This window comes from Mytilus californianus, unplaced genomic scaffold (genome assembly GCF_021869535.1).
Source record: "Mytilus californianus isolate M0D057914Y unplaced genomic scaffold, xbMytCali1.0.p SCAF_8, whole genome shotgun sequence".
NCBI lineage: Eukaryota > Metazoa > Mollusca > Bivalvia > Mytilida > Mytilidae > Mytilus > Mytilus californianus.
Genome location: NW_026262734.1, coordinates 93,841,481 through 93,905,497, shown reverse-complemented (window position 1 = coordinate 93,905,497; position 64,017 = coordinate 93,841,481). Strand labels below are relative to the sequence as shown.

The 64,017-nt window shown below is 32.8% G+C and overlaps 1 protein-coding gene across 1 annotated transcript; it reads right to left on the bottom strand.

Moving 5' to 3' along the window:
- Window positions 1–39,059: 39,059 nt before the first annotated feature.
- LOC127713106 (polymerase delta-interacting protein 2-like) lies at window positions 39,060–60,234 on the bottom strand. The gene is made up of 11 exons (XM_052219742.1): window positions 60,102–60,234; window positions 55,859–55,922; window positions 54,819–54,916; window positions 53,935–53,989; window positions 49,305–49,377; window positions 48,038–48,145; window positions 46,564–46,685; window positions 44,248–44,262; window positions 42,959–43,084; window positions 41,676–41,755; window positions 39,060–40,034 (listed from the first exon to the last, which is right to left on the bottom strand). The coding sequence occupies exons 1-11, from the start codon at window positions 60,197–60,199 to the stop codon at window positions 39,923–39,925; spliced, it is 951 nt and encodes a 316-aa protein (XP_052075702.1). The 5' UTR covers window positions 60,200–60,234; the 3' UTR covers window positions 39,060–39,922.
- Between the last annotated feature and the right edge of the window lie 3,783 nt (window positions 60,235–64,017).

Sequence of the window (64,017 nt, the reverse complement as noted above, 5' to 3'; positions counted from 1 at the left end):
TGTCCTTCTCCTGTACTCATAATCCCTGAAGGATCAGAATGTGACTGACAATCCCGGATGGATCTACCTGTGCTTCTCATTTACTCAGGGATCCGCCGTGCTTATCCTGAACCAAATATCAGCGAAGGATACGCCTGTGCATCTCCTGCACGGATAATCCTGAATTATCCACCATACTTCTCCTGGACTAATATTCCCTGAAGGATCTTCCCGTTCTTCTACTTGTCTGAAAATACCTTGAAAAACCGCCCATGCTTCTGATGATTACAAACATCCCTGAAAGATCTACCTGTGCTTCTAGTACTGCAACCAGAGTTCATTTTTTAAAACTTTAATGTTCCGGAAGAACACATACCTAAATAATATATCGATGGAAAGAGACAAACGTGTACAATAAGAAAAGTTTGGTCGTAAAAATACAGATTGGTCACATTTTTCTGAAATTGAGGTCAAAGGTCAGACCTAAAAATATCAATATTTCAACCACAAGGACAAAAAGGAGATATTTTCTGATATTTATTCAATAGAATGATACAAAAACGGTTCAATCATAAGCATATGCTATAAACTATGTTAAAACGACATATTGGACTACTTATATGAAGAGCTGCCATTACAAAATGGCGTTGATCTGGAACTTTCTGTTTTTTTTTTCATTTATGATACAGCAAAAGAAGTAGTGGCCTTGACCTTTTCACATCCATAAACTTTCATATTGCTTATACTTTTTCACTACAGTATATTACAGAACTATTTTCTAAACTATAAAACACCAGTTCATTAAATTATTTCAATCTTTTTTCTATCTTTGAAAAAAAACTAAATTCAAGCACTGAAACAGTGTTTTTAATTTTGCATCTAAAAGGTTGTGTATTTTGGGAAAATTGGTATCTAGTTATAGATAAATACATATTGTGTATTTGCAAAGTCTGGATAGATCAGTTATAACACAAAAGATACCACAGTCAACCGAGGCGAATGCGATGTTAAATCATAAGACTTTGTGTGACTTGCATTGATTTAGCGTTTGGTTGAGTGTAACTCAGAGTCAGTTTAGTGCATGCACACTGTCTTAGTGAGATTATCCTGGTACAAAAGTGAAGACTCAACAATTTTATAGGGAAGTGATGGAAAATAATACAATGTAATGCCAATTTGCTTATGTTGTAATTGAAAATCAGTCATGACCCTTATGTAACTTGTCTTTTAAAAGCGACATGCAATAGCTCTAGTCTTCATTAAAAAGGGATATGAATCAATCTCTTCGTCATCATATGCGGATTCAGTACGCGTATTAGCATTACAACACACTTCCCTTTTTAGGCACGAACAAGTTCGGCGCAGGACAGAGTTTGTTCAAAGCAGACACAGCTTTTGAGCACAAAGATTTACCTTTGCAGGTACAAAGTTAATCCTGTAAGTAATCTGATGGTATTTTTCCAATGAAAAATGTTGGGGTTTTTCCATTTTTGTCTTCCCGGTCTAATTTTTTGAAAGAATTCGGAACACAAACAGGACCTCTCTTACCTTTGGTATAATGACACAGCCGCCAAAGATGGTGCACTGTCAGTCAATTGAAAAGTGTTATCTTGACCTCTCTTCACTTTCATCTGACGCTTTTCGGAATCAATTGTGGATTAATAATAAAACTGAGAATGGCAATTGGGAATGTGTCAAAGAGACAACAACCCGACCATAGAGCAGACAAAAACCGTAGGTCACCAATAGGTCTTCAATGCAGCGAGAAACCGGAAAGTCTGCTCGTGCCATGGAATGAAACGTTCGGTACTATCAATTGTCTCCGTGTTGGTGACTATATTGTCGGCACCTTTTTGTATCAAACATCCCCCTTGGTGTTTTGAAACAATGCCATCTGGAGCGTAAATACCGTCTTGATTCGGTCAAACTCGTGCATGGAAATGTCTGTCAGGTATAGTCTTACCTCTGCATTGGAAACACTAAAACCATGTGAGTACAAAGTTTCTATCAATGTTCGTGACCCATATTCCCATAATCATGATCTAACTGCACCGCCAATCCCAAATGTAATAGGGCGAATGTTGCTACAGAAACGATTTATTTTGTAATAGGCATACATTTACGAATTTTTGTTATCTTTAGGGACAATATACGGTTCAGAAGCACCTTTGTGTGATTTTTCATCAATTAACTAACAAATGAACTTCAGAAGCGATGCGGGAATCTTTTCCATAGAAACACCCAACGAGGACATAGCTCATAAGAGCGCTGCCGGCAAAGTGAAGTTATTGTTCTTCTTCTAATGTATCCTTGATATCTTCAGACACACCTTGGTGTAATTCTGAAAGTCTTAACACAGACTTTTATTTTCCTGCAGCAGATATGGCATCCCCTATATTGAGTTAAGAGCTAAACTCTATATTTGATATCCCTTGGCCCCACTGTGTCTGAATTGTAAGGTGTCACAATATCTAGTTAGTTTGTTCTGGAGTTTGGCAGTTTGGTAAGCACCAGAGACGTTCGACAACCTTGTGTAAAAGTGATCGGTATATGTCGATGATGTGCTACATGAGAAATGCCTTTTTATGAAAGAACAGATTATTACATACAATCGTTATCAATGAATTGACAGCAAGTTCAAATTGTATTTTTTTAGTACCTGTTTTACCTGATTGCACAGGTGTTGATTTCAATAAGTAGGATAAATGATTACTCACATTAGCACACCTCAAAAGACTGCCAACACGTTCAGACGACTCAGTTTTGTGTAGCTTTCTGTCATTTTTAAAGGTTGTGCTTTTACACAAAACACCTGTTTTCATATCCAAACTACAAGGAGGAAACTGAGCGCGCGATCGAATAAAAGTGTCAGGTTGTGAGCATACATGTGGATCGGTTTGATCACATATATGACTTTCTGTTGCTTCTAATTTAAAGACGCAACAATTTTTCCTTCTGGTGTTAGTCTGATTCACAACTCTTTCGCCCAAGGAAAGCAGAATATTAAGAGAAGTAAGTTGTAGCATCACCTTGTCACACACCAATTATCTGCGAAACATCAAAATTACTCTTTTCCCGACTGCTTGCATGCATAAAAAAATGCTCTGAGGTTGAACATTGACATACAATGTATTTTTCCACACAATATCAACAAGTCATTATCCGGAAAAACATCTGATCCAAAGGATTTGGTTAACTTTTATAAAAAGTAAAAATTTTATTAACTGAAATATAACTTTTCTACAGAAAATACACGAAAGAACAACTTCATATATTCAAATCTCTCAAAAATAACTTAAATTATCCTAGAAAATGTACATAATCACATCGAAACTATCAAATTCATTGTTAAGGAAAACATAAATGGTGGAGCTGATTGACGGATATAAAATTTTCCGTAATTAAAAAAGGTACAAATGATGTTTTTATATTTGAGTTTTTGACAAAATTGTTTGGAATTTGCCCAATAAAACTTGCATGCAGTATCGCAATAATATATTTTTTCCTCTCAAATGTAAAATACTGTTTTTGAATCATATGTTTTCTCGTTTTTAAAGAAAAACGCGTTAAATTTCCATCTGAAAAACAGCCAACTTTAAGTTTGAAAGTTTTACTCGGGGATGGTATTATATTTATGTCTTCATCATTCCGATGTTCCTTTATGATATGTTCATCGAAAATATTTACGAAAATAGCGAGAAATTTAACAAAAACATTTAGTTTTTGGATTTTAATGTGACTACCAAAAACCGTAAATTGAGGGGTACCCCATTAAAGGGCTAAAATACAAAAATGTGACCATAGAAACTTTTTACGACCAGACGGAAATTAAAACATAGATATTATTCTATCATTTAAAACAATTTCCAGTCGTGTGTTATTCCGGAACATTAAACTCGTTAACTAAGCGTCTTTTCGAGGTCAGTTGCAGTACTATTCTCCTTGTCAGAAAATCATTGAAGGATTAACATGTGTTTCTCAAGGTTTGAAAATTCATGAAGAATCTAGCTGTGCTTCGTCTGGTCTAAAAATTCATGAAGGACCCAGCTGTGCTTCTCATGGTCCGAAAATTCATAAAAGACCTTTCTGTGCTTCTCCTGGTCCGAAAATTCATAAAGGACCCAGCTGTGCTTCTTCTGGTCTGTCCATCCCTGTAAGATCCGTCTGTGTCTCTTCTGGACTTACAATCATTTTAGGACCCGCTTGTACTTCTCCGGGCACTCTGGCTTCCTCCATAAAAAAACTGACCGCCGAGAAATAGCACAAAAGTTCTGAAAGTGGCTTTAAACACCAATCAATCATTCACATAACCCTGGAATATCAGTCACTGAGGACACATACAATTAAATATCAATTAACATTAACCAACCAAAAAATGGGAGATAACTCTGGTGTTATTGATATCATTTCTTTCCAGAATAATAAAATATGGGGATCTGGATGATGTTTACAGAATAGAGTAAATTGGAGCGAAAATAATGAAAAGAGAAACATAGGCCCACAATTAAGAAAAAAAGAATAAAGGGGTGCTACAATGAAGGGAAGGAAATTGACATAAAAGTTAAAGATAAAGAGTCGACGGCCCCCCTCTCCCCCCACCCCCCATAAAATAAAAAAAATGCATAGCCTAAAACATACATTGGTACACATGTGTACGTATATATAAACACTGTGTCTGCAACAGATGAGTGCTAATTAGAAAGCTTTTGTGACAAGCAAAGTTAACACTACTCCAGTGAAACTTCCTAAATTGAGGATTGGATCTGGTGTTCAGAACCTCTACATCTTTTACCTGCTTGGCGCATCGTCGTCGAAGGATGTAAAAATGGTTGCAAGTTCGTCCCTCGAGAGATTACTTATAAATCAAATCTGTGTGTACAGACGAAACTACGTGGCATTGTTTGGTTAAACTAATAGGCCTTCATATGTATATGCAATATAGAATAAGCTTAAACATGATAATAACAATGATTTTGCTGTGCAAAAATAGTTATGATGTATCAACCGCACGCAACGTCGCGCGAGTTAAACACGATGTTCAGATAAGAAGGGATATGATTTTTAGTAGGGGTAAGTTTTTTTCCATGTCAAGGGGGTAGTCTAACCCATTCAAGTTTTGATTAAGCCATGAATTTTACATAGAGTGGAATAGAAAGAATCGGTTGTATCAAAGAAATATTAATTTTTCATCTTCTACCACAATCTATGAAGATGTCCTTTGATAATTTTGTTTTGCTTCTGATAGAAAATCTGCTCCAACAGTTTGTCCAATGAGGAAGAAAGACTGCATTCGACATAGGCGAATGTGTTACTGCTCTAATGAGGAAGAACGACTGCAATCGACAGAATTCGGAACAACTCGGCAGATCGAAGGGTAGACGAATCTGTTGAGGTTTGCCGACTGCAATCGACATTTCTTATGTGTTTATGTTAGGATAATAATCACGACGTCTGGGTTGACAAATAAGCTGTGTCTGTCACCTAACTCAAAAACTAAGTGTGGACGCGTTCTTAGAGTTTTAAATGCTAAAAAAGTCATCAGATCTGTAAATTTACCAATTGTGTCCTCTTAAATTTTCGACAGTTTGACTAAGAATGAACTCGTAAGGCGGGTGTTACATGCATAGCAGACGACGCTTATTCAATTGACGCACCCGTTCCCGCTTCACGCGGTTCTTTATGTTTTTGTTTAAAACCTTTATTTGTATCTTTTTAAAGATTAATGAGATTTGGTCATCAGTTAACTATTGTTATCTCTTATATGTAAGGAAAACACAATCCCAACTTTTTACCTAAGAAAAAAATCACCGGCTTACTAAGGGAGATAACAAAAGGATCAACTGGTTGAAATGTACAAGATGTTAACATTATATACGGAATTGAGATGTAAAACATATAGAGTATGTAATTGATATAAACATCTTCGTAAAATTGTCTTTTTTACACAATGTATTGACTTTATATTTCTCATATGGTTTTTTTTTTTTTGGTTTTGTTTTGTTGGTAAAAATGCTATATAAAGTATATCTGATAGATTGTATTTCGTTTATCCTCATTCATAATTTATCGCAAGTCGTTTGAGTGGAGTCATATATAATAACAATATCGGTAACAATTCAAATGAATCCATTGCGCATGACAGCAAATAATGCTTCTTTAGTGATACTTGAGTTTTGAAATTTTCGATACCTTAATTTTAAAGTTTGGTACAATTGTATTTTTTTAAAATTTAATGTATGGATCAACACATATGTAACAAAAGGGATCTTAAATGTTAGAAAGCATTACCGACTGTGGATACACTTTTCCAAATATCAAAGACATTCAGCATATTCACATACATTTGATAACACTGCCATTCACAGGGACTTGTCTTTTCAGTCGTTCATCAGATGTAAAAAGTGCATCTTGGCTTTTTGTTCATATTTTTTTTTATTATAATTTAATAAACAGTCATGAATGTCTTCAAATAAACAATGTCGAACTTCCTTATGTCAGTTTTTAAAAGAAATGATTTACCCGATAAAGTCATGCGTTCTCGCTCCATTTTTAATTTCCTCAGTTTTTGCTTCTTTTTTTACCTTAATTTGTATTTTCGTTATTGATTGATAAAATTTGAAACTCGATAAACTACCGCTCATCTAATTTTGTTCACGAAAAGAAATACACTGGAAATGTCTGGTTGTATGTGGATCTAAAATTCGACATACTTTAATACATAACCGGTTAGTTCTTAATCTCTGTGAAACATATGGCCTTTTGGGAGTAGGGAGGATGCTGTTACACCGACGTATTAATCCCATCACCTTTTGGGGTTTTATATATCATAACATTTATTCAGTATACAATATACCCTCTGTCATTACAATACCATTAAACAACAACTTGTATTTTCAATTTTGCTTTTAAAACGAAAAGAATTAAGATGTCTATGGGCAATTTAGAAAATAACATTTGGTATTTAAATCAATAAAAAAAAAAGCCAAGAGCAAACGACGCCAACTTTATAAAGTCTCACATTTATTTTAGGGGTCAGAAATCATATAGAGCTAGACTTCTATAACCTAAACCCAAAATAACGCGCACCAATGCCCAATTAAAACACAATCCGAAATCTTGAGACCTAACCCAAATGTGAAAAAATATTAACAATAAGAACGAACCTCGTCGTCATTTCAAAAAGGGGGAAGTCCATAAGCCTTGACAAAATCCAAGTCAGACTATATCTGTCAACGGAACGAATGCAAAAAATGTCATATTCCTGATTTTGTAAGTCATTTCTCGAAAAAATGATGGGCAATACCAGGTTTTATAACTAGCCAAACATCCCACTTGTATGACAGTTTTTTTTTCAGTGAAAATTCACAAAATAGGATGATCAACCCAAACAGACATAATTGGTTAATGTGACACAAACCCTGTCCTAAATAAAAGAAGGCCTTTTTTTTACGATATTCTGGAAGATCGATTATGAAACTTACCTCCAGATACAAACAATGTCCTCAGACAGAAAACAATAAACATATTTAAATACATATTTCCAAATGAAGAATAATATTCTCTCTTTAAGTATTGATCTGCTGTTGTGTTTCACAAATATCAGGAAACTGAATTTTTAATGAGGAATATATACATGATATTCACATTTCAGATGCAACAAACTATACAGCATAATTTTTCAATTGCAAACTAAATGCAGTCAGTAACATCATTGAAATGTAAGCTTTTCTGCATTTATAATTGTATGCCGCCACGTCAATTTGTCCGTCCAGTATCAAGTAATTCTCCAAATAACAAATACAAATTAAGATCCGCTGGTAATTGCAGTTCTGATCCACAGCATCTTTAAACAAAGAGCTGACATTCCTGTAAAATCAGCCTTTCGTATCCAATGTGTATCAGACAAGATATCTTGTTTACAGATATTTTACGGTTAAAAGTTTCCGTCTAACAAGCATCCGTTTTTTCACGGCTGCTTTTCATGGTTTCGTGACTGCCGAAAAAGCTCATAAAAGATACAATGTTTATCATTTGGTACGCCAGACGCCAATTCGACATAAGACCCATCAGTGTTGCTCTAATAAAAGCAGTTGAAAGGCCAAATCAAATACGAAGTTGAAGAGCTGTTAAAACAAAAAATTCAGAAAATTTGTACCAAATAGAATGAGCAATACTGGTAAGGTTCCTTCGGCAGAACTATACCGTTTGAAAGATACCATGATCATAAATCTTAAGGTGATGATTATGGATGGCTGTTTAACGTCCAGCGGCAAATTTATATGCATATTCAGGACGTAAACATGTTAATGTAATATCATTATTTAACCTGCTTTGTACTAGACCGACACGCTGAGCCGGATTTTTTAACGTGCTAGTTCACAAGGTAACAGTCCGCAGGAAGACATGTCACCTTACCTGGACACATTATTCTGACTCCGAGCCGACCAGTCTTTGCTCTTACTTCTTAATGCCGCGTGCTTAGCGGAGAAGTAGCAAATACCAATTTTAAAGTCTTTGGTTTGACCCAGCCGGGGCTCAAACCCACGACCCCCCACACTCGAGGCGAACACGCTACAACGAAACCACCGAGGCGGTTAAATCTTAAGGAATCCATGGACAAACAACAGAGTGAAGTTCTACAGTGACGCAGACGGCTTAAAAGAACTATTGCAAAACAATACACGCCTTCAACTGAAATGCACGTTGGTACAAATGGGTTTTGCCCATTATTGAAGGCCATACGGTGACATATAGTTGTTAATTTCTTTGTCATTTGGTCTCGTGTGGAGGGTTGTCTCATACCACACCTTTTTTTTTATATTTATATAAACACTGTGTATGTAACAGACAAGCACTAATTAGAAAGTTTTTGTGACAAGCAAAGGTAACACTACCCCAGTGAAACTTTCTCTTTTGAGGATTGGATCTGGTGCTGTTGTTAGAACCTCTACTTCTTTTACCTGCTAGACGCATGGTCGTCAAAGGATGTAAAAAATTGAAGTAAGTTCGTCTCTCGAGAGATGACTTAAACTTAATAATAACAATGATTTAGTGGTGCAAAAAGTGTTTATGTTGTATCAACACTAGGCAACATCGCGCGAGTTAAACACGATGTTCAGTAAAGACAATATTTAGAGGGGAATATGATTTTTAGTAGGAGTATGATTTTTTTTTCAATGTCAAGGGGGTAGTCTAAACCAATCAACTTTTGGTTAAGATTTGAATTTTGAATAGAGTGGAATAGAATGAATTAGTCATGTTTCATCTTCTACCAAAAAAAGATGTAATTAACAAAGACATTCTATGTTTAATAATGTTGTTGTGCTCCTGATACAAAATCTGCTCCAATGAAGAAGAATTACTGCATTTGACGTTACGAATATGTTACTGGTCCAATGATGAAGAACGACTGCTGTCGACATCATTCGGAACAACTCGGCAGATCGAAGGGTAGCGGAATCTGTTGAGATTCGCCGACTTCAATCGACATTATATATGTACGTGTTATGATAACAATAACGACTCGGTTGACAAATAAGCTGTGTCTGTCACTCATTATTAAAGTTTAAGATACTAAAATAGTCAATCGATCTGTAAATTTACGAATTATGTCCTTGTTACGTTTTCGACATTTTGACAAAGTAAGAATTTGCAAGGCGGGTGATACATGCATAACAGGTGACGCTTATCCATTTGATTGACAGGGTCCCGCCTACCATGGAGTTCACGTGGTATCATTTGATTCACAGGGTCCCGCCTACCATGGAGTTCACGTGGTTCCCTATGTTTTTGTTTAAAACCTTGACTTGTATCATTTTAAAAGATTAATGAGATTTGAACATCGGTAAAATATTGTTGCCTCTTATATGTAAGGAAAACACAATTCCAACTGTTACCTCTGGAACTTGGGTGTGGAGGGATAGCAAATATATTGGGAACATAGTAGTATTACATATTCCCGGCTTTAGGTTGGCCTTTGGTTTATACTAGGCAGGTGACGGAAGTAAACTTAGGAGCGCTGATGTAAGGGTATAATACATATTTTTTATTTATTTATGAATAAATACAGTGTGTATATTTACAATATAAATTTTGAAACACATTGAAATATTTTATTGAGAATTATTCAAAAAGGCTTCAAATTTTCATAAATTTGATGTAAAATGACGGTGGGCATGAATACCATAAACAAGCTCTGTTCGAAGATGGTCATGATACCATTTGATTCCAATTTCTAAAACAGAATAATAAAGTACTTATAGCACATAACTGTTTTGTCCAGGTTTTTATTTTAAAAAGTGGTAAATTTAGAAAATGTTAGTATTGTCGCCTATGGAAGAATAAATACTACCGTTTTCTCTATAAATCACTAGCTTAATATAAATAACAATCAACTGGTGGAAATGTACAAGATATTAACATTATTCCCACGGAATTGAGATGATAAAACATTAGAGTATGTAATTGAAATAAACATCTTGCGCGTAAAATTGTCAATTTTACACCAAGGTAAATTCAAAACGGAAAATCCCTTATCAAATTGCAAAAACAAAAGCTCAAAAACATCAAACGTATACGTATTGACTTTATGTTTTTAATATCGTTTTATTCGTAAAAATGCTATACAAAGTATGTCGATTGAGATGTATTTCATTGAACTTCATTCATAATTCATCGCAAATCATCAGAGTGGAGTTATATATAATAACATTAATGATAACGTTTCCAGATATCTAAGACATTCAGCATATTCACATTGATTCGATAACAATGTCATTACATGTAACAGGGAATTTTCTTTTCAGTCGTGAATCAGGTGTGAAAAGTGCATCTTGGCTTTTTGTTTATATGTGTTTTTTTTTAAATAATTTAATAAGCAATCATAAATTTCTTTGTATAACAATGACGAACTTACTAGGTTTTATGTCAATTATCAAAAGAAATGATTAGCCCGATCAACGCACGCGGCCTCACTCCTTTTTTAATTTCCTCAGTTTTCTTTTTCACCTTAATTTGCATTTTCTGAATTGATTGATAAGATTTGAACGTCGGTAAACTACAGTTCATCTAATTACGAAAAAAAAAAATATATACTGGAAACGTCTGGTGGCGTGTGAATCTAAAATATGACATCTTTAAATGCATATTCGGTTAGTTCTAAATCTCTGCGAAACGTATTGTCTTTTAGGAGTAGTGAGGATGCTGTTACATCGACGTATTCATCCAATCATTCATTCGGTATATTCTACTATCTTTATATTGATTCCATTTTGACCTTTGCAGGTTATTTGACCTTTTGGGGTTTTATGTATCATAACATTTATTCGGTATAGACTCTTTTATTTCAATACTACTAAACAACAAGCATCTTAACCAATTAAAAAATGTCAAGAGCAAACGACGTCAACTTGATAAGTCTTTCATTTATTTTAGGGGTCCAAAATCTTATAGAGCTAGACTTGAATAACCAAAAATAACGCTAACCCATGCCCAAATAAAACACTATCCGGAACCCTGAGACCTTACCCAAATGTAAAAAAGTATAAATTTTTAAAAATATTCTGGATGATCGATCATGAAACTTACCCCTAGATGCAAAAAATGTCCTCAGACAGAAAACAAGAAACACGTTAACAGACATGTTTTCAAATCAAGAATAATATTCCCTCTTTAATTATTGTTCTGCACATTATTTTCACAAATATCATGAAAATGAATTTTTAATGAGGAATATATGCATGAAATGCCCACTTCAGAAACAATCAACTATACAGCATTACTTTTAATTTCCAACAATTATACCTAGTATTTTATAACTATAAAGCTTCATTTTCAATTTCAAACTAAATGGATTTAGCTACTTCAATGACATGTAAGCTTTTTATGCATTCATAATTTTATACCCCCACGTCAATTTGTCCGTCCAGCACCAAGTTAAAGTTTTGAAATTATGTAGATCACAATGAATTTGTGATCACATCAATTTTGAAACTTAGTAAAAAAAGTTCATTATGATGTGAACTTTAATAGAATATGCAAGATTAATATTTTGACCCAGATTTTAAAGTTCAAGCAACAAGAAATGATAGTATGAGCTTGGCAATTAATTCCTCTTGACACATATTCCCGTTTGAAAATACATTGTCTCTGCCTCATTGATTAAAACACATTTCATTTGTGTTCATGTGATGTGTTTTCCCTCTTGACACTCTTATCAGTCATTCAGTATGTTTAATTTTACAGAACAATTGTGTAGATGGTGTTTTAGGTATGTCTTGAAATACTTATTTAATATGTAATTGCCGTTGTTCTTGTGTACATCTATCGTTTTCTTTAATTTGTTTAGTGATTTATGGACTACAGTTTGTCTTTATCTCTTTTTGTTATGTTGATTTTGTTGTACACCTTTTTACCAATGATATTATTCGCCGATATCAGCCATTGAGTTTTTCGGATAACTACTAGATCGCTTTTTAAAATGTTTTATTTCTTCATTTTTTTTTATGCACTGAAATTTCCTACAAATCTATTGTGGTCAAGATTTTGTCTTTCGGTACAGTTTATGACGTTGGTGTATATAATCCTTAAGTATAGTTTGAATGAAGAATACCATGATATTATATCAGCGGTTTAATTTCTTGTACTTTGAGCTTTATTTCAGTAAATATGTGCATGCTTTGATACAGCATTTTAGTTTTCTTGACAGCAAACACGTTTTACGTTCTCCCTTGTACATTATGTATCTTTTGTTTTTCATTTGAAGGGAAAAGGTCCACGGGTAATGCGATTATTATAGCGATCACACAGTTTGCTTCAGAATAAATGTGAAACTACATACTCAAGAGGTAGTGTGATTCAGATATTGAGAGTTAAAAAACCAATGAACTGTTAGATAACTTAAAACCGAAGTCCCTCTCCTCGTGAAATAGTATAAAATATTTTTACACAATTACTTTTCAGAACCACCTTTGCCCCCCTGCTTACTGACTTAATCTTTTATACTGATGAGGCAGACTTCATACAGGAGCTTTTCGATACGAAAGAAAAAAAGCTGGCATTCCTCTTTCATTTCAAGTTCCTCTATGTAGAGGACATCCCTTCACTGAATAATTTAAAGTTTGGACACTATGATATAGATATAGCTAAATATTCTTCTCGTCTTGACTTACATCTAGAAGTTGACTATAAGGGTCGGTTGAGAAATAAACTTCACGACAAAAGAGACGATATCAAATTTTCTTTTGTATAAATCCCATTTATATGTAGCACCATTCCAGCAGGGCGTCCATATGTAGTATATATGTCCGTGTTGATACGGTATTCCAAGGCTTATGCTTCCGTTTAGAGGGGTGTTGCTGACAAGTCTGTTTAAACAACGATTCATAATGATTATTTGAAGAACTAACACTTACATTTTACGTTGGGTATCATTAGCCCAGTAGCAAATAATTCGGTATTGGCATGAAAATACGGATATTGTTTTATTTGCTGTTGTGAATTTTGAAATCTTTAAATTAAGTAATATATCTCCCTCACACATATGTCTGATTCCTTATCTTGGTTTGGCTTTACTTTTGTTTTAGTTTTGGAATTTCAAATATTTTGGCTTTGAACATGACTGAATAGACACGCAATGTCGATTTGCTCATCTGGTGCCGTAAAATTGGTACCGTTGCTATTATAACTTAAAACAAAGAATTGTCCAAATGCTAATACAACTATCACGTAACGTGTATACAGTACAGGGGAAATATCATAATTTACAATGCAATATCTGAGGGTCCGGATGGAGTCCTTTATTTCCTTTATTCTTTAATTTTCAAACCATTTTATTTTTATTAATTCATTGCGATTTAACACCCTATGATTCTCTATTCTTTATTTTTTTGCCTTGTTTTTTCTTTTAATTTTTTTGTCCTTTATTCTGTTCTTTTAAGACCATTATTCTCTATTCTGTAAACCACATCCATACCGTCATGTCTGGTGTTCTAAAAGTTTACTGATAACAAATTATAAACGATACGAAAATCAACAAAGTTATCAAGTGACATTCATAATATGAAAGGGAATTAAGGTACAAATGTAATATTTGATGTCCCATATACTAACGTTTTACTGATAATGCCCCAAAAGATAAAGCAAAGGCACGAGTATTTGTATCCCGTTTCTTGTACTTTATCCGATACAGTTAAACCTATTCAATTTAAAAATTGAAAGATGTGAGGTTTTAAGATCTGTTTTATTTATTAGTTGGGTTTTGATTTCTCTGTCGAATGGATTTTTGCTGACAAACTCTTCCACTGGTAGCCATGGCAATTCTATGACGGACCAACATTATAAACAGTTAGTGCTCCAGCTAAGTTCCGAAATGATCTCAGTGAAGCAAGAATTGACTAGACTGAGCATTACGGGTAATGTTCCTTCGGCAGAACTATCCCATTTGAAAGATATCATCATAAATCTTAAGGAATCCATGAACAAACAACAGAGTGAGGTGTTACATTTGCAAATAGCTAACACAGAATGCTGCAAAACAATACACGCCTTCAACTGGAAGTTTCTCAGATTCAACTGGTGACCACAAAACTTCAAACTTCGACTGTCCTACTTCAAAAAGAAAATTTCCAACTAAAAAAGAACATCATTCAACTAAACCAGGATAATCCAGTTCTGCAGAGTGAAATTAACCAAAATAAAAATGACACTTTTCAGCTGAAACGTGACATTAATACAATCAACAGGGAGATATCAAAACTACAAAATAATGGATCGGCAAAGCAAAACTTTTCTTCTATGCAAATGGAAATTCAAGTCTGTCATAATGAAACAAATCAATTAAAGCATAAGATGGATGTCTTTGTGAAATCTGTCTCAGTAAATATTAGCTCTGTAGGTCAAAAGACTGACGATATAAAGGCAATCCTTCATTCTTTGAGCACCACGTCAAACACATGCTGTCAAAACGTCCATGGATTACTAAAGCGAATGCAGGATAACGAAATGTCAATTAAAGGTCTTTCAAATGAGACTAAACAAACTGCAAATAAAAACAAACAGATTTCCGCCGAACTCAAACAACTCTCTTTAGCTCAAAATGGTGCAACACAAAAATTAAACGATATTCAACAGAAAATCACCACAGATGAGCAACAAGGTTAGTACACGCTTATTTTGTTTTCTTTAAGCATAATTTTATACAACTCAATATAACTGGTTTCATGATAACCATTATTTTGAATTATTTGCCGGTATGATCAGATTTTGAAACCATAACCAATAGGATACAAGTTTCGTCCCACCATTTCATTTTTTCAAATTTGTTGGATGTTCTGACAAAATTTTTCTAAAACAGATCAGTTCGCAGGTCATCATACAATCAAGGAATTGTATATTTAAATACCGATTCTGGCATTTTGACTTTCATTTTGAAAGATTGTCATGTGATCACGAGAAAAAAGTAAGGCACAATGGACTATGGGAAATGATGTATGCATATGACCCTAGGTCAATATGAATATATAATCTAACACCTCGCTCATTTACGATGCAAGCAATGTAAATATCCGAGAGCTTCCGAATGTTATCGTGGTTGGCACTAAATGCTTAATATTGATCTCCTGTAAAGGAGGTGAAAAATCGTGGTTGGCTACTAAATGTTAAATATCGATCTCCTATAAAGGAGGTGAAAAAAGTATAAATATTTGCATATTTGAGTCTCGAGGTCGCGAAATCTCTCGTAACTTGATGTCCATTTGAAAATAAAAGTAAAAAATGTCTGAATCGATGGGTCACTGTGAAAACTGTCTAAATTTGAGAAAATAAAGGGTGGCAGGTAGGTGAAACTTACATAAATGAAGAGAAAAATGAAAAATGAACAAATTGATACCCGATTTATATAATTCCAAGGCCTTACGTTTGCACCAGAAGCGACGAAGCAGCGCATCTATTTTGGACGGGCAAATATCCACTTTTTGATATGGGACGAGCTCTGACGTCCCACGGCCCCAGCTTGTCTGGCAAAACAGCCGTTGGACGTCAGAGTAATCTCGGATTTAGAAACCCAAAGCACTTTCGTTATCTAACTTTGTACAATGCAGCAAGCCATTTAAAACCATGACACAACATCAACGCGTTAGATTTAACAGTATTGCGGAACCTTCTATGTCCTCCCAACACTGACAAAGAAGAATTAAACAACATGCATCGCTACACTATTGGACGTCGTCAATTAATATAAACAAATAAAGTATGTCAGTAATATTTAACATTACCGAAGGTTTCGTCTTTTGATTGATGAAAGTCTTTGTGAATATGAAGTATACGAATACGAACCGCAATATGTGGCTCCCTTGTTCTGGTGCAGAATACGCATAAACATTGAAATACAGGATTTGTCTATCGATCTAAAAGTTATCTCTTGGTAGAAGGTTGTCTTTTGAAAAATGATAGTCAGCTAATGCAGACGGAAACCAAGTGTCACTTGTAAACAATGGTGTCATGTACCTATTCAAAAGCATTGGATAAAGACTATCTGGACAACAAAAAGAGTACTTGAATGATCCAAGTGTTGCAACCACCATGATGAGACTAATGACCTACCTAGATGTTTTTAGAAATTTATAAGGTCTTAACCAATTGTGATTCAAGGATTCTACAACACCCGCCGAAGCTTAACAACACCAGTTTTACAGCTAGACACGATAATATCATTACAAGGCTAACAAGCAAGGAAGATTTTCATTTGCCATACCCTTTAAACACATCTTTGGTTTTGTCGATTACAAACAACAACATTTTATATGGATTCCAACACGAATTTACACGTGTGTGTTTGTCAGACGGCAATACAAAACTCAATCTCCGTACAGCGCTCGTTTCTGTTCCCTATACTCGGTACACTACACTACAATGTGTGGCAGAGGTCATATTCAGTGTAGTGATACGATGTAAGGACGGAGCGGATGTCAGCTCTGCGCCGGAGATCAAAATCAAGAGCAGCCGCAGTCAATGATATTGCAAAAATCAACTTAAGAAAAATATCTAAGTGTGTCCCATGTCACCCCTTCTGATGAAAACATATTGAAACTTTTAAAAATAATTCAATGTAAGACCGCACTAAAATGTGGTTTACATACGCGACAGTGTAATTCCATATGCGACAATGTGATTCCATGGCCGTTTCCCAATATACATACTTAACCTGGAGATTATCTGCCCAAAGTGGTAATATAAAACACCTAGGTGGATCATTGCAGGCTTCCAAACTAATAAATAATAATTTAATTTTGGATGTATCACGTCTTCTGATTGGCTGAAAGTTTTTTGTCTTTCAGATCATAGACATAATTTTATCATGTGACCGTGACGTCATCAACGTTTTTTTTCATGATTTACTCCTTAAAAATGAATTTAGAATTAAATTATAAGGAATGACTGTAATATTTTTTCTGTCAATTCGAAACAACCTACGCGAGTTATTCAGTGTGAACCTCATTTTTGATGTTATTTCTTCATAGACAGAAAAAAAATTACAGTCATTCCTTAAATGATCAGACTCATAATGCAGCCGTATTTTGTCACTTTAGATTGAGAAACATCCATGTCAATCTCAATGCGCATCTCTATCCCGCTGTAGATTTTAAATGCTGTCTTTACTCTAAGTAATGTATTTAGGTTATAAAAGGTTGCATCCGACATTCGCCAAACGTTTTACATTATTGATTATCCAATATATAGCGGAAACTTAAACTATGATTATTTCGTGTTTTGCTCTTGCTAATTTAAACGATCGCATTATATTTTTCAAAACATGTTCATCAAGAAATTCTGATATAACAAATGAGTATGGGGTTATTCATCAACTAAAAATCAAACAATCGACAAAATAACCAAAAGGCATAATTCTACAGAGCAACATACAGACTTTTTAAATCGTCATGGATCTATGAATGAAAAAAGCGCTTCATTAATTTGGGGCGTCTGAAGGTTTGTTCCTAATTGACCTTCATTAAAAACACTCAAACCCAAAACAGTTACAGTCAATGATGTATGAATAGGCAAAAATAAAAAAAGATTAGCGAAGCAAAGTACATCAAAGGTCAATATTGCCTGAGGAAATTAGGATAAAAGATGATGGAATTAGAGTTGTGGATCCATTTAACAGAAGCAATCAACGACCTACCATTAACATCTAATTCACAAAATTACGGATAAAAATAAAGATACGCTGGTAATTGCAGCTCTGATCTACAGCATCTCTAAATAAGAAGCTGACATTCCTGTGAAATCAGTCTTTTGTATCCAATGTGTATCAGACAACATATCTTGTTTACAGATATTTTATGGTCTGAAATTTCCGTCTACCAAGCGTCCGTTGTTCTAAGCTGCATTTCGTGGTTTAGTGACTGCTGCAAAAAAAGCTCATCAAAGATACGAATGTTTATCATTTGGTATGCTAGACGCCAATTTCGTCTACATAAGACCCATCAGTGGCGCTCAAATAAAAGCAGTTGAAAGGCCAAATCAATTACGAAGTTGAAGAGCAATTAAAACCAAAAATTCCAAAAGGTTGTGCCAAATACGGCTCAGGCAAACTATGTATGGGGGAAAAAGATCTTGATGTTTCGAATACTATTAGTTTAATAACATTTTATAAAAAGTAAATTTACAGAATATGAACATATATGACATTTTATGCCAAAAGTGCTGACTTCGGACTGGTGATACCCTTAAATCATATTTAGTTTTTTAAGCACGTGACTGGTTTAGTCCTAGACGATCGGACAGGGTTCACCTGACCTTAATCACATGGTTGGTTCATCAAAAATGTGATTGGTTTAAGATATAAGTAATAGATCAACAATTTTTATGTATACAATGATTGAACGTAGTACATGTCCGTCTGACAGGTATCATCTTACCTTAATCTCATTTCATGATGCATTGGTCAAGTTAAGGTTTTCGGGATAATAATAAATAGGAAATGTAGTGAGATTGCCAATGAAACACCTATAGACTATATGACACATATATGAACACCCACCGTACTGTTTTCGCTAAGCCAAACATATACGTAATAGTAAGCTATAACAGGCATGACAAAATGTGAAACAAAGTTTGTTTCTCAGATACTACATGTAAACAAATCAACTACAATTGTTATATTGATTGACTCATGTGTACATGAACATCTGAAAGGTTGACCTGAATCTCATTTTTTCATAATTCATTATGCCACGTAAAATTAGATTTAATGATAAATATTTAAGCAAGACAGTAAGTTTTGAATAAACTCTTGCTTCATTTAATAATAATGTATTTTGAAACGAACGCCACTGATGAGACTGATATTGACAAAACGCACGTCTGGGTAGAAAATTATAAAGCTAGTATCTTTGATAAGTATTTACAACAGAAAGGACCGTGATTTATTGTTTATACGTTCTATGAATTGAGTGAGGGCTTTGTTTACATAGTCTCATACACATGCATTTATCTGATGTTTCGCTGATCAAACTTTGTAAGTGATTTATTGATGGTTAATCTATGAAGTTTTTGACAGAAATGAATATGTTTTATGCTTCTAAGCTAATCCATGTAAGGATTTTTGTTTATTTGGCTTAAATTATTTCCAGAAAGCTATCAGAATTTTGTGAAATTCAAATGCTGACATACATAATAATACAAATAATTGTTTAGTTTGTTCTTGGTCAGTATATTCTAGAGTCTGTCAATCAAAGGTCTAACATTAAGAAGCATACCATAAGTAATGACCTTTTCGTCAGGTTAAAAAAATCCCAAATAACTCAATATGAGAATACATTTAACGTTGATTATGTTATGTAGCTGCCAATATTTATTTTACTGTGATCATCACAAACCTACGATGCAAACAAGAAATCAGTTCATCGAAATGAAGTAACCTAAGTTATAAAAGAAACCTAAGTGAAATGATATCAAGAGCTTGATATGATTTTCATAGATGTTTCAGAAAAAAGACATAAAGTTTATATCACAAATATTACATATCATAGTGGTTTTCACTGTTAATATCATATAAAGACAAAGATGCAATGAAGATGCTTTCATTTTTTTTGCAGTGGCCATGAGCGCTCATCCTGCATCGGATACAACTTCATCCGGCATAGTAAAGTTTAACGACGTCCAGTTCAGCATTGGCATCAATAACCTGTCAACGTATAAAAGTACCGGGAAATTCGTGATTGAGAGAGAGGGATTGTATTTGATTTCTACATCAATCTTCTCTGGTACCAATGGTGCGTTCTACTATATTTACCTGAATGGGGTTCAGATATCGTACACAAGTATTGGTAATGACAGTAATAATCCTTCGTCAATGCAACATACCGGTACTCTTGTTGTAGCACGACAGCTACGTTCTAATGATAAAGTGTGGGTAAATATTAAATCTGGCATTACTATTCCATCTGGACATTCGTCGACTTTTACGATTGTAAAAATAAAATAGAATATTAAAAAAATATGGAACATTGCATTTTTCGTGCTTACTGACTCAAAAGTCTTTTTTTATCTCCATAATTAAATTTGTACTAAATCAATTTTACTGATTTTGTAATTTATGCTATATCGATTAGGATGATGTGCTAAAATTAAATTTTAATAGTAACACTTATAACATATCTGTCTACATTGAATTTGAAATAGATATGTCATTTTGATAAAAAAAAAGAAATCTTTTTTGCATTTGTTTGTGAATCGGAAACTTGAGTCATGGGACCTACAACCACGAAGATTATGAAACATGTGGTTTATTCTAAATAAAGTAGTTTCGAGAAAGTACAAATGTAAGATGACAAATGTTCGATATATTGATTGATTTTTTCTGCGACTTTTCTGGACTCGGGGACGATTTGAAGTTTGGCAACTTTATAGACTATGTTTGTTGCGAATACCATACATAGGTGTACCTGTTATAATATGTAAAGCATTTTGATAATTCTAGTATTTGTTTGACATGGAATGAGTGTCACTTTATTTGACCTTAAGACATAAGAGCTATGAAAGCTTGAAATTTGGGGATTTAATATAGAAAGCAATTGGGCCATTTAGTAGTAATTTTAAGGCCGATTCCTATTTCCCAGTAATGTTAATTGGCATGTGAGGGTTACCAATTAAACATTAAAACCTGAATATGGTTTTGGCGAAGTTTCCTTTATGAATGAAATTAGGTGTGGAGTATACATCAATGATACAGGATCCGAACATCATAAATACCACAGCTCACCTTGAGGATGATGTGCAGTCTTATACATCGAAAAAAATTCGCAAGGTCAGTGTGGTTGTTCAGCGCTACATCTGTCATGCTTAAAATAATACTAAATGGTCATCGATAGTGTTCTGATAGAATTAAGGGTCAGTGTGGGTTTTTCCAAGCTAAAGCTTTATTCTAATTCTTTGATCAGAATGAAACGTTGGAATAGACATTAGAAATATTTAACCAAAATTATAAAATACCAAGCTGAAAAAAGGTTTTTAGCCTCTTAAGGCCAAATACACCCCTGGGATATGACAGCATGATTTACCGGGTATGACATAGCAATTCACTGGATATGACAACAATTAATGGATTCGATTCGATAATGTCACACTGATATGAACTGTTACATTATCATTTTCTTTTCTCAAAAAAAAAAGTAACGAATGAACACTTTTATCCTGCTAATATTTGCAATTTTATCATGTATCCAGGTGATGGTTTAGATTTCTGGATATCTAAAATGTGATATATAGAAAACAGTATCATGGTAGGTTGGCCATAGGGTTGTATTGGTCATGTGATTGATCATGATCTGCACAGTTTTGAACTATAGCTATTACATGTATTATGATTAGTAAATTGGCTAATCATCTGAGATGTTATAAACATTCTTCTAAATTTCTAGCTTTTTATAAATAATGTTAACGTCTAAAAGCTTAAACATGTTAAAGTTTTGTATACTGTTTTCTGCATTGAAACCCGTTTTTATATACTTTAACAATTTCTTTTTAAAGTAAAGTTTTACAAAAAAATCAAATATAAATAAAGATTAGAAAAAATAATAAAATAAGTGTAAAGTACCAGAAATTGCAAAAAGGACTAACAATAAAAACAAATGACCTGCAATAAAAAAAATCCTAAATTTTCATAGGAAGTGCAATATAAAATTTGTTTTATTTCAAAAATGTTGTTATTAAAACAGTGGTTTCAAAAAAGATGTGATATAAACATGATAAAAAGCTCAGTAGTTTCAAAGAAGATGTAAATGGCATTTAAGGGTTTTCTTGCTGCATAAAATTCTCCCTGCTTTATTCTATGCCATATTTTTATTGGATTATTTCATCCGTCCAAATCCAGTGAAAGAGCCTTCAAGAAATTCTGATATTAAATGGAAGTTAATTTTTGTTCACTTCCTTCTATAAAGAGTATGGTAAATGTGCATAATAAAATTTGGTCAAAATTTAGAAGTATTTAATACATGTATGACACGTTTCATCTAAAATTGGCAAAGAAATAATAAATCCTTTCAATTTGATTTACAATTAAAATTTAAAGATATGCTCCCTGCAGAATATACCCACAAATTAAATAGTAACAGTATATTTTGGGAAAATTTAGTTATAAATATATCTTCATATCATTTTGCTATATTGTAAAAAGCGAATCAGTTTACAAATGAAAATATAACATATAACATAGATAATGTTCCAACTAAAAAAGTTGTCTGCAAAAACCTGGAAATAATGTTATTTTAGTAATAATTAAACATTTGAAACCCAACTAATTAAAAGTAATCATTACACAGCAACATTTGATTCTAAAGTGAACAGAATAGTAATTAATTTCTCCTATTGAACTGAAATCTTGCAATGCGGTGGAGGGTGGGTAATGTTGACATAATAAGAAATAGCTAAGAAATTAAAGTTCTAACTCCTCCAGGCAAACTTGGTGTTAGGTGAAATTGGCTATTCTCTTTAGGTCTCAATGAGTTCTATAGCTACTCAAGTTTGCACGAAAGTATACATCCTTTGCTTTGATTTTTCGTTTGATTCACAATTCTGTAAAAACAGACATCACCCTTGCAAAACAAAAGAGAAAAAAGGAAAACAACAGTCCACATACCACTACATAAAAGATTTAGTGACACACATCCTTAAATGGTGGTGGGGGAGGGGAGGGGTGCGGGGCGTAAGCCCAGGTTATGCGGTAGGATCACAAGTTTCTGGCACCCGTTATGTTACTGATTTTAGTTAACAATAGGTGACAAGTCTCATTCGGCGTTGCAGAATACGGCGTTTTGGCTACGACAACGTGTACACATCCCTGTTCCTCTGTGATACTTATATTTTATTGCGGAGCAATATTAATGTCGTCCGGTTTAACTTTTATAGGGATGACTTGACCTTAACCATTTGAAACCCTTGGTTGAATGACTGTTTTGTAAGCAACAATTTTCTATAAAAGAGCGTGAAAGGAAAAGCCCTGGAATATCGTATCGACCGGGTGATAATAAATCCGTATACAGCCGCTGCTGTAATGTTGCTGCACAAAAATTGAAATTATGTTATAAGTAATGAAATTTAGTTTTCAATTGACCATTATTGTCAATTTTCAGATGCAAGTAATGATGACCTATATCTAAAGTTTATTTGAATACATGCAATGAATATATTCATCACACTTTTTATTTTTAAGTGAAAGAACATATATAGAGGAACGCGAAGTTAAAAGCAAACGCCGGCTTCTTTCCTTTTTCTACAAAAACCCCAGTATGAAGTTAACCTATAGGAATAAATAATGAAATCGGCATGTAGAAAAAAAAAGCCGGTTCATAAACAAATATTTGAAAGCAGTCATGGTTTTTCAATATGAAAATATACATTCTGTTAGTTCGTTGTAATTCTTAATCTTTGTTAAAGTCTTACTCATATGGAGTTATAGCTATAAATGTAAATAATTTATCACCTTTCATGGCATTGGTTTAACCCACTATAATCGTGTTTTAATGTTGCTTAACGAAACATCCTATTTATTCAAACGTATTTGTTTATATGATAAAATTGAGTAAAAAATCAACTATAACTTAATAATTTATCATGATATGTAAACATGGAAAAAAACTATCAAAAACATGTTTAATTTTATTTACAATCGGTTTTATACCAATTTCTTTGAACAACAATATGTATTCATAGGGTAATAGGACATCATGATACGTTTGCACTATCCCATGTCCATGTACATACAGTGAACCGTTAAATTGGGATCAAAATGATAATTTGTCATATGATTTTAAAGAGATGCGGAAGAGAGAGATATTTAAACTCATAAGTCGAAGACAAACATAGTACGCAATGGCAAAACAACCTGTAGAACAAAGAAAAACAAACAACAGTAACACTCGTTGTATTCACCACACAAACAACATGTGTACTAAGTGTCTTGTTGATGTATATGTTGAACATTCCGGATAATTGACGATTTTCTTAAAGCGAGATTTGAAAGCAAAGAATGATTTGTTAAGGTTTTTTTTCTTCGTGAAGCATTTCTAAGAATCCATAACCATACTTTACTTAGGGACAAAACAGAACTTAAAACATGCCCAACAAAACTGGTAGACTTTTTTTCAATTATTTAGGCGTTGATTACATGCAGTCAATTCCTTCGACGATGACACATTCATTGATAAGGAAAAAAACGAAGGTTTCATTGCATACCACATGCTTTGAACATAAAACCCGACGTAGTCAATTCAACTTTCGAACTGTAAACTTAATATAGACAATGAAGTAATGAATGAAATTTATGTTTTATTTTACGAGTATTGCATTTTTGAAAATGAAAATTAACAAGAATAATCTTCTGCTGTGCATTTAAAGTCCGTCAGTATATTTTTACATAAACCGAAAAATTTAAACTGATAATGTACGTCTCTCCGGTCATCACATTTTTATGCTCAGTGAACCGTGTTATCATGGTCAAATTCGTAATTTGATATGTAATTCTCAAATTTCATATCATAATGAACAAGTATCAAGTTGACGTGGCTACACCTGTAAGGTAAATTAGCCTTACCAAATTTTTTAACCTGATACGGAAAGGAATAACTGAGATTAAACTAACGGATGGACGCACAGACTAGAAAATATAATGCCACTCTACTATCGTAGGCTGGTCACAACAAACTGTCATTATAATTCTTTGTACGAAAAGCCAGGGATTTTTAGAACCATTATTTAAACTTAGTGAACCTATTTTAAATTTTTATTGTCTTTAAAAAAGCATTCATTACATACTTTTATAAATAGTACATGTATATATAATTGATTTGAGAAATTTTACTATTTGATCCAAAAGGTTCATACTTGATTATGTATATAGTTTATCAAAATGTAAATTTACCTTTGATATTTGATAATATAATAAAGTGGATGGGCATTGTGCTTACCGACAATTTATACAAAATGTTGGTATTTTTCTTTCATTTTCTACCATTTGTTCATGGGTTTCTATTAGACAATCCACAAGGAATTACTGTGCAATCGCTTCCATCAAATCAGTACTTGACCATATCAAAGTTTGTTGAGGAAAAGAAGCTTCTGCAACAGAAAGTTTAAACCGATACCACTTCTCTTCGCCATGATATGGATACTTCCCTGCACAGCTACAGCAGAAAGGAGTAGGTCCGGTAAGGGCCGATTTTGGCCTCAAATTTCAGGTTCATCTGATGAGAGATTTTTGTCACTTTTTAAACACCTAAGTGTCTACTTCAGTTGATTCAATTAGTTTTTGTGACAGATTTGAACTGATTTTATCATTAAGGACGCTCAGATTCAACCTTAAATATGAAAAATCTATCAAAAATGCCATAATATGTCACTTTTCAGATGGTTTTTGTCAAAAACGAAAGTGGCCGCATCCGTGTTCACTCTCAACCTTTATATATGTTATGTATTATCATCAAATACAACTTACATTTAAATATTAAGAATGAACACAAATGCGGCCACTTCCATTTAAGACGGAAAACGTCTAAAATTTAACTTAAATGCTAAAATTGTGAAGATTTCAGTAATTTAGCATGACTTAATGATGCTAGTACCCGATATATATGCATTGTTTTGTAAAAAACTGCCCATATTTATGTAGCAGAAGTATTCTACTTTCCAATAAATAGCTAAACGTTTACATTTTAACAATTTTGTAAAACTGCTATATTTTGGGGCCAAAAAGGGGTCTTACTGGACCTACTCCTTTGATTTGATGGACGCTAAAATAACGGACAAAGTAGCACAGAATGAAACAAACCAGGAGATGATTACACTGCAGCAAAAATATCAAGCTTTGGAGCAAACTTATCATAATCTGAAGAACGGAAATGTGATATTGCAGGGAAAATGAAGTGTTGTCGAAAATGAACTTGTACTTATCAGAAATAAAACAAACATAAACGATAAACTTTTGGAGGTCCAAAATGAGATTTGTAATGACACACAAACAATATTAACAAAACAGGGACAAGAGTTGGCCTTGTTGAAAAATAAGTCGACGGCTATTGATCAGAACATTTCAAGCCTAAAACAATTGAGTAGTATTAAACCACTGCAACAAATAAAAAATTTAGAAGAGAAAGTATAAACTCTACCTTCGCAGGTCACTTCGTTGAGTTTAAAAGAGCATGTTCGTAGTCAGGAATTTCTTGCATTGTATAATATGACCACTCATTCATTTTCGGATCTCGAAATGCGCACTGACAGTAAAATCCAACAATTATCAAACAGTCATAATATTTCATTTAGTAATATAAAACATCGTATGTACAGTCTTAACAATGACACACTACAGTCTCATAATACATCGATGATATATTTGGAACGTAATTTAGACATCCAGCTGAAAAATTTTGAGAAGAATCAAAGTAAGGCGTTGAATAAGATTACAAGTGATATACAGGAAACTGAAAAGCGAACTATTTTAACTTTATCTCGTCTTCAAAAACAGATAGACGACAGCACAGACCTAGGTAAATATGATATGTAACAATATTTGATATAGATCCGTTAGTTGAAACTCTAGATTTTTAATAATTCATCCAGTACCCTGGAAACAACGATGTTTTAAAGACGACAGTAGTTTCCCGATGTTCAAATCTCGTAACTCAATCAGGAAGACACCAATTAAGGTAACAAACAAACATTGAGTAATTTACATGTACTCCAAAAGTAGCGAGACCGAGTGCGTCGAGAGGTAAGTGTATTTTGCTATGCATGCATCACCCGCTGTGCGAATTCACACTTAGTCAATATGTCACAATCAAAGTTATGACAGGATCGGTAAAATTACAGTTCAGACAACTATATTGGTATCTAAATATCTTATACCGCGAAAACACGTCACTAGTGAGTTGAGGCAACGATACATGGTATCGGACAACTAATTCGTGATGGTGACGTAAAACTTATGTAGTTTCGATTTCAGTCGTTCTTCCTCATCTCTGTCGAAGCAGTTTATTTGCAAAAAGCACACACATCTAAAAAAGGTATGTTTAGTGTGAATTAGCATGAGCAAGACGTTATAAATGAGACATGTATACACAGTACGATGTAGCAGAGGGCATGTTACTCCTGAGAAATGGGAAGTTGATAATTGGAAAGCTGCAATCATCACGTCTGTCCTAGATTATAGTTTAAAGTCGTTCATCTGTGTCAATATAGAGGAAAGATCAAGATATGAAGCAGACCTTATGCTCTCTGTAGTATCCTTAATTTCAAGTTCACTTGGTTATATTAGATGCAAGTACTCATTCAATAATTATTTATTACAAAGAACAACAAATGTCACAACCTTTTTCAGCACCGCAAACTTCATATCGTATATCGTCTTTTGACTGTTATATGTCGCTTGTTTCCTTTTCAACTGACAGTTAACCTATCCTGTCTTGAATTCATAGCAAACACCATTATATATGATTAAATCAGGACTATACGTCATAACAACACAATGCACTTGATATTGTTTAACAAGCAGACACATGATTTGGTTGAAATAAAATATTTGTAAAACATTCAAATGTTGTACATTTTACTTGTCTAAGCCATATACCCGTCCTTTTGTTCATGATTTTATTCACCGAATGCGACATGAGACATAATTTGTTCTTTCAAAAAGAAATACGACGAGTGTCATTAGTGAAAAATGGAGTTTTTCTGAAGAGTTCAACACACAGTATGGGTGTTTATTTGAGTTTTTGCTGCTCAATTGTTCGGTTTTCTGTTTAGTTCTTTGAGCATTGTCGATTTTTTTCGTAATTTTTCATTTTGGTTATTGATTTCCCTTTTGAGATACTGTCACCTTGATAATAATTATGTAAATAACCTTGCTTGAAAATCTTTTCATAAAAAATATGTATAAATGAAGAGAAAAACGAAGTCAGTTATCACTGGTGGGTCATTATTGTTTTCTGTAATACAAGACATATCATCAATGTCACGCGTATTACACATATTATTTTCTTCTAATATTTTACGGCGACAAAACACATCATTATATCAAAATGTTTTATTTCAGTGGCAATGACTCACATCTTGTATCTTCCTCGACCAAGTCTGGTATTATAAAATTTGACGCCGTTAAGTTCAGTATTGGCATCAATGATCTGTCAGCGTATAAAAGTACCGGGAAGTTCACTTGTGAGACTGGTGGAATATATCTGATATCTGCGGCAATGTCGAACACCAATGGTGCTCGCTACTACACTTATCTCAATGGTAATCCAATATCGGACACACACATTGGTTATTAAAGTTCTTCTCCTTCGGCAATGTACCATACCGGTACTGTTGTTCTAGCACATTAATTACGTCTTTAATGATGTTGTTTGTGTATACCAGACTAATGACTATTGTATGTGTAATGGATTGCTGTCAACATTAACAATTGTGAAAGTGGCAAAATTTCCAAGGATTATTCACACAAAGTGTTCGGAAATAAATATTAACTCATAAAATTTCAAATGTGAGAAAAAGATTCCCTGAATCATAAGAAACATCAATAGATTTAATAAACTCATTTCAACATGTTCAAATTTGTGAAGCAGTCCGTTTCTATTTATGTTGGCGTTTGTTTTTGTTGCAGTTCAGTTTTTCTGTTGTTCCGTTGTTTTCCACTTATAGTTGATGTGTTTCCCTCGGTTTTAGTTGTTACCCGGATTTGTTTTCGCTTAATCGATTTACGACTATTGAACAGCGGTATACTACTGTTGCCTTTATTTACTGATATCATAATAATCGCTTTATTAATTCGATCTGATTGCAGAATTAAATGGCATAATATATTTATATATACACCTTCTCTTTTATATGTTAAGCCCTAAATTGACACTGGTAAAACAGGAAGAAAATTCATCTGAAGGAGACAACTATCAAGTTCCTTTAAAAGGGGTAAAAGCACTTCGATCTTAACAGGCAAACACATTCTTTACCTATTGTTTTGTGTCTGGTGTACACAATTTTGAACCTGGTATCTATGATGAGTTTATGTATAACTCCTCGTTTGAGAGAGCAACTGGTCTAATTGTGTCACGTTAAAAATATCTCCATTCTTCATATTCTTTCGTGTATTAGTGACTATCTGAATTCCATTGTTTTTTACTTATTTCAAACATCTGCATATATTAGTTATCTCGAATATAGTATCATTTTATTGAAGTGACGGTTATACAAAATAAAAATCTAGCGTACATGTTTTGAATACAACAGCCAAAAAATATAACTTGATAACATGAATCAGAGTCAATTTTGCTATATCAGATGTGCATCTATATGACGATATAAAAAAATAAGAAGATGTGGTATGATTTCCAATGAGACAACTCTCCACAAGAGACGAAATGATACAGAAAGTAACAACTATAGGTCACCGTACAGCCTTCAATAATGAGTAAAACCCATACCGCATAGTCAGCTATAAAAGGCCCCGAAATGACAAATGTAAAACAATTCAAACGTGAAAATTAACGACCTGATTTATGTACAAAATAATGAACGAAAAACAAATATGATATACAGCAACAAACGACAACTACTGAATTACAGGCTCCTGACTTGGGACAGGCACAAACAGAATGTGGCGAGATTAAACTAGTTTGAAGGCATGCCACCCCCCCCTTTAACCTGGGACAGTGGTGTAACAGTACAACAAAAGAACAAACTATAAAAATCAGTTGAAAAGGGCTTAACTCATCAGATCGATACAAAGCAGAAATACATCTAACAAAAACACAGAGTGAACGTGGCAGGGTACTTATACATCCCCACAACAAAAAGACACTAAGTACAGATCTGAGAGTACTCGCAGTTACTGACAGCTAGTTCAAAGCCAATAACAGCTAATAAAAAAATCATGCATTTAAGACTAAAATATCAATCAGTACACATCCAACATCCAATGGATTTAGTGTAAAGACGTCATAAACAGTCAGAGAAAACATGACCTTGTGCAATGCCAATATACAGGTATCGACAGATTGTAGAGCCATGAATGTGCATATGTATATAAAAATAATATTTAGTTTGATTTTAATTTACTGATAACAAAATTAATATTAATACCAATAAAAACAATATTCGAAGATCTAATTATAGTGTTGAATAAGTTTATTTAAAGGATCGATAAATTTATCCGGTTCGTATCTAAATTTCCGGGCTCGGTAAACAACATCTCCGTAAAAATTATGATGTGCTATCCCGTTAAAAATAAGGAACAACCAAACTTCCAAACCAAATCTTTATATCTATGGAAGAATTTAGTAAAGGTTTTAAGTAATTTGTGGTAACGAGATCCCCGACTTAATAATTAACCAGTAATACAAAGGTTACGTTCATTGAAATCCAAAACAGACACGGGCATAGCGATCACCGTCAAAAAAAGGAAAATTAACAATAGGGAACAAAAAAATCGTCCCTTTTGTCGTATATTTTAGTGTAGATTTTCCCGTGTAAAACTGAAATATCTAAATCTAGGAAAGGACAGTTATTACCGTTCATATTTGATTTATCTAAAGTAAGTTCCTTTGGGTAAATTTCGGCAGTATATTTAGAAAATTCTTGATTATTTAAGGAAAAATATCATCAAGATAACGATAAGTGTTGTTGAATTTATCAATTAAATTCAATTTAGACGGGTCTTTACTGAGTTTGGCCATAAAGTTATTCATAACAGTACAAGAACAAGTCTGCTATTAAAGGGGCGCATTTGGTGCCCATAGGAATACCTACAATCTGTCGATAAACTTTATTGCCGAAACGTACATAAATATTATCAAGGAGAACATTAACAGCTTCAATCCTCTCATCACTCTTCCAGTAAGTATATCTAGCATATTTACCTTTCTCATTAGAGAAGAAGGCTTTAAATGAGTTGCAGCAAATATATTTGCATTCAGATTTACCAAACGACCAAATAATTAAATAGTAAAACTTTTGTTTGATAAGATTGTTTGGAAGTGTAGTGTAGTGATGCGTTCGATACCATGAGTATAGGAGAAACATCGGAGATAAAAACCTTGACATATGTAATTATTCTCATTAGAGTTATATCAAAACTGTCAACAGAATCAAAAGGACCATCAAAGGCACGTCATTTATCTAAAACATACAAAGAATTTTTTACACTCCAAAAATAATTAATTCCACTATTGTCACTAATAAAGATTGCTGCACCGGATTGAAATGTATCTTGCGTTGTGCTAATATGGAATTGAATTGTGCGTACAGTGTTGAATTGTAGACAAGAAACATAGCTTACATTATAAAGTGTATTTCGAGCTGATGTTTATGCTCCTATTATTCCAAAGGCAAAACATGGTGTAATTGTTGAACAACAGTCGACAAAATAGTCATTGTTCTGCCATAAAATGGGGGAGTCATAATGACAGTACAATATGTATGATCAAATACACATGATCGCAAACATTTCTTCCAAGAATAAGAGTTTTCTGTCAAAGGATCTATGAGGAGTTGCGCTCACAATAATGTGTAGTCCCAGAACTCCACTTAAAATGGCGGTACATTACAGGCAATAGTTTCAACAATCCTGCAATTATGACAGCTTTCAGTCAAATGGTGTCAGAGAAGTTGAATTTACCACGTGTGGATTTTTCGATACCTCAAAATTGTTCAAAGTCCCATAGCTCCATTAATAAAATGCTCCGCAGGGCACAGCTTGATACGACCGCAGAGGTCGAACCCTGAACAGTTGGGGCAAGTATGGACACAACATTCAAGCTTGATACAGCTCTGAATTTGGATTGTGATTAAATATTTGACACAGCATAGGTTTCTGACACAGAATGAATGTGGTCTAAGAACTTAACAATTTTAAATTGGACATTCACCTATTATGGTCCAATATCCAAAATCTAAATACATGGTTAGATTCAGCATATCAAAGAACCCAAAGAATTCAATTTTTGATGAAATCAAACAAAGTTTAATTTTGGACCCTTTTGACCTCAATGTGGACAAAGTTGATAATGGGGCCCAAAAATTAAAAATCTAAATACATGGTTAGATTCAGCATATCAAAGAACCCCATATATTCAATTTTTGTTGAAATCAAACAAAGTTTAATTTTGGACCCCGATTTGGACAAACTTGAAAACTGGGCCCATAATCAAAAATCTAAATACATGTTTAGATTCAGCATATCAAAGAACCCTAACAATTCAATTTTTCAATTTTTGTTAAAATCAAACTAAGTTTAATTTTGGACCCTTTGGACCTTAATGTAGACCAATTTGATAACGGAACCAAAAATTATGAATCTAAATACACGGTTAGATTCGGCATATCAAAGAACCCCAATAATTCAATTTTTGATGAAATCAAACAAAGTTTAATTTTGGACCCTTTGGATCTCAATGTGGACCAATTTAAAAACGAAGCCCAAAATCCAAAAACTTAATACACGGTTAGAATCAGCACATTAAAGAACCCCAAGAATTCAAGAATAAAACCCCATTGAATTGGTCAAGAAATAAGCAATTTATACGAAGTATCTTCTTTTGCACAATACTGTGCAATTGAATATTTCTTGCTATTGCGCAATACTGTACAATTGACAATTTCTTGCTATTGCGCAATATTGTGCTATTGGATATTTCTTGCTATTGCACAATACTGTGCAATTGAAGATTTCTTGCTACTGCGCAATACTGTGCAATTGAAGATTTCTTGCTATTGTGCAATACTGTGCAATTGAAAATTTCTTGCTATTGCACAATACTTATTATATAATAATTTACACATCCTGTTTGGTGTGTATCTCCTACCATATCATTATTGTTTGCTTTTAAATATAAAACAGAAATAACCAACTTAAAATGGAAAATTTTAAAAGAAAAAAAAAAAGAAAAAAAAAGAAAAAAAAAGGAAAAAAAAAAAAAAATCCCCCCCCCCAAAAAAAATTTTTTTGAACCGTTATGATTCATCACCCCCAAACTCAATCCCAGCCTTCCCTTTGTGGTATGGTACCTTGCAGTACAATTTCAGAGAGATCCATACACTTGAACACAAGTTATTGTCTGGAAACTAGAAAAATGCTTATTTTTGGCCCCTTTTTGGCCCCTTATTCCTAAACGTTTTGGGCAATTACCCCCAAACTCAATTCAAGCTTCCCCTTTGTGATATGGAACCTTGTAGTACAATTTCAGAAAGATCCATACACTTACTCACAAGTTATTATCATGAAACTAGAAAAATGATTGTTTGTTGCCCCTTTTTTGGCCCCTAATTCCTATTATTTTGGGGCAATTACCCCCCAAATCAATCCCAGCATTCCCTGTGTGATATGGTACCTTGTGGTACAATTTCAGAGAGATCCATTCACTTGAACACAAGTTATTGTCTGGAAACTAGTAAAATGCTTATTTTTTGCCCCTTTTTTGCCCCTTATTCCTAAACGTTTTAGGCAATTACCCCCAAACTCAATTCCAGCTTTCCCTTTGTGATATGGAACCTTGTAGTACAATTTCAGAATGATCCATACACTTACACACAAGTTATTGTCATGAAACTAGAAAAATGCTTGTTTTTTGCCCCTTTTTTGGCCCCTAATTCCTAATATTTTGAGGCAATTACCCCCAAAATCAATCCCAGCATTCCCTGTGTGATATGGAACCTTGTGGTACAATGTCAGAGAGATCCATACACTAACACACAAGTTATGTCTGGAAGTTACAAAAATGCTTATTTTTGGCCCCTAATTCCTTAACTGTTGGTACCATAACCCCCAAAATCAATCCCAACCTTCCTTTTGTGGTATTGAACCTTATGGTAAAATTTCATAGAGATCCATTCACTTAAACTAAAGTTAGAGTGCGAAAACCAATGTGTCTTCGGACGACGCCGGATGACGACGACGCCAACGTCATACCAATATACGACCGCAAAAAGTTTTTGCGGTCGTATAAAAATGACTAAATGAAAATCATGGTGCTATACGGCCAAAAGTATAAGGTGTAAAACAATCCTACCAAGAATGACAGTTTCGAATACTGTAAATTTAGAAATTATTGCGTGCATTTATTATTGCGATTTTGTCATTTTGGAATAAAATGCGATTTATATTTTTTTTTCGATATTGAGAGAAATCTTGTTTAAATTATATAAAAAATTTCAAAATGAGGGTTTGAATTATTGCAATTATAACCCTGTCGCATTTTTCATAATATTTTCTGAATTCACAGTAAATAAAGCGACAGAAAGGCGACAGAAATTTGTCTATTTTCAAATGTCGTTAATCCCGATTAGAAAGAGACAAATAAGGTAGCACCCAAAAGTAGCAAGACAGGATGTGTCAACAGGGTAATCGTCGGCATCATCCGCCGTGCTATTCACATTCAGTAAATATATCACAACATGGAATAGGACACAACCGGTAAAATTACAGATCAGACGACTATACTGGTATATAAAGATCTAAGACTGTGAAAACATGTGCATAGTGATTTGATACAGAGACACATCGTAGTGTCGATTTCAGTCGTTCTTCCTCATAACTCTGTTTGAACTGATTCCGGTAAGGAGATCACCCATATTGATGAAATCCGTATAGAATGAACATGCACGAGCGTAAGGTATAAACTGAGATATATAAACGCCATTTGATAAAGCAGAGGGTATATTACTGCTGAGAAATGGGGAGTTGATAATTGGAAAGTTTTGAATAATACAGCTAAGGTAATCTATTTCTGGGGTACAAATCCTTAGTATTTCGAAAACTTCAAAGTTTTGTTAACATAAAATATATAGTAGAGTAAAGTTTAGGTAACCAAAATAGAGATGGCAGATTTTCTTCAGCATTTTTAGTTATTACCATAGGAGAGAAGGATGCATCCGTGATTTTCTAAAATCTCTTCTATCGCGAATGACATATGCAGGGGTATATGTGGGATTCCCCGTCTTGCTTAGTTTTCTTTAGTGAGACATTCCAAATAAAGATGCATATCAAAACAATATTGTTAGTGGCTTTTTGTGCTGGTACAAACACATATTTGTCGTGAAGGGAAGCTAATGCATTCACAACCTCTGCGTTTCCAAAAGGATCATTGAACATTGCAGAGTTTGAGTGCGTATGTGGATGCATGAACGTACGTATTAAAAACTTTTACCCTCAGGGATGCCTAATCCAAAACTCCTGATTGCTCTTATGCATCGTCCCCATAAAAATATAGTACCGCTGATCATGTTATAACTGGTGACCTTAGCATCGTAAACAATGATAAAATAAGAGAGTTGTTAGCCAAAGGCCCAAAATATCGAATCCCACAGTCCATAAACTGGAAGAATAACTTAAGGTTACTGACTAATGCTTTTGAGGACTATGCCAGAAAATGGATAAAAGCGAGACAGAGGAACAAACACTAGACACGTTATCTAAATGAGCAAAGTTGTTCATTGACACATTTTGTTACTTTTCCATGAGACTGCTTTAGAAGCGTGGGCATTTTGGTTTTTGCATTAATGTAAGAAATATGAATCCCTAAAGCGAACATTTATGATAAAGTTTTAAAATATAAATATATACACATCAAATGAAATTACATCTCATGAAATCAAAATGATGTTTTGTGATAGATTCATTTCTTGATTTTTTTATTTCTATGATTCAGGGGACCTTCTCATTAACAGTTCACTAAAAAATGAAATTTGGCAAAAAATACGGCTACAACTCCTGGTAACAAAATTTACCTTAAAGAAAAACTACGATTGCAACTACATCAGGCAATGTTGACCGAAATTTTGCATTCAACATGTAGGACAAACAGGACGTGAATGTTTCAAACAAACACATGAACATATACATGTATACTGCTTCCGCAGACCTAGAAATTCAAAAGTATGATTGTGACAAACACAATATTAAATTTTTAAAATTCCAACCTCTTGAAACTGTCCTGAAGCAACCAGGACAATCACATAAACAATTTGAAGATTTCCGTAAAATTTGCAACTGTCTTGGATTAAAAGACTACAGGCAGCGTATCCCCTAGGTCTAATTGACAATATCACGTTACAAGGAAACATATCTTGACCTCTTTTGATAGTATGACCATTGATGATAACATACAACGTAATCTTATGTCTCGTGGCAAACGCATTAACTACAATCAACAAATTAAACATCGTTCTAAAATTACACTTGATGATCTTTTATCTATATTAAAAAAACAATGGTAAATATTAATTATTATGCAGGGTCAAATACCAATTAGTAAATTACATAAAATTTAAAACAGGCACGATACAATATCGTGTTTCGGTCCGAAATATGAGTGTACACTTACTATAATAGTTTTGTCACCATAAACTGTTCCCTAGTGTTAACAAACCAGAAGATCATAACAGGCATTCTATAAAATTAGAATAAATCAACAGAGGCATTTGTTTTATCAATTTGTCTAGTATTTTTGATGACTCTACCCTTCAAAACTTTAAATCTCCATATTTTGATAACAAAGAGGCACCTATGATTTTTTATACGCATACACATCCATTAGAAATTAATTTTCAATTATACATCAGCTACATCAGACGTCAATATAAAAAACAATGCTCCTTCAACTTGAAACTTTGAAGGACCTATGAATTATAAATTATACGAAAAGGAATTAAAACTATCGTAGAAAATAAAATGGAAAGAGTGTCGTCATGTCACTAAAGATCTGTCATCCTATTTTACGAATTGGTGTAAACGGGAAGAACCACAAATATCGAAGTGCTATGTAGAGTCAGACATTTTTTAGTGAGATAAAAAGAAAATAAGTGTATTTATTATCGGAATAATAAACTGTTGACACAGAGATATGTCTGGCCTGTCGGCATAAAATTCAGAAAAAGACAATCTGATGGACAGCAACATTGCTAATTATTTCAAAGTCGCTGCACCAACTGGCCTTAAAATAGTCGTCAAACTGAAATGTACTGATAGTAATTCAACTTTATGGAAAATATCATTGATCTATCACAAGTAGTTCATATCAAACTAACTTAAGCAGAAAAGTTATCATTGAAAATTGCTAATCAATTGAAAGTCACTGAACCATGGCCTAGGGGGCAGACTTTTAAAATAGTCATCAAACTGATATGTACTGATAGTAATGCAACTTTAAACAAAATATCATTGATCTATCACAAGTACTTTCTACCAAACTAACATAAGCAGAAAACTCAACATTGAAAATGGCTATTTAAATCAAAGTCACTAAACCATGGCCTAAGGGGCAGGGCCTAAAAATTGTTGTCAAATTGATATGTACTGATAGTAATGCATCTTCATAAAAAAATATCAATGATCTATCATAAGTGATTCCTATCAAACTAACTTAAGCAGAAAACTTAACAATTGTTGATGCCGTTATCGCAGCCGTCACAGGAAAAAGCAATCCCTATATCTCGCTAGGCGAGACAAAAATTGCACATGACTTTTGAAAGTGTCTTCTCACATGTGAGAGTTTTGTATTATATTGATAAATGTTTTACGTTCAGTTTACCAATTAGAACATATAATTTTCTTACATCTGTTCAAAGATTTTTTTCTGGTAAATGGGAGACAACCAAAATGTTGTTATTGCCAGGTCACCCATAACAAATTCATTACTAGTATGCATTTTTTTTAAAATATTTATTGCATTTTCTTTTAACTTATGTTGTTTTACATCTATGTCATCTTATATTAAAAGTATATTAAATTTACTTTCAAGTAACACCGATTCAATTGTTTTATCGTGTTTGACAATTATTAGGAAAGAATTCATGAAAGCCCTATATTTGTTAAAAATTTTAAAATGGTGTTAAGCATTATATTTGAATTTTAAGGGTATGAAATTATATAACAGCCCAGGCCATGTGAAAGTTACAACAAATCTATGGCTGCATGTATTATTCTGATTCTAATAGTAAAAATCCAGTAATTGAAAAAAATTGAAATAAAGACTATTGTTTGGGCGTTGCTGTTCTATTTAAAAAGTAAAATCACAAAAATACTGAACTCCGAGGAAAATTCAAAAAGGAAAGTCCCCAATCAAATGGCAAAATCAAAAAAAACAAACACATCAAACGAATGGATAACAACTGTCATATTCCTGACTTGGTACAGGCATTTTCTTATGTAGAAAATGGTGGATTGAACCTGGTTTTATAGCTAGCTAAACCTCTCACTTGTATGACAGTCGCATCAAATTCCATTATATTGACAACGATGCGTGAACAAAACAATCAGACACAATAGGTTACCCTACTGTCAGACAAAACAAAAAATTTCCAATAAAATTTATGGCTGATATGAATTATTTCAAATAGCCTCTAGAAAAATGTATGTTATCCTTATAATTCTAAACCTATACAGTTCCAATATTCATTAAACAATTTTTTTCATTAGCTACTATTACCGTCAAATCCACAATTGACATATCGTAACTAAGGATTGAGCCCCTACATCGACTTGCTGAAATCCATAAATATGTGATTGCATGATGCAACAAAATCAAAAATGAAACAACATCTACCCCTAAAATTCCATTTTAATGAAGTATTTTCCAAATTTAAGATGTACAAGGAACTAAATAACCTTTAGCTTGAGATTTTTCATTTGTATGACATCATGTTTTGATGGAAATTTATTTTTATTTTAAATGCATACATTTTTCCAAGCTCTAATGCATTAATTCTATTTGGTAGGCAGTAGAAGAGGAATAATAGTTTGTTTTCAATTTCAATTTTCACACAGCAAAAAAGACAGGGTGTTTGTACATAGTTCCCCTATCTCATATATATATGATCACATAAATCTTCAAATAAATTTAATTTCTCCAATTCTTTGGCAATTTTACCCTCTCTGGACCCATTGTTTAAAAAAATCTAATCAGCGTGTGATTGTCGATGATCTCAGGAGATGAATGGCTAAGTTAAAAGGTTATAACCTTTATCAGCTCTCTGGATGAATCGAATTGTGATAACAGGTGTTAGAGAAATTGGCATCATTATACCAATTAGTATGACGCAAAAATCCAGCATGTAGATGGTACTCAAGGGGATTTTCGCTTATCAAAAATAAAAATTCATTTGATAATCATTAAAGAAACAGATTTTTAAATAGTTACTACTGGATTATCAGATTTAGCCTTGCCACTGATCTCGGATAGTTAAATTATCAAATACTAAAGTTCGGGTTGAAATTTCAATAGTTTATCTATCTAGATTGGATAAATCCGATTATCCACTGGTGCCAATGTGAAGAATCTATGTATATCAATTGAAATCAAAAATGTTTACAGCATGGCCTTTCTCAAATAATATTAAATTTACAGCAAAATATTAGTATTCAAACCAAGAATTGCGATACAATAATTATATAATAGTAATTTTATTAGTCAATTGTGTCATTTTTAATGTCCATGTCTATTGTACTTTCTAAAGAAAAATTTGGTATTTTACATTTAAATGTTGTTTGATCTTGCTTTTCCATTACATAGTTGCCTCTGAAAAAAAAAAATGAAACAAGAATTTGCAGATAACAAATATTAACATAAAATCTATTATGGCACATTTCTCTATCTGTTACATCTTTCATACTGTGGCTCTTTTCACAAAAAATCTTAAGACTAAAATCTATCACAAGTTATAATGAAATGGTCATGAATTACAAGTACTGTAAATTCAGAATTTATTGCTTGCATTTATTATTGCAATTTTTAAAGAAAGGACAAAATGCGAGAATTATTATTGTGATTTCAGGACATATAAACTTATACACTTAAATGTATCAGATATCAGAATGTGAATTCTTATTATTGCAATTATCACTCATTCCCATTATTCGCAATAATTAAAAGCTCACAATAATTTCTGAATTTACAGTATTTATTATCGTAAGAATTTTTGTAAAATTACTCGCTGATAATTATTTTGTATGATATTGCTTGATGATAGGACTGTCAGAGAGATGAATCAGATGTTTTAGTTATTTCAAAAAGTTTACTAATAAAATAAATTTATTAGTAAATGTTGTCCTTTATATATTGCACCTACAAGCTCATTCTGAATTCAAACACAGCTTGACTTCAACATAAAACCTGACTATCAGCTTTCCTGTTTGAACCAAGAATTATTTGGTACAGGCATTTCCTTATGCAGAAAATGGTGGATTAAACCTGGTTTTATAACTAGCTAAACCTCTCACTTCACAGTCGCGTAAAATTCCATTATATTGACAATAATGTGTGAACGAAACAAACAGACATAATAGGATTGTCTTCATTTTTTCTTAATGCTGCATGCACAATCTATAATCATCAAAATCTAAATTTTTAACTATAATTAATACTGTAAATATTTTAACATTGTATCCTGTTTAAACAGAATATGTTGTTTCATGCAGACCTTTAGAGTCTGAAATTAAGATTATCTTATCTTAAGGTAGATAGGGTGTCTTCCTCCATCTTGGATTTTGAAATACCAGAAAACAATCGGTCTAGATCTTTAATAAAAGGTGCAAATTTTGAGAGTAGTAGGTAATTCATGTGTAAGAATTTTCATTTCAAAATAGGAAATGACATATTTTATCATATTTATGGTTGTATTTTACAAAAAAAATGAATACTTTTGTTTGATTCTATTTTTTCCAACTTTGCCACATAAGGGGAGGCAACTCAAATGTAAGGGCAGATAATTCAGATAAAGTTACTTTTACAATAGAATGTGTTAGGAATTTACCTATTTTATTATGTAGCAAGAAAACGGGTCCCGTGACCCCATTTTTTCTTTTTCTTATCTGAAAGCATACTATTAGAGCTATCTTCTCTTATATTATCTCAAAATTCTATGGTGTAGTTTTCGTTTTATGGCAGAAAATTGGGTTTTCCATGCATAATCTATACAAAATCTGTCAATTTTGCACAACCTGTAGCGTGAAAATAAGCCCCGTGACCCATTCTTTTTTTAACTTTTTTTTTAAAAGCATGATATAAACTACATTTTGGCAAATTATTAAAAAATTCTATGGATTATAATTTAGACACCCCATCTACCTTAAATGCAATCCGAGGAAAGCAGCCTACTATGATACCATGGAGGTTGTCAAACAGTAATGAAGATTTAGGCTAACCACTTATAATACCTACCTCATGTATCCACTAGAAGATTGTAAAGAAATATGACTGCTATATTGAAAGAATGGAAAGTCAGGTGATAAAACTGGTTCCTAAAACAGAACAGAAATGATAATTAGATAAAAGGTGTAACCTAACACAGGCCATTAACTTAATTGATTGATTGGTTGATTGGTGTTTAATGCCACTTTCAACAATTTTGGGCTATTTTGTTGCATTTATTTTTTATTGGTAGAGAAAGCCAGAGTGGCCACAGAGAACCAACGTTAACTTTAACTTAATATTGGATGTTCACTTATTATGAGACATGTGAATATAAGACTTTTTCTGTACTGTTTTTTATTGTATATTTTGTATGTACCTTTATTATATCCATAATTGAGTCCATTGGTTAAAAAGTGAGGGCTTTAAAAAATATTTTATCATGTTACTTGTTCATATATCGTATATTGTATATCGTATATCGTATATCCCAATGAGTCTGGAATCTCATCAGTCGATGTCTTTATTCATATCTGAGCCTACAGTCATCAAAATTTACTCAGAATTTGTACTCGACCAAATCCAGTATTTTGATTGGTTGATTTCTGAGTGTGAGTACAAAAATTGTACAAAAATTGTGCTCAAAATATATTATGACTGAAAGGCTTGGACACTTCTATTTATTTATATAGGGTGTATCATGGGTATATATTACCTCACATAAAATGATCTTAAATTTGCCAAAATGTATATTTTACAATGCTTTTTTCCAAAAAATAATAAAAAGTATCAGTGACCATGCAATTTTTCAATCTACAAGTCGTACAAAATTGCCAAATTTTACATTGATTATTCATGAAAAAACACTTTTTTGTGAAGAAAAAAATCTATGAGATAGAATTTTGAAATAAAAATATGAGAAGATAGGTTTTATAATATGCTTAAAGAAAGAAAAAGGCTTGGTAAATGCATGTATGCCTCAAATGACCTTTTCTGTTGTGGTAATTGCCTAAATGATTTTCCCTTTTTCACACTGTCTCTTCTTTTCCCACCAGAGTCATTCTGAAGATTTTGTATTTAATCTGCTTTTATAAAGCTACAAAATCAGTCTGTGCCAAAAGGGACAAATAAAACTAGTAAAATCCTATAAGGCCAATAAACTTGTTCAAAGTCACATCATAAAAGTTGTTAATGTTTCGTCCTGCAATTATAATTCTAAGGTTTTAAATAATCTATAAATACACTTTAAATTGTATATATGTTTTTTACCCACAAGAACCAGCACACATATGTGGTCCAGTTCATTAACATACCTCCCCAACAACTCCTCTTCCAATCTTTCTAATTGGAGCACCAGGCTTAGGATAAATTTTCCATGATCTATGTCTAAGTTGCACAGTTTCTGATCCTAAATTTTCTAAACGTATAGTATACCTCCACTGAAATAAGAAACAAGACTTTAAAAAACTGGCAGACATGCATGTTTATGTTTTGAATAATCTTAAAAGTTTATTCATTTTGTTGAAACTATTGCAATAATAGAAGAAAAATACAGCTTACTGGTACATTTTCCTTTGGAGCCTCAACTATATGCATAAAGGTAGAAATTATCTGATTGTATGATTTGTGATTTGATGATATTCATGATATTCATGAGATGTTCAATAACATGTCAGTCCCACTATATGTAAATGTATTTATACATCCCTGGGTTTCATGTGTCTAGGATTGAGTGTTTCAGATGAAAGTAGATCCTGTTTGTTTGTGTATTCATATAAGAGAATAACATTTTTGAAGTATTCTTGACTATTCATATTTGCATTATTTTGCTACTCTCGAAATTTCCTTACATAAATCTGTCTTGAATATAAGTTGGTTTAAAATAATCAAAACCATTGAATACATTCTGTTGGTGTGGATTTATTATTTTTAGTTAGATATTGTCATGGATTTCATGAGTTTAGGTGGACCACTAATTTAAGTATTCAACCAAATACAATTTCCTATTTGTTTGTATGCGGACTTTTGTTAAAATCATAAAATCAAGTTCATAAACTAACTACTGTGACTGTGAAACAATTTTTCCTTAAGGATGCACTTAGGTCAGGCTTAGGAATTTTTGTCAGATGTTCGGACTCCTTGGTTTTTTATCCTAAGATACAGGGTAAAATATTTTGCCCCATAAAATCCATTTTTCTTTTCATATCAGACTTCAATAGCCCATAAAAGGTCATTTACCAAAAAAATAGCAGATTCTAGATTTCTTTTCTTTCGACTTGAGACCCAAATAATACCAATGCAAATATAAGGTAAAAGTCAGTCAGCCTTTCCCCGCCATTTTTTTAAAAGTAAATATCTCGAAAAGGAGCTCCATAACCTATCAATATTTTTAGCTTATTTTGTTCCTGAACTAATGCTCTTCTGACTTAAAGTATCAATTTTAAATTCTAGATTTTTTTAATTTCACCTAAGTACATCCTCAATCCACCAAAATTGATATACACAAAAAATTAAGGTTTCTTTTTTAGCTTCATTTCTTTTTCTTTCAACAGAGTAAAAACATAACTCCAGGTATATTGTGTAAAAGAAAAGAAAATCTTACCCAATAATTATTATCCTGAAAAATAAAAATATATAATTCTACAAATACTATAAAATACTACAATATTTTTTTTCTCTGTATAAGATTCATAACCATTGATTTGAAAGCATTTTCTTCAATACAAGCAACTGATGATTTGCATAATAAAGAAAGTCAAACAAATACATCACAAATATGAAAAACCTGATGCCTGAAAATAGTGTGTCAACACTGAGGTTGTAAATTTGAATCCTGTTCATGGCAAAGGTGCTATCGACTGTATCTTAATTGACTAGGATTGCTCATTTTTTCTCCAAAGGTTGGAGGTTCTCTCTGGGTTCTCCAGCTTCCTCCATCAACTAGCAGATAGTAATGGGAGCTTTCACAGAGGGTTCCACTTGAGTAGACAAGCATTTTTGCACCTGTCCCATGTCAGGAACCTCTGACCTTTGTTATAATTAGTCTTGCATGTTTTTCTAGTGTTGGTTCATTTATATTTCTTGGAGTTTAGTGTGACGTCCATTTTCGCTGAGCTAGTATACATTTTTTTAAGGGGCCAGCTGAAGCCCACCTCTGGGTGTGGGATTTTCTCGCTGTGTTGAAGACCCATTGTGCCCTTGGGCTGTTTTTTGCTCTTTAGTGGGGTTGTTGTCTCTTTGACACATTCCCCGTTTCCATTCTAAATTTTAAATTGTGATGTGATAATTGATGTATACATAGCTAATTTCCATTGAAGGCACACAATCTCAGACGCACCTTTTATTCATTGCCAAACTGCAAAGGGGTTTAAAAGTTAGAGAGCTGAAACAATGTGTGTATATATATATGCACAGGGATGGAGGAGTTGAACTAAGCTTTTGACCACCACTTTCAATGCATGGTTTTCTTCTTTTCACTGACACAGCTTTCAGTAATGGTGTAAACTCATGTCAAGTTCCATCACCCAACTTCAATGAGGTTTGAAAGTTTGGGAGAGGTAAATATTTTGTACATATGCACGGGGGTAACTATTTTGAATTAAGTTTTGGATCATAACCTTCACTGTAGTTTAGGGATTTCTTCCTTGTATATATGCTACACACATTCTAGTAGTGGGGAAAATTGTGTCAAGTTTTATCACCCAACTAAAAGGGGTTAGAAAGTTAGGGAGCAGAAACAATTTGTAAATATGGACAGACACATTCAGTACATGGACAAGCTGATTAATATTGCCTTCTGTTGATTAATCAGAATTCTTATAGATAACTTGTGTAAGTCATGATAAAGATGAGAGTGCTAAAAGTGACATTAAAAACCAACAATCAATCAATAAAAAAGAGATATTGAAACATGAAACGAAAATTCAAATGAAAGCATAAGATTATGTCACATCTACTATGCATCAAATCAAAACTGCAATTTTTATAAACTGAACTGTCATGCAATATATGATCCATGATCCATCTATATTTTTAGTAACAATTATCACAGAAAAGACAATACAAAAAAACATACTCCTACGTGACAAATGTTTTAACAGACATTTTCAATAGAGTTGTCTTACTTTTATCATGTAAAAAACCTAATATGTAACATAAATACTAACATTAGGACACTACAAATTTGTATGTACCAGGATGTTACTGGTTTTTAGCCCTTAAAATCACATTTTTATGATTAACTTTCTGTCAAAACTTCAAAAACACAGAACAACTTGATATAACTGTTATATGAACTTTATAGGTGACATCATCAACAATGTGGGGCCTCAGTGGCAGAGTGGTCTAAGTAGTCCAACTACTGTAACACTAGCCTGTCAACACTGAGGTTGTGGGTTAGAAAACCACTTGTGGCAAGTGCGGTCGAGTCCAATCTTAATTGACTAGGATTGTCAGTTTTTCCATGGTCCTCTCTGGGCACTCTGACTTCCTTCTCCAATAAAAACTGACCTCCATGAAATAGCCAATAGTGCTGAAAGTGGTGTAAAACATCTATCAATCATCAACAATGCAAACAACTATACTCATTTTTTCAACTAGTTTTGATTCAGGTAGTAGTAAAATGTGTAAATTGCAATTAAAACCAATAATAGTTATGGGGTTATGAAAGTATAAGCCTTCCCAGTGGTGTTCATATTGTAGATGTTTTTTGCTGTTTTTTTCAATGGGTTGCTGTCTAAATGACCAATACCCAACATCTCCTTTCAATCACAAATTTTTTGGGGTTAAAACTTAAAAGCTGAAAATAAATTTGTTGTTGGGTCTCAAATCATGGCTAGCAACTTTGTAAACCATAATATGCCAAGTTCAACATCAGATCACAGGTTATGTTCACCACAATCTTATAAGTAAAGCTTACTTTTATTCCCATAAAAGCTGGTATAACTGTCACTTTTATATTTTCTGAAATTTCTCTATACACATCATAAACTTTTAACCATGGGTGTTTATACAAGTTTGGTTGTCCTTTGTAATGTGGACCTGTTAATGAATAAAGCTATGTTATAATATTAGTTAAATAGAGGTAAAGTAGGAGTAACTAGCTAGATTTACAAGAAGTTGCTAGTGTTGTCATGCAAACATACCCCAACTCCTACTAAAATTACTAGAAAACAGGAAGTAGGTCTCTGTTCTTAGTCTATATAATATCATCAGATTCTGAAGCATTTTGTTTGATGTAAGGCACATGCTTTCCATAGTTTTTTTTGTTTGATGTAAGGCACATGCTTTCCATAGTTTTTTTGTTTGATGTAAGGCACATGCTTTCCATAGTTTTTTTGTTTGATGTAAGGCACATGCTTTCCATAGTTTTTTTGTTTGATGTAAGGCACATGCTTTCCATAGTTTTTATGTTTGATGTAAGGCACATGCTTTCCATATTTTTTTTGTTTGATGTAAAGCACATGCTTTCCATAGTTTTATTTAGAAGTTTATTGTATTACAAACATGGTTAACATAACAAACAATTTATAAAACAGCTTCATGCTGTTGGACTTAAAAAATACTGATTTTACCTATTTAATTAACACAAAATAAACAGTCTGGACACATTCTTTACATGACTTCCCATGCCAGTAGTCTGTAGTCCAGCAGTTGTGGTTTGTTGGTGTCTGCCTAAATTCAAGATGGATTAGGGTGTCAGGGGGCGTATCCAGCCATTTTTAAAAGGGGGGTTCCCAAACCAGGATAAAGGGGGGGGGGGGGGATTCCAACTATATGTCCCCATTCAAATGCATTGATCATCCAAAAAAAAAGGGAGTTCCAACCTCCAGAACCCCCCCGGATCTGCCACTGGCTGTTGGTTTTTCTCTTATGAATTATTTCACATTTTGTGATACCTGAACCTTTTGTAGCAACATTAACAGTACAAAATTTACGGCACCAGATGCATGTATAGACAAATAGAAAAATGAAAAGCTGATAAAACCAAAAGGGACTATAAAAACTGAAAGCCAATTTCTGACAAAGAATCTGAGCTATGCAGTATGCACAAGTGAGATACTTTTCATAATTTTAAAATAATTAAATGTAATGTTTTACAATCACAAAAAAAACACATCCCCTATATACAATGTTTTCTATACTTTATATACCTAGGGTAATATAATTTGTTTATATAAAAATAAGGAGATGTGGTATGATAGCCAATAAAACAGCTATCCACCAGATTTCAAATAAGTAGATATAAGCAATTATAGGTCACCATAGTGCCTTCAACAATTAGAAAAACCCATACCATATAGTGGGCTATAAAGGCCCCAACATAAAAAAATGTGAAACAATTCAAACACGAAAACTAACAGCCTAATTCATTACAAAACAAGATTACTTACTTTGGAAAGACGCATACTTGAGAAAATGATAAAGACAGGGATGTTCTATTGGACAGTTATCTACTCCTGTGTACGGCAGAATATCATCGTGAGCTACATAATCTAATCCTGTAATTATAATGGTTGTCTGTGTTCACTTACAGCAAATCACTTGATATTGATATATATTTGAACTTTTGTTTACATCTATGTTGTTTTATTTGATCTTTTGAAAAATTCCAAAACTTAAATTTGATGTACAGTTAAACCTGCTATAACATGTATAAAGGTTACCATGTATAAAGGTTACCATGTATAAAGGTCACCATGTATAAAGGTCACCATGTTTAAGGGAAAACCTGTCTTGTTAGGTATAAAGGTGGTATCAAACACCTTGACTAAAAACAATTTGGCTCGTTTAATTTTCATAAAATTTTGACAAAATATTTACTTTGTCCCTTTGACAAAAATATAAAAATTTCAAAAAACTTGAACCACACACTTTATCGGAAAAATTTCATTGGATACCGGTATATAGCAGTTTGACAAACACTAATTTTGATCATTGAGAAGCTTTATATTTCCTTAATAATAGAACCTGATTAAAGCGTTCAGCTGATTTTTACAGAGTTATCTCCCTGTAGTGTTATGTACCACCTTAAACCTCTTTTTGTCCAGTTGTAGTAATACCTATGCATTTTAAACAATAATTCAAAGCTCACTTCTCTTATAAGGTGTTTTTTCCTTAGTCTCGTAAGGGACCTTTTTATACAGGTTTTAGTGTATATACGAGAAGATGTATCCAGGGGACACCATGACTCTCTTGCACTGTCATACGTCCATGTTAAAGTTTACCTTGAAATTGGAGTCACAAATAATTTGGCATATGATTTCAAAAGTTCACCTGACAATGAAAATGTGTACTAGGTTTCAAGTTAATATGACTAAAACTTCATGGTTAACTATACCTGAACTCAAAAGTTTGACCTAAGGTGGGATAAACAAACAGATGGATAGATTAACGGACAGACAGAGGCACAGACTGGAAAACATAATGCCCTCTATAATAGGTCAACATATGTATGTTATGGCTCCTGATTACCTGATAAGTTTTGTTTTATCTAATATTTTTAACTGAATGTGGAAATCATAAGGGTACAATCTATTGTAAAATGTGGGAAAAAATAACAATGGGATATTTAAAAAACCATATACATGTAAAGATGATAAAGTCAAAGAAAACTGTGTGATACAATGGCTAAAAAGAAAAAAAAACCAACTAGATTACCTTGTATAGCTGTCAGGCCTTTTGTGTTGTTGCTTGGTAAATAGGTCACTTTTTCTTCTTTCAACCATTTTCTCTGCAAAAAATAGATTTTCATAGTTTTGAAACAGATATTGAAATTTGGCTAAAAAGCACAATGTTAAGGATTTGATATGAAACACTTGATACCTGATGACCTCCTGAAAATTAAAGTTTATTAATAAGTGGTCGTTGCACATTTGTTTTACTTGTCATCTTACTTTTTGGTAACCAGATATAAAAATTTGTTGGAAATTGTACTCTGCATTTTGGCGTAGGTAATCAATTACAAATTTTCTGAAAATTAAATGCTCCTTTACAATGTATAATGAATAATCCTGAAAAAAGAAAGTGGGAAAGAAGGTTAAGGATGTTCGCTCTGTTTCAAAATAACAGACTTTTTAAAAGTCTGTCATAAATTGATAGTATAAAAATAAAGAAACTAAAAAAGCAGAAAAAAATGAAGGGTCCGTGTGCTTGTTATTGAGATATAAGCCATTAAAAATTTGGCTGGAAACGATTCTCTCTAGATTTTTCATACATTTAACATTGGCACCTTTTCTTCTTTCAAAAACGATGCAAAAATAACAAGGATTTTATAAGATTTTCAAAAGATGACATTTTAAACTGTATGTAATCAAATTATGGAAAGAAAAGTAGGGGTTAGTGGGCAAAATTATTAATGACACTACATGGATAAAACCAGAGGATTCTGAATATCTGACAAAAATTCAAAAACAAGAGGAGCGAACATCCTTAATTGCTGCAATGTTGTTGAAGGTTTTCAGGGCCATAGTATATAGACCCAAACTGTTCTATCGTCATTGAACATTCATGAAAGAGCCTAATAACACCTTTCTGGACATATACAATTCTATCGTCATTGAACATTTATTAAAGAGCCTAATAACACCTTTCTGGACATATACAATTTAAAATTTTAACATAATCTGACATAACTGATAAGTGATGAATGTTTCATATGTTAGTATTACTGTAAAAGTACTTTTATTCGTGGGTATCAATTTTTGAGGTTTGAGCAAAAGTTACATGTTTATGGGTTCTTAAATTTTTTGAAAAGGAGTAGGTCCGGTAAGGGCCGATTTTGGCCTCAAAATTCAGGTTCATCTGATGAAAGATTTTGGACACTTTTTAAACACTTAAGTGTCTACTTCAGTCGATTCAATTAGTTTATGTGAAAGGTTTGAACTGATTTAGTCATTAAAGACGCTCAAATTCAAGCTAAAATATGAAAAATCTATCAAATATGCCATAATGTGTCACTTTTCAGATGGTTTTGTCAAAAATGAAAGTGGCCGCATCCGTGTTCATCCTCAACCTTTATATATGTTATGTATTATCATCAAATACAACTTACATTTAAATATTAAGAATGAACAAAAATGCGGCCACTTCCATTTCAGACGGAAACCATCTAAAAATTAACCAAAATGCTAAAATTTCGAAGATTTCAGTAATTTAGCATGACTTAATGATGATAGTACCGGATACATGTGCATTGTATGGTCAAAAACAGCCCATATTTATGTAACAGAAGTATTCTTCTTTCCAATAAATAGCTAAAAAATTACATTTTAACAATTTTGTAAAACTGCTATATTTTGGGGCCAAAAAGGGGTCTTACTGGGCCTACTCCTTTAAAAATTGAGTGAAGAATTTGAATGAATATTTGTGAAATTAGTCATATGTTGTTTTATAATGATTTATTGGATATTGCAAAAAAAGGTGTTCATTTTCACTCACTTGTATTTCTTTCATTTACTAACAATATTTCATAAAATTTTTAATAAAAGAATTGTTTTAAGGAATTAAGCTGATTCATCTATGTTTACAAATTGTCTTCATTGAAGGAAATTGCAAAGTAAACATTTTAATTCTTGCACATATGTAATCAGAAGTTAAGACATTAATTAACCCAAAATCAAATGCTCAACAGAATAACTATCATCAAAGGTGTTAATTAAACCATAAACATGTCACTTAAAAAAACAGTTACATAAGAAAATGCTACAAATGTAATTTGTTTTGTATTTCAATTAAAACTCGTACAGTTTAGGATTTTTAAAGATTAAATGGGTAAAATCCAGTTTGAAGTTGTACATTTAGTTCGTAGTACTTTGACTGATATTCGATGTATTCTCTAGATTACATGCCAGTTCAATGTATTCAAACCTACACAGGGATCTTTCTATCTTTGGAATTGGATAACAGATGTTATATTTTGTTGGACACTTAATTCATGGATTCAGCCATCCACCAAAACCAAGAAGATCGGTACCTCACAAATAAAAGTACTTTCACAGTAATTAGATATTGGACTTTCTTTAGTTTTTCTCTCAAATTAAAATAATTGCATTGCATGTATGTTTCATAAGAATCCTAAATTTTGATTGGCTGATAACAATGGCCTGCAATCCAATATCATATTTTATTTTCGTATAAGCTATGACTGTACATGCTATCCATGTCAAAGTTAAAAAATGCACTGAGAAACAATAAAAAAAACTTGATGTAATACTAAATTTCATGGTTGTAGCATAAAATTAAATTATAAGTATCTTAAGCTTCTTTTTATGATTTTATAGGGTTGTAAAAGCATTGATCATGCACATATTTTTAGTATGAAGCGCTTCAAAACTTCAGCGCTTCATATTAAAAATGTGCGCATGATCAACGCTTTTACAACCCAATAAAATTATAAAAAGAAGCATTCAATTCTTAAATGAATCTGAATTTAGAAAAGATGCAGAAATATATTTATGGAAAAAAAGAGTGATTGGCAGAAACCCAACGAAATACCAGATAACAAGATATATCGAAGAGACAAGACTTTCATTGCTGTTCTTTATCTTGACTGTTGCAGCAATAAAACAAAAACTACTGATAAAAGAAGCATATATTAAACAGCTGTTACCCATGTATACTAGTCTTGCTCACTTACACAGTTCTATTTTTTTTAAATATCTACATATACATGTATGATTATTTTTACCACAACTTCAAAACAATTGATCAAACTAGACTCAATAACTTCAGACCTGCCAACTATCCCGATTTTGGCGGTATCATACAGACTTTCATGCCTCAACCCAAATCCCGCAAAACAAGTCAAAATTCCGATTTTCACAAAATCTACCTGAAAAAATTGTTGTTTACTGATTTTGAAGTTTTTCCGACCAATCTTTATAAATCTATATTTTTACCTGGCGACATATTTATGACAATTTTATGACCCCAACAAATCAACGGTCACAACAGGTGTCAGAATTTGTTGTTACAGGTAATCTGCTTATCCATTGGGTCATAATGATTCTCAAAATTAATTAATTTGATAAATAGAATCAGTCAGTGGGCATTTCAATTTTAATCAATTTTATCATACGATCACAATTTGCAATGTTTACCGTAGTATCATGACAAAAACGTAGTTAACTGAAAGACGAAAACTGTAATGAACTCATTATGAAACACCGTTTATCTTGAAATCCGTGAAAATTTTTGAAATCAGACGTGTTTCTGTCAGTTTCTGATTTAAAATCGATGGCATATTGTATTCACTTCTACTGTGTTTAAGCCTCCGCTGGTAGAGCACCTTTGAATACCAAGAAAGATAACTCAAATTTTATCCCTTTTCTCACAAACTAACTAAGATCTGTTTCCATCCTTCTAACTTTAGGACATTTAGGTTGTAGGTCTTTTGAGGCATGGTGCAAAGATAAAAAAAGGTCTTTGGAGGGGGAGAGGAGGGTCTTCAATTTGTATCACTTATTTTTTTAGGCCATTTTTCTCTATTCTGAAGTTACTTTGCCAATTAATAAGTACAAGAATCATGCAAATAAAAGAAAACAAGGCTAATAACTCATCATCAGTTTACCAAAAGAAAAAAAAGAAGTGAGATATGAGACTACTTCAAGAGTATAAAACAGTGCATACAGAAACGCCGCAAAAATGTTGACCCTTAAAAATCTGGTCGTGCACTAAATCCCCCATGGAGATTTTCAAAAGTTGGCAGGTCTGTAACTTTAATTTTCTAAATCACTTTTTATATATATATATATATACATGATATCAGTCAGCAGGGTTTAAGAGCATTTGTTGTTCGACCTGTTAGTCAAATGCGTTTTGTTAAAATATACTTTTTCACTTTTTTGGTCTTTTGGAAAATGTTGTTTGTGCTGTATTTAGACCCCTCTACCAAGAAATTTATTTTGCATGCACACATATAAAAATTGCGGTTTTTATCCAACGCAATCATAGGTTTAAACGTTGTTTTCAATTTAGACTTGTTTATATGATATATATATATATACTAAAAAAAAATATAAAGATTGTAACAATTTTTAAAAGAAGTGCTATTTTTGTACAGTTTATTTATACATGAAAAGGACATTAAGAAATACAACAAAATACAAAATGAAATACTTGATGGTACTTAACATTCCTATATAGACAATTCAAGGGTGGACAACTACCCAATAACTTCAATTCCCCCTAGAAAATTATCTCCCGCCAGCTCATCTCATGTATCAGCACTTGCCAAATACATTTCGTAAAATCAATCTAAAACAAATCTATCATTACCCATTATACTTACAGCAAACTCAAGATCTCGATCATCTATCAAAGCTTGATAAAAAATTTCTTTCTTCCTAAAAAATTTTAATTAGTAAAAATTATCAAAATCATACTATAATATATACAATATAAAAAGTAAAACAAAAATTGTTTTTTTGTTGATAAATTGTTGATATGTATTTAAGGATGTACTTAGGTGAAATTAAAAAAAATCTAGAAGTAAAAAATTGATACTATAAGCCAAAAGAGCATTAGTTAAGGAACAAAATAAGCTAAACATATTAATAGTTTATGGAGCTCCTTTTTGAGATATTTGAGTTTAAAAAAATGGCAGAAAAAGGCTAACTCTGACTTTTACCTTGTATTTGCATTGGTATTATTTGGGTCTCAAATCGAAAGAAAAGAAATCTAGAATCTGCTTAAATTTGGGTAAATGACCTTTTATGAGGTATTGAAAAGAAAAGAAAAATGGGTGTTATGGGGCAAAATATTTTACCCTGTATCATAGGAAAAAACCGAAGAGTCCTGACACAAATTCCTAATCCTCACCTAAGTACATCCTTAAGATTCATAATTTTAATTTTTATATCCAACATGACAAAGATTTTTTTTTTTAAATCAAGGGAGTAGACTTTGCACATGTTGCATGAAATTATTTCTTTGCCAAATATTGAATGACAGACATTGTGACAAGGTATAAATTGCATGATGTTAGAAAGAGAAATATTCTTATGGGTCCTTTAGCAATTTTAAAGTCTCTCTGACTGTGCACTTAATATCTATTAACAGCTTTTCAACAGAGAAAATAACCAGGGCTGAAAACTTGACAGAAAATAGGTTAAGCCTTGTACGGTCTTAGTTATAAATCTACAAAAAAATGACTGCTTCTGTATATGTACAAACTTGCTAGCAAATTTTTTCTCTGGATCCATTTCGTAAACATTTGCAACCCATGGGTACAAAATAACTCCTCTATAATCAAACAATTGGTGGAGAAATGTCTGAAATAAAAAGATATACAGTGGATTCATTATTATTTGTTGGATACTAATCTTTGTGGATTTCAAAGGTACAGGTGAACCATCAATTTAAATGTTCAACAAATTACAAATTTTCAATAAGGTTGAATGCAAACATTAGCAAAATCATGAAATCAAATACTGTAATGGACATCAGAAGGATTCTTTCAGACTGTAAGAATTGCAGAGATATATAACCTTGACTGTTGAAAAGGAGATATATGTCTCAAATTTATGTAATTTGAATAATATAATGAAAATGTTGAAAATTATTGTCAATAGACCATGGCCAAGAGGCAGGGCCTAATAATTTCCATGGAAATTATCTTTTTACCATACTTATGATAAGTGGTTTACCTTTAACTGACATTATCATAAACTGTAACATGTGTAATGATTATTGAAACTGCATATGTGGACAACTAAACCCCTAAGGGCTGTTTCATGTTCCATGCATTTAAATTCTGAACAGCCCTAAGTCTTGCAACTGAAACTCAACACAGAATTAAGTAGTTGTTGACCTGGGAACAGACATAAAGTTAATAACAAGTATATTAAACCTGTTCAAATCAACAATTTTAAAAACTACATTATTATTAAACTACAATTTCATTTTTTGTTCTATTTATTATCTCCCCTTGACAATAGTACTGCATGCAATGCATTATCTCACCCTTGACACTGCACCATTTGCATGATCTCCCCTTGACACTGCATGCAATGCATGATCTCCCCTTGACACTGCATGCAATGCATGATCTCCCCTTGACACTGCATGCAATGCATGATCTCCCCTTGACACTGCATCCTATGCATTGTCTCCCCTTGACACTACATCATATGCATGATCTCTCATTGACACTGCATCCTATGCTTTATTTCCCCTTGGCACTGCATCCTATGCTGATTAAAAGTATCTCTTACCTGCCCTGTGCTGTAACTTTTGTCTGCACTTTGTTTCTCACATGGTTTTCCCACTTCCACAACACTAAAAGAAAAGATGAAAACTAAATGTTTAGGCGTATCAGTCATAATTGGATAAAGTTAAGGGGCAAAAATCTATGTACATTTGTACCCTAAATGTTCATACCTACCATTAAATAAAGAGATAACTGTATTGTATTTAAGCTTGGCCTTCGTGAAACGTAGATTTTACTGTTGCAAATTGAGTTTACCTAGCGCCGCTAAATTCAAACGGTTTGACTTTAAACAGACAAGCTTTACATGCAACAGTCTAAATCAGTTTTCTTGGATTCAAATCCTCCCAATGTCACGACTTTTTGTTGTCAGAGGAAAAATGAAGAAAAAAATATATTCTTGCGCATTGTTTTAAAAGGGCACTGGTACTGCAGGACCGATTGTCTCTGATGAACCATGGAAACACCTCAACACAAAAGATGCATCCATAAAATGAATATTCATAAAATCAATGCTTGTAGTTACTGAAAGCAAATTTTTGGCACCCAAAAAAAAGTTTACCAACATTTAATATCTTTTTGATCATGTTGATGTGCAATGCCAAAATAGGAATATATGTAGCAACTTAATTCTTTCAAATGGAATGAGTCAATTTGATGATCGATATTTTTTTCACATTTAAGACAAAGATTTAAAGATATTTAATCCAGACTTTTTATCAGTTCATTTACAAATTGTGTCTAAAGTTTGGGCACCCACGGCCCCCCCCTTTTTCAAAATCCTGGATCCCCATCTGGTTTCCACCTATTCTATTTCAGTACATTGTGACTGAGCTAAATTTAACTTTCTGCAAAAGAAATTTGAGTCAATCACCTAATAAACATGATAAAATATCATTATGATTACCAGGATTACATGGGAAAGTTCAAAATTTCTAAGGCCCACTTTAGTCGCAGGGTTGGTCACTTTGTTTACTTGTTTATACTATTCATTTGAAGAAATTGGTTAAAGTGAGTATCATTTGAGCTGCGTCAGATACAAATCGACATTATGCAAGTGCACGTATACATGTACATGTACATGTATAAGACTTTAATTGATTTTGGAACATTCAAATACAAAATAAACGATGAATTTTGGTTTGTTTTTGTAGGGTTCTTATATCAACTCAATTTTCAAACAGTTATATATATATATATATATTAATTACATATATAGACTTTGCATAGAGATTTTTTTTAACCCAAAATAGGTAAACAGCTAGATGTTTTCATATTCATTTGCATAAGGTCGATTTCTATCCGACACTGCTCATTTATAGCTTGGTAACTATTTCGTAAATTAATTCGTAGGTTACGTAAATATTCTGGTCAGGTTACTTTCTGTTTCTTGCATGTGCCTGGAAGGGCTCGTTGTCCATAGAAACTGTAAATATGATGACATCCCCCAGGATCAGGGCAGTCTACCGCTTAGGATTTGAAATGAGCAGGGCTCATACTTTGGCCTTCAGATATCATGGATATGGAACATTTATCAAGACAACATGTACATGTAGACTAGCCGCCATCATATTCATATATTTATCATGTTTATTGTATGTAAACTTGTGTTCAATCATATGTCTTCTAAATAAACATCTTATAAATTTATGTCATGTGCATGTATGTATGGTTTGCCCAATATCCCAGAACTTGGTAGAAAACTGGAAGACTATGAAGTCAGGAGAAATTCACACTCCTGTTACAAATGAACATGCATATGGCCCGCCCCACCAATAGCATGGAGCAATATTCATGTGTACAGAGACAAAAATAAGACAAACAAGTCACAATTTTGAGCAGTATATGTGCTTCAAACAAGGCACTCAATTCTTGTCTGTGTGAAAAAAATGTATCCATACACACACATTATGTATCTACATGTACCTGTCTAGAAGTATATTTTTTTCAAAGACAAGTGACTGTGCATTCAACTATCAAACTGTCAGATTTAACAGTTACAGGACTGTCGGACCAACAGGTTGTCATATTATACATGTTATAGGACTTGCGGATTATTGGACTGGTCCAAAGGACACAGTTATTGTCCTTTGGTTTTCGTTGTCTACAAATATAGTCCCTAGTCATGCTAGTGTGGACAGTGTATAACTTGCAAATTTTTTTCATACACTTTCCAAATTTATTTATTTCTATTTTACTCATGAAATATTAATTAGGGGGATGAAATTACATTGTTTCAAAAATTTGGGTGATAACTTTTTATGTAGTGATTTGGTCCAGTTAAAAAAGGTAAAAAAATAGTATGCCTGATGCTGTCAAACTGAATTATTGACCCCTTTAACATACAATTGTCTATATTTTGAGTTAGAGCTGGTAGACTTTAAAAATTTGTATAATTTTGTTATTTGTACACTTCACTGTAAAAATCTTTATGAGATAGAGCAGCTTCAATTTTGTTTAATTTGAATTTATTGTCTTAAAGAAATGTACTACGAAATAACTGTGTCAAGGCAACTGTCAGATTATATTTATTTAACCAGAATTACTGTTTTGCAGCTACACTAGTCTACACTGTGTTGGTCATGTTGGTAGTCCCCAATTATTACATCTTGGAAGGCTGTTTTAATAGCTTCAAATGACATATTCTGGATCTCCTGTAGTTGGTGATCGCAATACTGGTATACCAGTATTGTGCACAATACTGGTATAAAAATTTTGTACCAGTATTGTATTCCAGTATTGTACCAGTATTGTGTTTTTTTAGAATAAACAATACATATAGGTAATTAATCTTTTATTAAAGGTGTCACATATATATGCATAATGATATTAACATATGACATGACAATTTTATATGGAATGATTGAATTGTATTTTTAATTGATGATGCCATTGATGGTACACTGTGATTGTAATCAAAGAAAGTTTTTAATCTTCTGATGTTTTTTTCTTAAGGGAACCATACTGTCTCAGCATTTTAACAAACTCTTTACTTTCTTTTATGTTTTCTTCCAGCTCTCTCTTTCCAAGTCTCAATAGTATATTTTAGTGAATTTTATATTGACATTAATACTGTTATAGCTTCTGTATCATCAGCATTAATATTGTTTATTTTTTCTTCAGATGGCATTTCTGCAACCCCCACTTCCTATATTGATATTTATGTATTCAGTCTGTGGACTTTCTCTTACGGTTACTAGATTACAAGCTTGTTTAGATAGCACCTGTACGGCTCTCTTACTGTAGGAGTGCTTGTCTAGTATTAGTATTTGAGCATTTGTACCAGTAGATATATCTGCTACAAATTGTATTGCCCATGGTTCTGAATCAACTGCTTTAACGTACCCTTAACATTCATGTAGACAAACTAGTTAATTTGGTTATAATCAGGTTCCCCTATTAAGCATATTTTATGTTTAATGGATATTGATATTTTTTATCATGTTTATTGTGAAAGATTGATAAGAAAATAAAGACAAACAAATGCTTAGAATCTTAGTATACATGTATTAAAATATCTGTAAAAAATATACGATTGCATACATGTAAATGCTGAATTTACAGTGTTATAGTGTAATAATTCGCTTGAATTTATTAAATAATAACTCAGATAATAAAGCTTTTATTTTATTTTATCTAAATTGAATTAAATAAAATATAGAAATATGAATTATTAGCAATTATTTATATAATTAAAAATTGTTCGAATAAGATGAGTTAATTGCAATAATCTTTTGTTTATTTGTACAAGTATATATAGTAATTATATTTAACTGGTTGTTAATTGATTTCACAATTATCCTCTATAATCTTTTTGAGTTCATTTAATCTCCCTTTGATCTTCAATATATCTAATTTTGCTTAAAATTCATTTTTCATTATACACCTTAAAGTATAGTGAACAATACAACTGCAATACTGGTATATCAGTAATGTACCAGTATTGCTGTTTTTAAAAAAAAAGTTACAATACTGGTACAAAATTTTTATACCAGTATTGTGGACAATACTGGTATACCAGTATTGCGATCACCAACTACAGGAGATCCCATATTCTTGCAGCAATAAGGGATCTTTATAAAAATCAAAATTGACAAATAACATCAACAAATGTTATGATTATTTGGACTACACTACAGTGAGCGGAGATGTCTGAACAGCTGAATTAGTGAATATGTAGAAGGTTACCCGGTTACACTTGCAAATTAATAATTACAGGCGAAACTGAATTTTTTAGGCATAGATCATACCTTGGCGCTGAGGACAGGCACTTGAGTGATTTCTCTTGACATTGTTTAGTTCTTGAAAATAAAGAACAGAAAGTTCTTTTTATATTTAAACTGGCCATGGCATGTTGACAATGTTTTTCTTCATGAGTTATCTTCCTTGGTAAAACCAATATCGGAAACATGATGGAATTATTCCGCAAAATGAATATGAATAATTTTTTTTATTATATACTTAGTAGTAACAGAGACATATAATACAATATATAATAATATTGTATTATATGTCTCTGGTAGTAAATACAGATAAATTGTATGTGTAATATGGTCAACGGCAATCGTGCTGTATCAGCCATCCGTGATGATATCGACATCAGTCACGGTTGCAAAGGCTTTATCACACATTTAATCTGTATGCATCATAGAAACGGCATCGATATCAATCACAATGGCAAAGGCTTTATCAAACCCCTAATCTGTATAACGTCATGTCACATAAAACATCTACTTGAGGTATATATAATAAAGTGCATATGATATGGCTTTTTCAATATCACATCCGTATCAACCCGAGACACCAATATAATCCCAAGAGCTCCTTCAAAAGCTGATTCCTAACCAATATGATATTGATTGCATTTTAAAATGACGAAAAAAAAAATCCCTTCACCTATTAACAATAAATTAATTTTATTTTTGACATACAAATATTGATACCTGAAGAAATTTTAGCTTTTTTGAAGTATTTTTTAAGATTTCATTTTTCTGCAAATATTGCGCAATTAATATTTTAATGTGCACTTGATTTGAAATTATGGCATTCTGTTCTATTATGTCCACATGAGTTTTAGAAAAAATAGCATACAAGAAACAGCAAAGGGCATTTTGTTTAATTCTTGTGAAATTTGGCCGAATGTCCATTATTGACCTTTGACCTTGATTTAACAAAAAATGCACCGTACAAAGTATTGACGACCGGGCAAAACAGAACGGTACAGATAAGCGTTCGAATGATATATAATATAGCCGTATGTTAGGTGGGTTCATTAAGGTCGATAACTAATTGTCTTTTTGAAAAATGTCACTCGCCTAGTACAGGCTTGACTCGCTTTTGTGATGTGGGATATAAGGTTTTAAAAAGTTTGTATATGTAATATAGAGGGTATAAAGTGCGATTTGGGAAAAGTAGGAAGTGGGGGAAAAATTGCAAAAAGCGGTATTTGGGAAATGAGCACGCCCCCGCGTTACCCCCTCATAAAACAGATCCAAACAATTTTCACCCAATTTCAATTTTACCTTCTGTGTTCAATAAGTTATTTGAGAAGACTGTCTTTGACAACTATATTTAAGAAATAATTCATGGGGCTTGAATTTATATTAATTTTACCACAGTTGGCCCTTTATGCTAAATATTTTACATAACGCGATAGCGAGGGGTAACATATAGGTATAAAGGACAAACCCGTGGTAAAATCAATATAAATGCAAGCCCCCCATGAAGTATTTCTGTTCTAATAGGATCATAAAGACGACAATTCTTTTGGATCGAGGCGCTCTAGGTGAAGGGAAATATTTGCTGTTCCTGTAGTAGAAGTGGGACACTTAAAGACGTATCGTATCCGTATCTGATACGTTGAAGTATCTGCATGTATTATGTTTACATACTTGCTTCTTGTATTTCAAAATTCTGTCTTAATCACATTTATTGCCCTTAAAGTGATGTATCTACGATATATATTTGCAGTACCTATAATACAATTATAAAAACATTACATGGACGACACCAGAAGCTAACATTTACACACATTTAAAAATCACGTGATTTTCGTGTCAATCTGTATACTTGTATAAATTTTAGCACTCGATATTTGAATCATTAGAACTACCCAGGCGTGAAGTTCAATTACAAAATAAATAAAGTTAAGGATTGTGTACCCTTTTGTTGTTTCAATGCTAAACATATGGACATTTTATAGAAATCCACAGCCTTTCACCTTGTCCTCAGGCTCTTATATTTGACAATTCGGTGCGTGTTATATAGAGGATTATTACATGTCGTGCTAGCAATGGTTTTCTTTAAACAAGTTTATCAATAAAGATATTGGTTAAAACAAATAAAAATATGGACCAATTCAAGTACACCTCCTGTAGGGTGCGCTCGACTTTAGTGACTCAGCACGATGAGTTTTGGAATATAAAGGTTGTTTATGATTTTTTGTTTAAAACAAACGCTAGCACATCATGGACAAACAAGTAAGTAATCTACGTTTATAATTTTATAACGAAAATCTCTGTATTGAAGTCTGTAGGTTTTCTGCAAAAATCTTTGCTTTATTTGCTACAAAATCACTATTTTCTATAAAATACAATAAAACATAGATAATATTTCTTTGAATCAATTTCCTATTGGTATATGTACGAAATGACAGATCTCTTTTATTCGTTATCTTCGCTGTTTTGCTATTATTCCATCTTATACATTTCGTACTACACAGGACTACAGAAGCGGTTATAAACCGTACGTGAACAATATTTATACACATACTTTATTGCTTGTAAATGAGGATTGTGTCGGATTTATTACTTATACCAATAATAATAAATTTGTAAATTTGGCAGGCAATACTTTTTTTCCCAAATATTTAAACTGAAAGAGACCGAAAAAATCTGCATCACCCTTTCCTTATATTTCCCCGCTTTTCCCTATTCTAGAAATCTCTACCACGATTTTGACTCGATCATTAACTACATTTGCATTATTATTAAAATTTACGCCTGAAAATGATGACGGTTTAAATATCTTTTGTTTAGATATATACGATTATTCATAAATTAAAAACTATCATGTCATAAAAAGAGTGTATTAATGACCGAAAGATATCTAACATAGAAAAAACACATATACATGTACTATTTAAACACGTAAATGATCATTCAAACAGTAACCCATAGATACGTTCAGATACGTCAACGTATCAGATACGGATACGATACGTCTTTAAATGTCCCACTTCTAATTGAACACACTATAATATTGACGTATAAGACGAGGATTTAATTTTATTGATTGATTGATTGGTGTTTAGCGCCACTTTCAACACGAATATGCTATTTCCTTGTGGTCAGTTATTATTGGTGGAGGAAGCCGGAGTGCCCGGAGAGAACCACCGACCTTTGGTAGGAAAACTAACAATCCTTGTCAATTAAGATTAGAGTCGAGCGCACCTGCCACGTGCGGAATTCGAACTAACAACCTCAGTGTAGACCAGTCCTGTTGACAGGCTAGTGATAAAGTAATTTGACGTCTTGGACCACTCGGCCACCAAGGCCCCCTATAAGACGAAGATGCATGAATTAGTGACACGCTTACACGATTTACAATCACATTCTAAGACAGTTTTGGATGAAGTTAAATGGTTATTTTAATTTTATTTAAGAAAAATTGAGTTTCAACAAATTCTTATCATCGTTTGTTTATCTTTTCATGTTTTGACGAATGTCAGTTTCACATTTGTTCATTTTCCCGTAGAATGTTTATAAATATTCTTAGGTCATCGTTTAATGACGTCAATTACACCGTCTGATCCCCATTATAAAAAGCATGCAACGCCATGATGGGAATGATTAGGGATTGGAACAGTCCAAACAAATGGCGTTGTCGATCAGCTGACATATGAACTATATTCGCATTTTACCACGGGTGTGTACTTGAAGCGTTTAAAGAACGTCATATTAAAATTAGCTTTTATGAACAACCAATTTTATGTAAAATGTACTGCTATTCAATTATTAGATTTAATACTGTAAATCACAACATCCTATTGTCAAAACTTAAATGATACAAACGTAATGACCCCTCCCTCCTTACAATGGTCAGAGACGTGTGTCTCTGCAGTGGTTTTCATCCTTCAACTCTCAGAAAATGCAAAAAGATAGCTCT

Coding starts and splice junctions, on each gene's coding strand:
- LOC127713106 (XM_052219742.1), bottom strand. CDS start 60,199: ATGGCCAGTTTAAATATAAAAAGAACTTTCTGTTCTTTATTTTCAAGA. Junction 55,923..60,101: donor TGCCTGTCCTCAGCGCCAAG/GTATGATCTATG, acceptor CTTTTCTTTTAG/TGTTGTGGAAGTGGGAAAAC. Junction 41,756..42,958: donor GAAGAGGAGTTGTTGGGGAG/GTATGTTAATGA, acceptor GTTCTGTTTTAG/GAACCAGTTTTATCACCTGA.